The sequence below is a fragment of the Xenopus tropicalis genome, chromosome 6, assembly GCF_000004195.4.
Source record: "Xenopus tropicalis strain Nigerian chromosome 6, UCB_Xtro_10.0, whole genome shotgun sequence".
Lineage (NCBI taxonomy): Eukaryota > Metazoa > Chordata > Amphibia > Anura > Pipidae > Xenopus > Xenopus tropicalis.
Window position 1 is genome coordinate 92,585,812 of NC_030682.2, and position 72,089 is coordinate 92,657,900.

A 72,089-nucleotide genomic window follows, 5' to 3' on the forward strand; every position below is an offset into this window, starting at 1 on the left:
ACCTAAAAAGAAAGCAGAAAAAAGTCAACATCCTTTTCAGAAACCCTTTATTAAACGAAATATAAAAAAAGACAGATATTGTCTACCACACTAACATTGGAGTCATTTCCTGAAAATTGTGGGAGCAAAATCCACTTTACATAGTGAAAAAATAAATACCTCTTGTAATCTGAAGCTATAAGCCAATGTTCCATAAAAAAGTAGAGCAATTTTTTTTTAATTTGTTTTGACAAAATGTCTGTGCAAAGAAACAAAATGCATAAAGAACACATTAATGCTACATTAAGGCCATAATAAAGGTATAGCAAGAACATTTTCCATAAAGTGACAGTGTATCCCCCCCCCCAGCTTTTTTTTATTAAACAGATATTGCACCCAAAATGGCCTCCTAGGTTTTTCCAACAGCAGGGCAGGATAAAGCTGATAGTACATTTCTACCTTGTACTGGTATTTTCTAAAGATGCTCTCACTGAGCACTGTTACATGAAAATGCCAGTATCTGCGCTGCCAGATGTTTCCAGTTCAAGTCATTGCAAGGTGGCAAAGTGGTTTTGGGTAGTTCTCCACCTGCTGAAAAAAAGCTGTGTGTGCCATTAGTTATCTTCTCCATATCTTTGGAAACTTTTACAATCACCACAAGTAGTTTTCCTGTGGTCTCTCCAAAGAACTTAAATGACTAAGAACTCCTAGTTGACCATAATGCCCAAGGAAGAAGGAAAAGGACAAACATACTAACAGAAGAAACCATAACACAAAAATATATCACATTTTGTATGGCGCTCTGATTATGCCTATAAAAATGTCTACTATAGAAAGAAAATACTGAATGATCCGATTGTACTAGCAAACTGACTAAAATGAGGCTAATATATCTACAGGACCACACTTTGTCTTTGACCTATCTATACATCTCTTTTACATCTCCTGTCTTTAAAAGCTTTACACAAAAGCTTTATATTCAACACAGAGAATTAGAAAAAAAACAGACTAAGTAATCACAGGAAAAGGGGAAATAATCCCCCCCCCAAAAAATAATGTAAAATTGCTTAGAAGTTTTGTATTACATTTTTTTTTTACATTCTTTTTCATCACATCAGCAGTTCTACACAACTAATATGCTTTTTCCAGCTCTGAGCTACTGTGTTGGCTGGCCAGCCACTGAGGGTATAAGGCTACCTTTACACTGAGCAGTTTCATGGCATGCGTATAAGCACAGGTCGAGAAACAGCCCTTTCACTTGCATTTATCGGTCTCCCGTGTGACACTGCATTGGCCTCAGCACACACAGAGAGTGGATTTTGGCACTGAAACATGAGTGTGCGTTTTCACCTCAAAATCCACTCCTTTTCTCCAGGGGTATTTCTTGACCTGCATATAAGTGCAGTGGAGCAGTAGCCTTAACAACTGGTAAGGAAGGTATTCTGTTCAGTTTTTCTTACTATTTTTCAACTCAATAATCTAAATGGGCTGGCAAGGAAAGAGAGGTATCAGGCAAAACTGCATTCAGCCATAATGCCTGCACCAGACATTTAACCACTTGGCAGTCAGAATGATTGGCCTGGGAAAAAGCCGGATATTAATAGTGTAAACTGTTAATATCATAAAAATAAAAACAAATTGCAAAACTGCTCGGAAGATACCAATTTTACATTAATTTTTGTGAAGGGTTTAATGCCTTTCAAAATACCCCCAACCCCAAATACTGTATTTAAAGGCAATGCCACATGTAGCTATTTTTCTCTAAAATTTTCCACCACAAGAATTGTATCCCACTACAAGCAATGAAAATTGCTCACTGGTAATCCACAACCCATGGGCAAGGGGCCACAAGTACTATTGGCATTAGCCATATAGTATTCTGGAAATTATGAATTAAACTATAAAAATATATTGCAATAAAAACATATTAACACCTAAAATAACATACATTAAAACAACTAGCTAAAACCTACTATGGAGTGATAACTGATCAAGGGCCTGCCAGGCTGTGCTTCCACTGAAATCCCCCTCACGTATTTGGAAGGTATTTTGGCTTCAACAGTTTTGGACCAGTAATGGATTATAATAAAAACTGAAAGAGCAAATTCCAAAACTCTACAGGAAGAAACTATTATTAAAGGGAAATACTCATGTAGAAAATAGTGCTGCCCCTTTGAATATGTTTAGGACTAGGATTTGTGCCTTCTCAGACTTGAGTCTTACCATCCATACCGTACACACACACACACACACACACACGCCTCTATCCATGATTCAATTAAACATACTTTACAAGGCATATTGAACCACCAAACAACCACCAGCGTTTGACCTTCCTTCAGGTTCGATTTTCAGTTGGCTGCTTTTCCATCAATAATCTTTAGTCATTGTAAAGAAATAAAAAAAAAAATCAATGGTTTGTAGCACTTATTAGTGTAGTCCCAGTAATGTACATAGGTACAGTCTATAAAGTGTCCGAAGAGTTCTCCTTCTCAGATTACAGTCAGGTTAAGTAGACTTGTGTGAGTTGGCAAGAACACGTGTTGGACATGTTCCACTGAAGCACGGCACACTGGACATGACTAGGAAAAAGAAACAGTTGTGTTACTGCTTACTCTCAGCAGATTATTTTGCAAACATAAAAATCTACTATGAAAAAGATCCAGTCTGTACTTGAACATTAGCTTCTCATTGCAAGCATAAAATGCAATTAGCATATTAGGAATAAGTATTGAATTCATGTTTAAAGGCCTTTGGCTATGGCACAAAAGAAGGCTAGTTTAATTAGCTAGTTCCAATAAATGTAATAAATGCTAGGCTAGCAAATGCTAGAAGAGAGGGAGTTTGAATTATACCAAATTTAAGATTTAAGACAGACATATCGATGTACATCATTATATGTACAGCTCAGATATTATCAGTGTTTAAAGAAAGGCAAGATGGGAGTCCTAGATTTGGTTCACTTCATAATTGAAGCAGCTATGAACAGTGTAGCAAGTGTACCTTTAAGCCTGCATTGCTATCATTTAATAATACTAATGCTCAGCCAGTTAAACAGGCTGGAAATCCAGGTCAAATTCAAAAAGGTTTTCTAACATGCACCACCTACCTGTAGCTGGGTAGCACATCCTTCACAGCACACCATGTGCCCACAAGGACAGAAGGCAGAATTAATTTCTTCTTCACAGCACAACATGCACAGCATGGCTTCTTTCAGCTTGCGCAGCTTTTCCTGCAGGGCCTTGGTCTGCTGACAGCTGAGGCTCTCACAGCTGTTACAGTTCATATTACTTTCAGATGTCTTGAGCGGGGAACTTGGCTCACTATGGCCACTCCCAGAGACCAGATCCACAATGCCGGCATTGTACAGGGCTCTCCTTGCATGGTCGTACACCTCTTTTGAAGTCCTTCTAATGTCAAATACATACTTTTTTCCAACGTTGATGTTATCATTGAGGAAGAAAGAGGCCAAGTGTCCTTTAAGGTCTCTACTGTACTGCATCATAACAGCATTAGTGACTGTGTCGCATCTTAAAAATGAAAAAAGAGAGTAAACATACTTTAAATACACAAAAAGGCAGGCAAATCTGCGTTGTGGCATTTTTATTTGCAAGCAGAAAGCATGCATCAATTCTTATTGTTAGTTTCTGCAATACACTGTAACTGCTATACTGTCCAGGTGGGAATTACCTCTGAAGTAGGTATGTCTACTTCTGTTTCAAATCTGCCTATATATTATAGCAAATACTCATATAGTGATAAGAATTATATAAAAACATGTATTCATTTCTAGAGCAAAAATGAATGACCTTTCCCATATTTTTTTTTCCTTCATACATTTTATAAAAGAGTATAAAAATCTTACAATACTACTAATCCAGGAAACTGTACGCAGAAGAGCTTAATTTCCTTGTGTTAAAGTGAAGAACCCTGCCATAGACAATACTCAGAATTGCCTCTGCTAAAACACATGTTGAGACTGATATCAGTAAATGATCAGCATTGTCTATTTTAGTAGCCACTAGAAGTAGCTGCTACTAGTAGCTCCATGTGTCTTCAACCCTTACTGGCCTTTTAGAGCTCTGGCACATGGGGAGATTAGTCGCCCGCGACAAACCTCCCTGTTGGCGGGCGACTAATCTCCCCGGATTGCCATCCCACCGGCGAGAATGTCACCGGTGGGATGGCACACGCTGCGCAGGCGATTTCGGGAAAAACGTTGAAAATGCCTCGCGAGGCAACTTCGGCGATTTGCCGAAATTGCCTGCGCAGCGTGTGCCATCCCACCGGCGACTTACATGTTCGCAGGTGGGATGGTAGTTCGGGGAGATTAGTCGCGGGTGACTAATCTCCCCATGTGTCAGAGCCCTTAGGGTGAAGACACACAAAGCTACTAGTAGTAGCTACTTGTCATGGCTACTAAAATAGACAATGCTGATCATGTATTGATAACTGTCTCTACGAGGCAATTCTCAGTATAGTCTATGGCAGGGTATTTTCTGGAGTTTAGTAGCCATGAAAAAGTAGCTGCTACTAGTAGCTCAGTGTGTCTTTACCCTTAAACTACACAAAGGACTGAGCTTTACATAATATGTTTCCATGTCTTAATAATGGCAATACAGTAACTCTTGCACAATTGCAATTCCTTGATACCAACCTGTAGAATGCGTGAGTCTCTGTAATGGCTCTGTAAAGTCCACTAGCAGCTCTGGTGCTGACAACTTTAAACAGAAGAACTAAACTATTCCCAGACTCCTTTGTAATTGTCAGGTATACGTTCTTTCCCGACTGAGTTGCCATTTGAATTACAGGATACGTAATCCTTAAAATAAACAAAAATATGTTTCATAGTATGCACAGTATACCTATTGTTCCTCAATTTTATTTGACAAAAGTAATTTCTATTTTGCTGTGGAAGGCAGAATTTAAAGCAAAAATACCAGAAGCCAATAGGTTGTACCAGAATGTACTGTAGTCTGCAGTTTGTGGATTTTTAACATTGCAAAATCTGGGCTCTGGCACACGGGGAGATTAGTCGCCCGCGGCAAAACTCCCTGTTCGTGGGCGACTAATCTCCCCGAGTTGCCTTCCCCTGCCATCCCACCGGCGAACATGTAAGTCGCCGGCGGGATGGCACACGCGGCAGCGCGATTTCGCGCAAATCGGCGAAAAAGACTCGCAAGTCTTTTTCGGCGATTTCCTGAAATCGCCCCGCCGCGTCTGCCATCCCTTACATGTTAGCCGGTGGGATGGCAGGGGAAGGCAACTCGGGGAGAGTTTTGCCGCGGGCGACTAATCTCCCCGTGTGCCAGAGCCCTAATATGACAAGCCCAGTGTCGAAACAGATTTATAATCCTTTTATCTTCCACCACAATTACTACATGTAAACTGCTGTACAGATAGGGCACACAGTGGTAATCCTTACCAGCCCCTTGATTTCCTGTCAATATAGGAAAATTGAATTTGGTGTCAAACATACAACCACATGCCTACTCAAGTGCAAAAACTATCCTGCCACTTTGAAAATGAAAGGATAAACCCATGCAGACAGTACATTATTCTCCACTGTAAAGAACTCTAGCCACAGACCCTTGGCTCAGGGGAGCAGGCAAGCTGTGTATGCAATGACAAAAAAAATACTGGACACTCTGAAAATACACAAACAGGCCAGAGGTATTTCCAGAGTGTCCAATACAATTTTCGTCATTGTATACATGTAACTTTGAACATGCCACTCTGGGTTCCTTTCAAATCATAGGTGACCTGTTCAGTATAACCTGCCAATGTTGCAAAGTCCATTATGCATCAACAGAGGAGAAAGTAAAGAAGAATCACAGTTCCTCTTCACTTCCTGAAGATCCAACTGTTTAGGCTCACAGCCAAGAGAACAAAGAAAGGTGGTCATACATGCCTATTGTATGGCTACTTATATAGCAGCTGTCCAGATATAAAGCCAACCGGTAGGATACCATGGGGATATTCATGTAACATTCATAACCTTAATTCTCAGACATTTTAAGCCTTATTAGCTCCCATACAGTGGGGCTTCCATTAACAGAAATGGCTGTCTCTCAGCTCCAGGGCTTTCTTTCTCTCTGAAGCATATAACAATTATTAGACTGTATATACAGTATGGCTATTTTTTATGGCATTTATAGGAAGGTGGATATAGAAATGTGTGTAGCAGGGATGACATCCAATAAATAGTCATTACATTTTAAAGGGGTGGGGATACACTGAAACATATATCAAGTACATTACAGTGAAGATGATTTAACTATTACCTTAATGATTGCAATGATTAATGATTAGCAGAAATAACATTTTAGTATTGCTGTGAGGACAAGCATGTATCCATCTTTCTTACCTATTAATGGGACTAAAGTCTTCTTTACAGAGAGAGATACCCTCGGGTCCTATGCCAACAATAAGTTTCTGTCCTTCTGCATCTCGCACAGAATGCCATTCTACGCCATAGTTTTCCAGTGTTGATACAATCTGAAGAAATTGGTATTCTCCTGATGCTTGGCTTAGCCCTTCCAAACTCTTATGCTTTGCAATAATACTGTGAAAGGAAGAACATCTGCCCATTAGGAGCTGTAATTTTGTTCTGCAAAAAGTTCAAGATACTGTTTACCAGCCTAAATCAATTAACAAATAAAACTGAAAAACAATATAAAGTAAACAAAAAGGTGAGAGATTTTTTTTTATTGCTGGAAAATTTGCCCATGATGACAGCTCCATCTGTCATTATCCTAAAGCGTTTTTTTCACCAACAGGAGATTGCCATTTTGTGGGTGCTTTGAGACAAGAAAGACAATGAATGAGGATGAAAATTACATGTGACGATCTGCCTTAAAGAAAGTGCGGAAGGAGGCAGTTTATGGCATTCATTGTGCTGAAATGGGATTTAAAGCATTTACCCAGGCAAACATTTACAGGCACAGAAACTAAGCTAGGAATATGTAATTTAACATTTCCTTAAATGCTCATACCACACCCTTGTTTATCATTAGATTTACTGGATAGTATTTCTAACCAGTTTTCTGCATTAATACCTTTTGGTACCAGCACCAATGAAACACACCAGATTAAATTTAGATTCTGTATATTACCTAGGTAAGTCACATCATGGAATTCTTTGAGAGCCTGATCCAGCCCAGGTTTGTTTAACAAGCAAGCAAAGCTCAAGGCACACATTGTGCACACTCACAAAGATGATGTGGCATGAAATCAATAAGAGAACTTTATGACCCACTTATGCAGCCACTATGTTATTGAGCTTGAATTAAAGCAACAAGGGTACAGGTTTATGGTTCTCAGCAGCACAGGAAAAACATTATTGTAAAGCAACCCCGAAAAGCCTGTCGCCATCACACTATAATTGGCAATATGTTTTCAGTTCAACTGCCTGCTACTTAATATTACTGGTTATACAGCAAGAGATAAAGCAGGGTTTTTTGTTTCATTTTAAAGTGTACCTGATAGCATCATTATGCCTTGTAATTACCCTGATGCATATTAACCGAATTCTCTAAAGTTTCTACTAAAATACATATGTTTTGTTTCTTTTTGAATTAGAAGGGTCACTGCTGCTAATACTAATACATGTAAGGCACTCTATCTTACTCAGATGGAGCAGTGACAGGTGGACCTCTGCACTAAGATGGCAGCAGTGGACAGAATTCCAGCGTGCCTTTGGCCTTAAGGTGGCCACACTCGTGGCGATCTGCGATCTTTCGTGCGACCGATCGTCAGACCCGCCACTAACCTTCAGGGCTGAAACAGCAGATAAGCAGGTAGAAACAATAGGATTTCTACCTCCGCTGCCGATTCAGCCCGGACGGCAGATTTTGCTCAGTTCTATAACATGCAAATATATTCTACAGCACTGGTTCGTTTTGCCTACCTAAGACCCCTACCTTTCTAATGCAGCAGTGTCAATATCCTTTCCACAAAGATCCTGGAGGCTATAAGTAGCAGTATTTACACTGTAATCTCCATATTCCATCTGGGCCAGAAGGGCACTCAGCTCCACTGCCTGCGCTGGAGAACACTGCAGACGACCTGCCAACAAATCTTCCTTTATATGCAAGAAAAACATGTGCCTAATGGAGAGAGAGAGAGAGAAAAAAAAAACATAAGACAAAAAAAAAAAAAAACCAACAAAAAACAAGGAGGGACACTGCTGCCCATTGTAGGAGCTTATAAAACAAAAGCAGTACACTGTTCCCCACAGGAGCTTGTGACTGCCAATTGCTCACTGGTTTTGGGCAACAATAAAAATAAAAGGAAAAGTTGAAATATGGATAACATAAATAGACAGAAAAACAAAGATTATGATACAATATGAAAATGAATGTGTTTATTTATATAAGTGCACACTAGAAATACCCAAAGCTGATGTGTACAGTTGCCAGAACAGGATAGTGCCTATTCAGTAATGAGATTTGTGGGGCATACAGTACAATGTATTATAATAAGCAAATCAATAATTTACTCCCTGCAAATTTATAAAAGTCATCACAAGTCACCTGTAAAATTGCCAATTCTAAGCAACTTTTCAATTGGTCTTCATTATTTATTTTTGATCTTTTTTTAATTATTTGCCTTCTTCTAACTCTGCAGCTTTGAAATGGGGGTCACTGACCCCAGCAGCCAAAAAACTATTGCTCTGTGAGGCTACAGTTTTATTATTGTTACTTTTTATTACTTATTTCTCTATTCAAGATAAAATAAGTAATAAAAAGTAACAATTTTTTTTTTTAATATACCAGATTCTTGTTCAAATCTTTCCCTGGCTGCTAAGGTAATTTGGACCCTAGCAACCAGATTGCTGCTAAAAAACTGAGAACTGGAGAGCTGCAAAACAAAAACAGAATTAAAAAAACTACAACCAATAAAAAAAATGAAGACCAATAGCAAAATTGACAGAATATTACCCTCTACATCATACTAAAAGTTAACTCAAAAGGCAAGTTAACATCCATAACATTTTGGATGTATAATTTCTTATACACCAGTCAAAATCCCAGAATGGAAGTAAAACATTAAATTAACCAGTATGTCTGGATTATCACAACAAGCCATTTTTAAAGAGATTAGAAGCTATGGAGAATCTTTTTGTACACAAAATAAAGCACACGAAGGACAAGCAGAGTGTGCTGGTGTGCTGTGTATATAGTGCCTGCAGCAGTGAGACTGCATTCCTTTCGGTTTTGTGCAGTGTTTCAGCAGACATGCCTGGGCAGTGAAAGAATAAAAAATGCACTCATGTCTTACTTAATTGGCCAGTATATCCCTCTTGGTCAACATGAGTTCAACAAATAGTGCTACATTTTTTTGTACCTGTAATGTAGATAATTACATTGTAGGTTTTATATGACTAATAACCCAAATCATAGATTTGTCATCAATGACAGGCAAAGAGTATGTAAAGTACAAGTCTTACAAGTCTTAATTATTTCACTCATGCTGAACAAGGGGGTGTACTGTCCCTAAAAAAGGGGATCTTTACCCAAACAAATTTTATATTTTGTTTATATTCTTTGCTCTGATGGATTGGACTTCTGAAAAAAATTGTAGCAGAAGATGCTGGTAATGCACCTGGAAGAGAAGTGACTTGGAATCTGAGAACAGAAACGGATACACAAGCACTCCTTTCAATAACATTTACAAGTTTATCTTTAAGACTGAAAATATTTAGGTAGTGTTTATTGGAACGTTGCTTAGAACTGAATTTGCTTTTAGTACGCTAAACACTTTGGGTGGAAAACTTCTTTAGTACACCAACATGTATTCTGCAGTCAGAATGTATCTGAGAGAATTAAACTAAGCCTACTTCACTAAATCTACCGTAGAAAAAGGTGACAAAAACGAAACCACTGTTCAGTAGTCATTAAGTGGCAAGTTATAGTCATTTAGTGCATGCACTTTGTGCTTGAAAACAAATGCAATTTAAATACCATACCAAACATCGAGAGAAAGTAAAAAGGAATCGAAAGTCGAGTCTCCTTTATAATAAAAAGAAAAAAAAAATCAGGTTCTTTGTCATGAGAAGTCCCTGCTGGGTACAGAACAGCATCTCAGAAATGTCCACCTTCCATCAGCAAATTATTTACTGAAGTACTGTGTTTACTCTCTCCCAAGTTACCAAGAGCAAACTCAAATGACAAACTATCAAACAGACCATTCACTTTGTACAAAGGAAAAATAAAATGGCACCCACTTGTCTAGAGTTTTCTTATCAAAAGAATTTCACAGCGCATTTCTGGTTATTTAGGGCCTCTAAACTGCACATTTTTTGACAAGTGGGTTTTGGCAAGCAAAATACGGTTTCAGGTCAGATTTGTCATTCTTTACAAGAAAAAAAGTTAAAGGGCTAGTTTACCATCTAAACACTTTAAGTTAAAGAATTTTAGAATATTAGTGTGGCTGGTGCTACTGGCAAATACAAGGCTGTTAGAATTTCATTTCTAGCATTAGCGGATACATTCCCCATATCACACATACATATTATATACACACACATATACATATATACATATTGCACGGGTGCAGCCTGGGAAATAGTACAAATTTTAAAGAACATTATAAGCGCACTCCAGGGACTTTTCATAAAAAATTCAGTCTTTATTTTCACATTGCCATCCGCAACACAACCCATGTGTAAAAAGAACTCACGGCAAGAAATGTATAAGTAGTCCGTTTAATAGATCATTGCATCTACGCGTTTCGATCCCTACAGGATCACCATCACTCCTATGGGTTGTGTTTTTTTGGTTAGCACCCGGCCGGTGTCTATGGAGTGGCGAGTGCTGATTTTTTGTGGGAATTCTACTCTTTATTATAATTATAGAAGAGGATCTCTAGCTTAACAAAAGATCAGCTTGCCAGGTTGCAGGTAAAAATATTCAAAACAAAATAGCATACACTCAACAGGATAAGTAATATTAGTTTATTCTGCAAAAAACTTTCTTACATTTAGATTACTACATTGTGATCTTTCTCAAGGGAAAAAAATATTATATTATTATAAATTGGGCAAAACAGAAAGGTAAAAGCATTATGTATTGATGCAGTAAGCATTCCCTAACACTAATCTGCTCAAGTCTATTACTTGTCTATTCCACTTTTCTAAGGTTCACATTTAAAGTTCCACTTTCCACCCTCTCCTGTTACCAAGAGCTGGGGCAGTGTGCAACTCTGTAGTAGTTTGAACTTAACATATTAGTACCTAATAACCGTAAACTATTTACAGAGTTGTACACATCACCCTACCCTGCCCCTGAAAAACATGAGAAAGTAGAAAATGGAAGCATAACCTACCCGATAATGGAAGATGTGAAAAAGGGAAAAAGTTTAGAAGTTGCTAAAAAGCTTATCTGCATGCAACAAATCCACAAACTACACTTAAAGCTCAAATGGGGACTCAAATGGCAATGTTTAACTAGTGTTTCCCACAAGCCACAGACACTTTCCAGCACAGCAATGGAACAATAATCATTTGAGGCACCCTCTATAACAGCAGGGGGTTGTATTTATACTCACGAATATGAAAGACATTACAGCTCTCCTTGTTAGAATACACTGCATTAGCTATTACAAGCCTTACATTTTTGCTACGTGTCTAGGCAATTAAAACATATTTTTGTACTGAATAATTCAAGCGTTTATCAGTCATCTATAGCCTGAAACAGAACAGCATTGTCATATAAGCAGAAAGTCCTGAATGATGTATAAATTAAACATTGCTCTCAGTCACATTAGTCTGTACCTTACAAGTATAAAACTCCAGAGCCTTTTAACTAAAGCAAACATTGTATTGGTTGCGGCACCAGGGCAAACATTGCCTTTTACTACAAAATCAACCAACACTCAAAATTGCATCTATAATGATTTACAAGAACTGCCCAATGTCCATGAATACTGTTAATATAGTATAAACTAGATTCTTTCATGTAGCATAACTATTAAAACAACAAGGAACACAAAGGCAGTCTTGGCTTCTTCAAAATAGGCGTGGCTTCAGCTGCTTCTCTTACAATAGGGGGAGGAGACTGCAGCTCCATTATAAGAAAGGCAATAACCTTTCACCTATTTTAGAGGTGGAGAGCCTTATGCAAAGAAAAGATGCAAGCGTAACTACTTTGTTGCACTGAAAACATAAAATGCTGTACTTGTATTTTTATGGGGACAGATTGTGATAAGGAATTTTGAAAACATAAATAACCAACATTTTTTTCAGCTACTCAAAAACAAATAAATGCTAGAGGCACTGTTTAAACATCTGGATGTATCAGTGTATGGCAAGTTTTACACACACACACACAGTAAAATTAGTAATAGTTATATTACATCTAATTTGCACTGTAACAGAAGCAGATTTTGATGGGATACTACAAAAAGACCCCATACTGTCTGACCATGCAGACAAACAGTACATGTTTCTGAATTGCTTTTACTAGTGTAATACAGAAAACTCTGCATTTCATCTGCGGTTCCATAAAACTCTCAGTTAAAATACATTTGGTTTGAAAGACAGCTTTCTGAAGCGAAAAGGGAAGAAGTGCAAAACAAAAGTCACTTTTCTGCACAGAAACAACAGCAATAGACCAATCAGGGAGGGGCAAGCTTCTCACTGACTAATACATGCCACATTTCTAGCTAGCCACGTCACTTGTGAGAGGTTACTCGGAGTCAATAACCTACTGTTACACAATGCCATCGCATACGGAAAGTCTTGTGACTTCCTTGAGAGACTCTCAGACTGAAGTAAAAACATTCAGCCGGCTCAGTACATATTCAGCCATCATTAGGTCAGACACAAAGCCATGGCAATTATCAGTAGTAATGTAAATTTACAGGTATAGGACCTATTATCCAGAATGCTCAGGGTTTTCCAGATAAGGGGTCTTTCTGTAATTTGGATCTTTGTACCTTAAGTCTACTAATAATTTAACATAAAATAAACCAAACAGAATTGTAACACTTCCAAAATGGATTATTTATATCTTAGTTGGGATCAAGTACAAGGTACCTTTTTATTATTACAGAAAAAGAGAAAATATTAAAAATTTGAATTATTTTATTAAAATTGAGGTTATGAGAGATGGCATTCCGTAATTCGAAACTTTCTGGATAACAGGTTTCCGGATAACTGATCCCATACATGTACAGAGTATAGGCACAAAGTACTGTTTTATTATTACAAAGAAATAATTCAGAGCTTTCTGGATAACGTGTTTTCATATAGGGGATCCCATACCTGTACCAGACATAACTTTAGATTCCAAAGTAACATAGCATGGACTTTAACAAAGAAACCCTTTCTATAGGCCATGGCTGTGCAACCCAAAATTCTACAATTAAAGGACATGTAAACTCCACACACAAAAAGTTAATCAGTGAACAGCCTCTTCGAAATCTTTCAATACCTGCCACACTGGTTGTCCAGAGGTTAATAGTAAGGCTGCAACCTCTCCTTAATCACTTAGATTTCCTTCTCCTCCTGTAACCCACTCGCCCCCCCCCCTTGGGAATTTGCTTTGATTCCTGGCTTTTGGGCATGCTCAGTTGTACTAAGTTCAGATTACTAAGCACCCCCCCCCAGTCTAGCAGCCAGTGAAGAGATGGCATGGCTGTATCCCATAGAAACTGGGTGAAAGCTGCTATTTGCTTTAGGAAAATGTGATGGTGCTGGCAAACAGAGGGGATATATGCAGTACAAATTATGCCATTTGGGCGGGGGAGACATGCCCAACTGATTAACATTGTAGGCAAATGTAGGCTTTACATGTCCTTTAAATACATAAAAAGGATAAGCAAGAGAACATGGGGTTTCCAGATGCCTTTATCCTTGTGAAAAGCCTATAGCAGGGCATGTAAACATATGCCTTAAACTACAACTCCCTGCCAGTAGCTGATGGGGGACTCTTAAAAGAGAAAACATATTGTAGTAGAAGATTGTTTCACTACCACACTTAGAACGTAAAGCCAATCTCCAGTGTTGTTTCCAGCATAACTTGTATAGCCATTACACAAATTAACAGACTGGCTCGTTGCTTGATTATACTTTCCTACAACAATTATACTATTACATATGCTACTGCCAGGGGTTGCGCATTCTAATGTATCTGTATTTTGGTTTTATGATAGGCTTTTTGGCATTAACCACAATTACCTTACCTATACAGTCTGCAGTAAACAAAACATAATGTGCCTCAAGGAATGAAATTCCCCAATAGCTTTGTTATTTTATATTAGGCAAGTGATGGTAAAGGGGGCATGGATACCAAAAGTTGGCACAGGCATGTCACCACAAAAGAATTCCAAAGTTCTCTCCTGCCGAGTTGCATTAACCTTTTCTGTATCCCCCTTCTTACTGGTAGCTGCTCTGAGTGATCGTATAAAACACAGTGCAGCAAAGAGGGTAAAAACTAAATTTTTGATTAAGAAAAAAAAAAATTCTGCACTATCACCTTAAGTTGAGATAAGTACAAGATTTACTAGAGGCCACTGGCTCAATTTCAGATTATGAGAAGCAGCTAGAGCGATTCCAGCCCAATGACACTACATCAGGCTGAAGCAAACATCTGTGGGAGGCTCAACAGGAATAACAAGACGAGTCTACTCTGAAGTTACTCAATAAAAATGAGTTGCATGAGTATTCATATACATTAAAAATAAGATTTAAAAAAAAAAACATACATACATGTGTGTACACATGGGTAAATTCCCCTTCCACTATCCTTCCCTCAAAACACTAATATCTCTTGTGCCAGACATTAAGCTATATATTTTTCTTCTGGCACTAGGAAAACATAACACACATCACTGTAGATGAGTGGTTCCCAGCTTCCTAATGCCGCAACCCTTAATACAGTTCCTCATATTGTGGTGACCCCCAACCATAAAATTATTCCTAAGACCATCAGAAATATGTGTCTTAGGTGACCCCTGTGAAAGGGTCGTTCGACCCCCAAAGGGGTCCCAACCCACAGGTTGAGGACCGTTGTTGTACATTGTAAGCTCTTGCAAGCAGGGCCCTTTGTTACTCTGTATACCCTTGTTTGTTGAACTTGATCAACAAAACATCCCTGCTTAACTTCGTAATTTGCTGGCACTATATAAATAAATGATGATGATGATGATGATGATGATAACATTCAAAATGTCTGTTGCAGCCCTAAAAGGAATTTTTGTCCCACCAGACTCCGTGGGACCACAAACTGCTTAATTTTAATACAATCTTAAATATGTTTATTGCTTTGAAGATTCACTAGTGCTTTAAAGCCTAAAGGTGACCATACGCGGGCAGATTTCAGCGGCCAATTCAGGTCCTTAAGGCAGCTTTATCGGTCCCCAACAGGCCTAACCGACCAAAAATTGGCCAGACCTTGAACGGCCAGGCTTGGTATTCTGTCAGATCAGGGGCCGCATCAGCTTGTTGATGTGGTCCTCAGTCCAACGGCGCCTAGGGCCAAACGATCCAATTAGCCCAATATCGCCCACCTTAGGTGGGCATATCGGGAGAAGATCCACTCATTTGGTAACCTCGCCAAAAGAGCGGATCTTACAGTTACAGCGAAGATATTTTCTCCATCTAAAAATGTCATGCTTAAATGACTGGCATACAAAGTTTTGTTACCACCGTGTTCTCAGGACTACAGTGTGCAAAATTGCCCTTCTCCACCTGCAGCCACTTCCCATTCATTTGAATAAAAAGTTTCTGCCAACAGCAATCGTTGGCTCTGGGATGTAGGTATAATTTGCTTTTACAATTACAGTATTTAAAATTAATTTACATTTTCCTTGAAGAACGTGGAGTTTATGTAAACCATTTTACATTTACCTCCATTATCAAATAGATAATTGCTGTTAAGAAAACATAACATATTCATGTTTATTAAGAAATAAGGAATGATGGTGCTTGTGAATGAAATAGTTAAGAAACAGATTGCCAGTAGGAATAAAAAGCTAATAAGGCCTCTGGAAAGCTATACATATGTAACAGAAACAGAATGTAATCTGGCACCTAATGCTGAAAAAACTTGAGCCTGTTTAAGAGGGAGGAGTTTCCTCCTCTACTGTACTTGTGGTTCTGAATGACCGGCAATAACAGAGTCTGGTATTTAAGGTTACTATAGGGCAAACTGCATGTGTCACTGCAACAAAATATTTAAAAATAAATAATTTCATTAGAAGAGCCCAGATCATCAAGTGGATACACTTTAGATCGGTCATTGTCAATGTTTTACTTTATATGTACATGCTAAAAATAAAAATGCACTGTTCTAAACTCCTCAGTTTAAATTCATAGACACTAGCAAAATTCTGGTCCACACAAAAAAATATTTGCATAATGAAAAAAAATGTAGTTCTAAGACACTTTCCAGTTTCTTTTGTATTCACAAACCTGGCATTAAGACAAGTTTGGAGTTTGGAATTCATTAAACAACAAATTCATAATCACCTGGTTGCTATTTAAAGCATGAATTTGTGTAGTTAAAAATGGCTATTAAATGTACAAACAACATTAAAATAACTGTATAAATGACATCTGTTGATCTGCGTTTGCAATGTCCTACTCTGTCTTTCCTGCAGCTGTTTTGGCCATATTCCAAGTCCCAGCAATTTTACCCAGAAATGGGAGCCTTCACCGGCTCTTACCTTGTCTGTTCCTGCAAGATTAGATGTGGCTCCACAAAGAACTTCACTTTCAGCTTTAACCTGAAAGGCGCCAGACCATCCATCTGTTGCGATATTCGATTTCGGAGATTCAGCCATAGATTTTCTCCTTTGTTACCACTAAATTGCAGCCCAAAGTAATCTCCTTCAATAATCCCTAACCTTTTGCAAACCTGGTACAGAGAAAGAAAATACTTCATTCAGTAATCATAATAAGATATGGTCTAGTATACCAATATATAGCAAAATAACATATTCCAGTACTCTCAGGTAGCTAGCCTTGATAAATATAAAGTTGATGAGACTATCACTTCCTTAACATAAAGTAGATTTTAAAGTACAGGTGCACTTGCTTGCAAACCAAAAGACAATGTACTAATAAAGCTTTTTTAAGGCAAAGAAACTTATAAAATACAGTAGTAACAGATACATTACTTGCAATATTTACTTTATCAGACAATTTAACGATGAAGCAGCTGATAAAAGATATGAAGCTGGCCAGCCTTCTTTACTTTGGAACAAATACTAGATAAAGCAGTAATGGTGGGTTTGTGCAATACAGTAAGTGGAAAACAGTAACAGAAGGGGAAAACATCCTAAGGGCTCTGGCACACGGGGAGATTAGTCGCCCGCGACAAATCTCCCTGTTCGCGGGCGACTAATCTCCCAGAGTTGCCATCCCACCGGCGAAAATGTAAGTCGCCAGTGGGATGGCACACGCGGTGGCGTGATTTCGGCAAATCACCGAAAATGCCTCGCGAGACAACTTTATCGATTTGCCGAAATCGCCTTCGCAGCGTGTACCATCCCACCGGCGACTTACATGTTCGCCGGTGGGATGGTAGTTTGGGGAGATTAGTCACCCGTGACAAGGGAGATTTGTCGCGGGCAACTAATCTCCCCGTGTGCCAGAGCCCTAAACTATACGGGTAAGAACCCACAGAGCGAGTTATTCACCCACTGGCAACAAAGGAAGTCGCCAGTGGAAAGCCTGTCACATTGCTTCATTTTCCTAAGTCACGCAAAGTTGCCTGCAGGAGGAAACTTCACGCCACTTCAGATTACCGAAGTGATGTGAAGGGCTTTCCGCGACTTCTATTGTTGCCAGTGAAAAGCAAGTAACTTGCACCGTGGGTTCTTACCCCAAAGGCAGTTGCACATGTGGAGATTAGTCGTCCAGGATAAATCTTTGCTATTGCGGGCAACTAATCTCCTTTAAAATGCCATCCCACCGGCAAGAATGTAAATCGCCAGTGGGATGACATATGCATCGCTTTGGTTCCCCAAAGTCATCTGAAGTTTCCTTGGGAGGCAACTTCGGGAAACAGAAGCGAAGCATATTTTCATCCCAATGGCGATTTACATTCTTGACGGTGGGATGGCATTACAGGGAGATTAGTCGCTCATGGTAACAAAGATTTATTGCGGTCAACTAATCTCCCCGTGTGCCACTGCCCTAAGAGTGAAGACACATGGAGCTACAGTAGCAGCTACTTGTCACAGCTACAAAAATAGACAATGCTGATCATTTACTGATAATTGTCTCTGTGTGTGTTTTAGCAGAGGCAATTTTTAGTACTGTCTATGGCAGGGGATTTAGGGCATTTAGTAGCTGCTACTAAGTAGTTCTGTGTGTCTTCACCCTTAGGGCCATGACAGACGTGGAGATAAGTCGCCGCGCGTCAAATCTCCCCGAAAATGCCATCCCACCGGCTAGAATGTAAATCGCCGGTGGGATGGCATATGCGGCGCCAAAATCGCTGAAGTATCCTCAAAAGGCGCAGCAACTAATCTCCCCATCTGTCACGGCCCTTATATGTACAGCACAAATTATTTTTAGTTTAATGTTGTATTCCCTTACTGAATAGAAAGTTCTTTCTATCACAACCTAAATTCTCCTTGTTGTGCTAAAACATGGGTCACGATTCTGCACAAACCATCCTAGAATAAAAGCTTTGTACCTAGATGATATACTACAGTCTGCAAAGGTTGATATTTACCTAAAACAAAAGATCCTTGGGAATAGTTACAGGGCTGCATGTTGAAAAGAGGTTTAAAATTGTTTACCAAGAATTGCAAAATAGTTTATATTTACATAGTAGAGGGTTTTGAAGCCAAATGTATATATGTATTTGCACGGACACCCATATACAAAAATGAGGAATGGTTTTCTCTTTTCTAAAGGCAATTTTATGAACTACACCTGATGTTGTGAATATAAATGTGTTAAAAAAAAAAAAAAAATGATCTTAAGTAACCTTATCCGAGAAAGCTCATTTAGATTCATTCAGTGACAAGAGCCAGGAATACATTTAAAGAGAAAATACACCGCCTTTTTTTTATATAAGCTCATTCAATGTGCATAAACACTATCTGAACTTACACAAATAAATATACTTTTTTTTTTTTGTTTAATACACATAACTGATTACGGACTATGATACTTGGACTAAACATTTCCCAGCAAATCTTTGCAATGTAATGCAACCCCCACTTCATCTTGTTTCACTGTAAAGGTATGGATTCTGGGACTTGGAAGTCCCTCTGCTTTCCACAGTGGGTGCTGCACAGAATCTCTGGAAAGCAGAGAGTCTTCAAGCTTTTTAGAGGAATGGGGAACTCATTTCTGGGAACCAGGATAGGCAATCATGTTTTCCTTTGGAATCAGTTAAATCTCTGTAAAAAAAATATACATTTATATTTATTTGTGAAACTTCAGGAAATGTTATGTACATTTTCTACATAAGCCCAACAACACAATACACACACCTAAGCAACATGCTGCACACTGAGGTGCAGGGTGGTATTTACAAGTAGAGGGACATTCTTGCATCAGTAATGGCGCAGACCTTGCACTACACCACATCTTGTTTCCTTATTTCTTCCGTTACCCACATATGCACAAAGCTCACCTCTTCCTCATAGATTTATACCACAATAAATCAACACATCTCGGTGTCACTTATAACAATAATCGCAAATGTTTCCTAACAGGTAACTGCTAACAAAGTTAATGAGCCATTGCAGTCAGCTGTCAGCACCACATTTACCTTTCTACAGAGCTTCACAAACCAAGCATGCAAACCCCACCAGGTTCAGCTGTGAATACATAAAAAACCATTTAGATACTTTATATTGCTGGCCAGTCTTTTATAATAAACAGAATAGAAAGCTGGAGCCCAACAGCATCAGACTGAAAGTTACTGCTATACATTGGGAGTCCCATTTGGCACAGGACACAGGGCCAGGTGAATGTATGTAAGTAGCCAGGTGGTATGCGTACTCTTCTCTCCTACTTAGCTGGTGTGTTTGGGTGAATACAAATGAGACAAGCTAGCCCAGACGTTTGGCACAGGGCTGATAGCCCAAGGCTAGAGAAGCGTAGGCCTGCTAACTAGGAGCACCAGGGTGCTGTTATTCTGCACAGAGGTAAGTGCTGGGGCGCAAAGCTCCATAGGACAAACAAGTATTAGAAGTGGAATGAGAGGCAGCCTCAGAGCACTGACGAATGGGAAACTTGCCTCACTGTGGATGATCCTACATACAAGCACCCATGGCTCCCACAAGGGTCACGTCTCGAACCCAATTACCTGATTGAGACAGTCTTCTCCATTCGCCTTCGCATCCACTTCTACCTCCATAACCACCGCATCCGGCCTCGTCACATAGCACAGCATGGCAGTACGGGGGGGATGCCAGGATCCTTCTGCTTCACTGAAGCCTAACAGACAGCCTCCCGTGCTGTCTCTCCCGCTCCTAAATTACCGACGACCCTGTCTCCTGTATGCACCCAACTGTATGTGCATGTATAAAAAGCGCGTAGGAGGGCGCTTGCTTCCAGCACCATCAGCACAAGGATATCACTAGTCTGATAATAACCCTCCCACTGCCTGTAACTTACTTATGCCCTCCTCCTCACCAAGGCCCGCCCCCGCACGCTTATTGGCTCTCTGGCCGCTGGAATACTGTAACCGGAGCCTGGAGCTTGCGTTTAGAAAGGACCTTCGGCGGTGAGGGGCTGGCATGGGGTTACAGCATGTACTGTCTCGCTTCTGTACAAGCACAGACAGTCTGCTGGCTACTGAGTGCTCTTTACATGTGCAGCTTGCCAGCTTTTCCGTTTCTTGTTATTCTTCTTCTTAATTTGTTCTTCATTTTCGAAAAGTAATAAATTATCATCATAATCTAAAATATGGTTGTTATCAGTCTGATACCACGATCGATGGTCCTTGTTTTTGATCCCATGTTTGAAAATGGTCTGACATCGCAAAGATTAAAAATAACTTAAAAATCACACAGCATAGAGACCCATTGTGTGGAACCCTGCCGATATTTACCTTTTGTTTATATGTACTGGGACTGCTGGGAGTTTCACTAACTAGGTCTGACATTCACAACAATTTAGTACTTTTTAGAGGGGAAAATAAAGAGAAGTAATATCAAGTAACAATTTAACCAGATAGCATTTTATATTGCAAGCCACAGGTTAAAAGAGGCAGAAGATTGACGCAGATACATAACCTGTTTTTAAATGCCAGTCAGAGCCCAGATCCTTATGTTCTACTGTACTGTATAACATCCCAATGGTACTTGTCAGTGACATCCTGAGAGGGAGGGGCAACAGCACTGACATCACTAAAAGTGGAGGGGTTTCTTGAGGCATCTGACCTGCCACCCACCTGAACCAGAGCAAGCAAACCCTATCAGAGACTTGAACCTGGGCATCACTAGCAGAAGAGGAGCATAATGAACGCCAACTAAAAAATTGCTTAGAATAGGCCATTTTATAACATACTAAAAGTTAAAGGAGAAGGAAAGGCTAAGTCACTTGGGGGTGCCAAAATGTTAAGCACCCCCAAGTGACTTTAATTGCTTACGTTGTACCCCGGGCTGGTGCCCCTGTTAGGAGAAAACAGCACCAGCCCGGGGTACCTGGAGCGATGCGCTTCCTCCTTCCTTCTTCGTTTTGCTGCAACTAACACAATAGGCGCATGCGCAGTAGAGTGAAAAGCCGACTTCTCTGTTAAAGTTCCACTATTCACTCTACTGCGCATGCGCGTGCGAGCGATACAGGATGGAGGAAGCGCTGCAGATACCCCGGGCTGGTGCTTCAACTTTTGCATATTTTCTGTGACTTTTTCGTACAAAATCGCATTGTCGGGCCGAGTACGAAAGTTTTGGATTTATTCAAGCTACAGTATTGTGATTTTCCTTGGGCGAAGTTGGAGCTGCAGAGTGCCATTGAGTCCTATGGGAGGCTTCGAAAATCATGCACTGAAGGTTCAAAGTCAGAAAGGTTTTCCTGCATTTTACGATCATTCAGATACGAAAAAATTTAACTTTTTGGCCATTATACAATCATATACAATTTTTCCGTATTTTCAAATGTATTTTATACGGTTTTTTTGTATCGTGCTTTTTTTTTTTTTTTTAAGGTTGATTTTTATTGAGTTTTACAACAACAGTGGGAATGGGGAAGGGGAGAAAAGGAGGGGGGGGAAAGAAAGGGGGTTAAGAGAGTAACGGTTGTTACAATAGAGTAGCTGGTGAGTCAGTCCAAGGAGACCAAATATTTTCAAACTTCGCCGGGCATCCTCTGGCAAGATATGTAAGTTTGTATAGGTCTAGTTGAGAGTTGACCAGGGCAATCCATCTTCGGAGTGTTGGAGGTGAGGGGCTCATCCAATGTAGGGCAATGGTTTTTTTTGCGTAAAATAGTAACAGTCTCATTAGTAATTTAGAATTTCTGCTGTGTACCAGAGAGTCTAGGAGGCCCAGTATGCAGGTGGTTGGATTGAATATTTGGGGGAGATTCAGTTCCGTACCCATGAATTCTGTAATTTTATGCCAAAACTGTTGAAGTACGGGGCAGTCCCATATCAGGTGCATAAAGTTAGCCATAGGCGCTTTGCATCTTGGGCAGTTCGCTGATTCGGTTTTCCCCATGATGTGTAGCTTTTGCGGGGTGAGATAGGTCTGGTGTACAATTTTAAAGTGTATAAGCTTATCCCTTGTGCTTATTAAGGGTTGATAGAGGTTGCTAATGACCTCGTCCCAGTCCTCGGGGTCTAGATGTACCCCAGAAGTTTCCCATTTAAGCTTGATATCTTTTAGCGATCAGGATTTTGTAAGAGTTTGAGAGCAGTTTGGCTTTGTTTTCTTGTGCTGCCAGCCGTTCTAGGTCTAAGTGCTGGATATTCGGAGGTTGTTGAAACTGTGCGCTACATAAATGTGTAATCTGTGCATATCTAAGGTTAGACAAGCCGGGTCGGGGGATAATTTGCTGCAAAGAAGGTAGGGTATGTAGTTCTCCATTTGTGTATAAATGATCTATACGTTTTACCCCAAGTTTAGCCCAGGATCCTGCTTCTGGGAAGGAAGCGAATTTCTGTAGGTTGCTATTTCCCCATAGTGGGGCGTCAGGTGATATTATTCCTGTTTTATTGGTTAATAGGGTCATGGAATCCCATGCTTTTTTGGTGGCATCTGAAACTGGGAGTAGTGGGCTAATATCCCTTCTTGTTCTATACAGGGCATTGTGCATGCTTTCTATTGAGGAGAAGTAGAGGCCTTCTAAAATTGAAGCTGGGTTCTCGGGGTCAAACACTTTCCAATTTGCGACATGGGCACACTGGGAAGCTAAATAGTAGAGCTCGTAGTTAGGGGATGCTAGACCTAGTTGGTCTTGCGGGGCATTCAGAGTGTACCTTGAGAGCGTTGGGGATTTGTTACCCCAGATAAAAGCAGATTGGGCTCGGTTTATTACTAGTAGAAAGCTTTTAGGTATGTGACATGGGGTATTACTGAATTGATATAGAAATTTCGGCAGGAAGATCATTTTGCATATATTGATTCTTCCTATTAGTGTGAGTGGTAGTTTTGTCCAGTGTTTGAGAGACTCTGAAAATTTGTTATATAGTGGGCGTAGGTTATGTTCAAGGAATTGGGCTGGTTCTTTATGAACCGTTATTCCCAAGTATTTGAAGCTGTCAGCAACTTTGAGGGTGCAATCTGGGTCTGTCATTGTGGGGGTTTGGCCATCTAGGGGGAAGATTATGGATTTTTCCCAATTGATCTGTAAGCCTGAGTATATACCAAAGGACTTGATTATGTGTAGTACTGTTTGAAATGAGCCATTGGGGTCTGCAAGATATAGCAGCGTGTCATCTGCGTATAAAGAAATTTTCTCTTCAACAGTTTTATATATGAGTCCTTTGACTTGCTGGGAGTGTCTAATCAGGATTGCCATGGGTTCAATCGCTAGGGCGAAGAGTAGTGGGGAGAGGGGGCATCCTTGACGGGTACCTCTAGTGAGTTGGAATGAGGTGGATAGAATTCCATTTACTTTGACGGCCGCTTTGGGTTCACTGTACATCAGTTTAAGCCACTTAGCAAAAGAAGGGCCAAACCCCATTCTGACAACTACCTTCCAAAGATAGGGCCATTCAATCGAGTCAAAGGCTTTGGCCGTGTCTAAGGATACTATCAGTCTGGAGCCCTTGTTATCATGAGGTAGTTGCAGATTGAGGAATAATCTCCAAAGGTTAAAGCTTGTGGATTTTGCTGGCATGAATCCAGTTTGGTCCGGTTCTACTAGTGTGGATATGACTTTTGCTAATCGTTTTGCTAGGATTTTGGCGAGGATTTTGATCTCTATATTTAGTAACGAGATTGGCCTGTATGAGGAGCATAGAGTTGGATCTTTCCCAGGTTTGGGAATGACTACAATGGTTGCTTCTGAGAATGACTTGGGGAGTGAGAATTCCTCAAAGGCATGGAGAAGTGTTTCGTGTAATTTTGGGACTATTTCTCGAATATGGGTCCGGTACCATTCTACAGTAAAGCCGTCTGGGCCTGGGGATTTATTTGCGGGGAAGGACATGATAGCTTCTGCTATGTCAAATTGGGTAATAGGAGAGTCCATATATCTTGATTGCATGCGTGATAGCTTGGGTAAAGAAATTTTGTTAAGGTAGTTATGTAACTCCGTATTGGAGTAGCGGGCAGTGGAAGTGTAGAGTGAGGTATAGAATTTGTTAAATTCTGCTGCTATGTCTACGGGGGCAAGTAGTGGCTCTCCATTGGAGGATAGTATTTTGGGAACAGCCGTGGTGCTCTCGAGTGGCTTGGCCAAGAAAGCCAATGGTTTGCCATTTTTATCACCGTAGGCGAACATAGTGCTAGCCGTATAGAGGAGTTGTTTTTTGGTTAAGTTTATTCTGTGGAGATTGAGCTGTCTAAGGGCGTCTGCAAAGTTAGCGTGGTTTTCTGGGGTAGGATCAGTGGTGTAGACTGTTTCAGATGAGCTCACGGCTGCCTCCAAATCTAGTAGGGTGTCTTTAGAGTGCGCTCTAGCTTTGGCAATGGCTGCCTTCAGGGCGCCTCTCATTACAGCTTTGAAGGCGTCCCATAGTACCTGGGGGGAAGCTGAGTTCTGGTTGTCTAGCCAGTACAGTTTAATGGCCTCTTCAGATGCATAAGTGATTTCAGGGATTTTAAGCCAGAGAGAGTTTAGCCTCCATTGCCTACTCGTGGATTCAGGGCGTATCTCTAGGGAGAGGAGCAGCGGTGCATGGTCTGAGATTGCTCTTGGTAGGAATTTGATTTCCCTAACTTTTGGTAGGAGATCTGGGGAGAGTAAGGCTAAGTCTATCCTGGAGAGGGACTGGTGTGTGGCTGAGTAGCATGAGAATTCTTGTGTATTGGGGTGTTTCCACCGCCAAGTGTCTACTAAATCATAAGCGGTTGCCCACTTTGCTAGTTTGGTTGATGTTCCAGTGGATGCCGCAAGTCTATCTATGGATGGGTTGAAGCAAGAGTTAAAATCTCCCATAATGCACATTGGGGCAGGGGGTAGCTGGGTTGCTGCTGTATAGATTTCCTGCAGTACTGCTTCAGTGAAGGGGGGGGGAATGTAAATGTTTATTAGCAAAATTAAGTAGCCAGCTATGGCGCAGGCTATTATCTGGTACCGACCCGACTTGTCTGAATGGGTTTCTAGTACATCAAATGGTAGGCCTTTTCTGACCAGGAGTGAGGTACCTCTCGCATATGTTGAGTATGTTGTGTGGTGTGTGTATGAGACCCAGGGTCTTCGAAGTGCAAGAACTTTGTTACCTATTAGATGCGTTTCCTGGAGCATCAGAATGTGGGGGTTGTACGATTTCAGGTAGTTGAAGACCAGTGATCGCTTCACCTTATCATTCATGCCCCGCACGTTCCAGGATATCAATTTAACCGTAGCCATTGCTATTTACAGGTGTGGGATGGATGCTCATTTCCCAGATCTCGGGTATAGTGAGTTCCTTGGAACAAAATAAGGCAGTTACTCTCACCGTTGAGAAAGAGGGAGAAGGAAAGAGAGGGGAAAAAGAACAGTGAAAGAAATAACATGTAAACAAACCCCAAACACAACCCCTCCCCCACCCTGCCCGTCCCTGAAAGTTTGGTGGGCTTATATTCCCAAACGTAACTATAACTGGGGAATATGGTTGCCCATAACATAGAAGCATCGGAGCCCTGATGTTCGAGTGGGGTCTCCGTGGGTGTTTGTGTCTCTAGTCCCGGTGGGTTTAACTTGTGTAAATAGGGTCTAATATGGAGGTAGGGTATTCTCAGGCCTGTTTCAAAAAGTTGGTGATCATATACTCAGTTTAGGGATGACCATCGTGGACGCGCCGTTTCGCCATCTTTTCCAAGTGGAGATCAGTAGGTGTTTTGCGCTTTGCAGGACGTTAACTGTGCCATTGGTGATTGTACCATCTTGGGGTGTAGTCGGTGGCCGCTATAGCTGGTTGTTGTTTCTCTATCAGAAAGTGCAGATTGCGTTTCTTTTTGTTATTGTCTTGTAGTAGCCTGGGTATGTGCGAGGCTCTGGGGTTCAGGTGTAGCTGTTCCTGTGTAGCTGGTAAGTCATTTATTTCGGTGTATCGTCCGGTCAGAGGTTATTAGTTTGTGGAGGTAAGTGCACATCAATGGTGAGTGTTGCATATAGGTAAGGGTTCTAGTGGCGGCCTGTTAGCATGTCAGAAGGCAAGTTGTCGCTGGGGTTTATCAACTTAGGGCGCTCCCAACCCCGCTGTTCGTGAAGCTATGCTCATAGGTTTCTTTGTGCGTATGGTTTGCGGTGTATTGTTTGATAGGATTTGTCCTGATTGTTGGGCGCATTGAGTTTCAGGGCTGCTACAGGACTTACTCTCCACTCAAGTCGCCTTTGTTCCGGTTGTCGGTAGTGGTACACATCGTTGGCGAGTGTTATATAATGGTAAGGGTTCTGGTGGCGGCCTGTTAGCATGTCAAAAGGAGAGCTATGGGTGGGAGTTCTCAGCTTGTTGCACTCATAGCACTACAGTACTTGAGGCTGTGCTTGTTAGTTTCTGTGTGCGTCTGGCCTGTGATGTGTAAATAGGTAGAGTTTACCTTGGTTATTGGGCGCCTTAGTTTCCATGGCTGCTACAGGACTTACTCTCCACATGTATTGCCTTCATTCCGGTTACAGGTAGTGGTGCGTTAGTACAGCAGGTTACCATCCTATTTGGGGTAGCGCCTTTAGTGCCTTGGGTTTCCCTTAGGCCGCGCTTCAATCCACTCTAGGGCTTCCTCTGGTGTGGAAAAGAAGTGGGCTCTATTGGAGTCCATGACTTTTAGTTTAGCTGGGTACAGCATAGAGTAAGGTAGGTTTAGATCTCTCAGTTGTCTCTTGACCGCCGTAAAGGTGCTGCGTACCTTTTGCAAATGTGTAGAGTAGTCGGGATATAGGGACACTGGGGATCCATTGTGTTCCAGTTGTCCTGCTGCACGGGCTGCCGTTAGTGCTGTATCCCGGTCTCGAAAATGGAGGAGACGCATTAGGAAGGGGCGCGGCGGGGCTCCTGGCGGCCTAGGGCGCCCCGGTACCCGGTGTGCTCTTTCGACCATGTAGTGGGGGGTGAAGACCGCTTGTGGCAGGAGTTGCTTTAGCCAGCGTTCTGCAAAATCTACTGGGTTGGCGCCCTCGGATCCCTCTGGGAGACCCACTACTCTTACATTATTACGGCGTTGCCGGTTTTCGTAGTCATCTAGGAGAGCCGCTTGTTGCTTAAGTTGGACCTGCAGGCCGTCCACTTGTGTTACCAATGGGGTGCTTATATCTTCCAGCGTGCTCACTCTATTTTCTACGGCTGACGTGCGTTCCCGGATAGTTTGCAGATCTACCTTGATAAGGGAGAGGTCTATTTTGACCTCCTCTATCCGGGCCGTGAGTGTTGCTTGGCAGGTAGCTATTGCTGAGAGCACCGGAGCTAGCGTGTTGTCAGGGGCAGGCTCATCTGGCGGTGCAGGTGAGGCGGGCGCGTCAGCGCCATCTTGTGCAGGCCTCCGCATGAACTGATCGAGTTTTTGTGAAGTTTCTGTGTTTCTTTTGGGCCCTTTGTTGCCCCCCATGTTTCCACCACTTAGAGGGGTATTATAGAGGCAGATAGGGTAAGTAGGTTCGGGTCAGAGTGAAATCAGGATCAGTGCACCCACGGAGCTCTGCACGATGCGTCTTGTTAGCTCGGCATTCGGCCACGCCCCTGGTATCGTGCTTTTTAAACGTACTTTGATAAATCTGCCCCTTAGAGTCACTGTGTCGGCCTGGATGCAAGCACATGGGGCGAATTTTGGTGCAGAAATGCATGGGTATGCATTTTGAGGCTGAAATCTGTTCTGTGTGCCTGCATGCAGGCCAATGCAATGGGTCTAGGTGCAGGCACAGGGACAGGCTGATGCCAGTGTAGGGGGCTGACACTTGTCCTGCATTTATCCACAGGCAGTTCCATGCAGAATTAGCCTAAAGGTGCCCACACACGTGAAGATCCGCTCGCTTGGCGACGTCGCCAAGCAAGCGGATCTTCACCCGATATCCCCTACAGGTGGGCGATATCGGGGAACATGTAGGCTAATTCGATCGTTTGGCCCTGGGGCCAAACGATCAAATTATATTGGCGGCAATGGGGCAGTCATTTCAGGGACCGCATTAACGAGCCGATGCGGTCCCCGATCCGACTAAATCTTTTAACCTGGCCGATCAATATCTGGCCCCTCGTTCCTGCCCCTACACGGGTCGATAAGCTGCCGAATCGGTCCAAGGGACCGATATTGGCAACTACAATCGGCCCGTGTATGGCCAACTTAAGTCTTGCTACTATACAAACTGTACTACAATAAGTTTGTTTTAAGGGACAGACCCAGGGTCTGACTGGGCCGCCGGGACACCGGGAAAAATCCCGGTGGGCCCCGGCTCTAGTGGGCCCCAGCGGCCCAGACCCAACCCTTGCAGGTGCTCTCCCTCCCGACCGCTCCTCCCCTGACACGTCAAATTTACGTGCTCGGAGGAGGACGTCGGGAGGGGGGCCCTGCGAGGGGGGTTAGGGGATGCGCCTAGCTGGGGGCACCTGCATGGCCCCTGGGACAGGAGTCCTGGTGGGCCCTTCACCCCCCAGTCCGACCCTGGACAGACCTTCAAGATTTCTGTCCTGGCTGCAGATGGTATCATAAAGGGCTTTCTAGTGTTCCACATCTGTAGAAATAAAACGAAACACTGCAGTTTCGAGTGCAGAGTGGTTCATATAATTAGTGAAGGTTCATTAGGAGTTTTGTTCAAAATGTTGCTTGCAAATCAGACTATACAAGTTTCCTTACTTTCCTTACACAAGTTACTTACTCATGAGGGAGTGGTAAGAAGCATGGCAAAGAGATGCTATAGTTCATATTTTATTAATGCTATATTTATATGTGTGATTGTTATTTAAAGAGTACGTTCTTCACTGATTATGTAATAGATCACTTTGTAATCCTTTGTGCCACATTTAATTTTTACAAAACATTCCCTTGAATGTATTCTGTATGGCTAAATAAAGCTATGTCTACTATACAGCAACACTCATCAGTGGCTGCTGGCTTCACAACTGGACCCATAAGGCTTTTATAACGGGTTCTGGGATTTAAATTAAAACTTAGATTTTGCATTAGTTTCAGAATTGCAGTTCTATAAAAATCTAAAATGTCACTCTCGGTCGGCTTGTATGCTGTTCAAAAGATTTATTGAATGGGGGATACTTCATTTACTTTTCTTGTAATAAAGGCAAATCAAGGCATACTATGATTTTATGCCCATTAAATGATGTTATATAAGGCTCAAGTGATCCTGTCTTAAACTGGATACTGCCTGTCCAGCCAGCAGTGTACAGAACTGTTAGAGACATACAATGTACCTTTGTTTGCCTGGGGTCCTGGAAGGATAATTGTGATTAGTATGAATACATTCTCTTTTCTCTGGGCTCTGCAAGCTAGAATATACCCTTAGGCAAACACCTGGTGCCTGAAATATACCCCCAGACCAGCATGGACTTTTAGAATATTAAAATAAAGGTCACCATTTCCCTTTCTCCCTACCCCTGAAAATAAAGCTGATCATTTCTAGCCCTGTGGTAGTTTTTGTTTTCTTTCAGTGCAACATGTAGATGTTTACAGGGCAGGAAAAGTTTATTTGTTACAAATAAAAATACATTACAAATAAATACATTACGTACTGAATATATAGAGATTTTGAACATTCAATTGGAAACCCCTCTGTGAAAATTCAGTGCTTGTTTCAGACACCCTTGGGAAATATCTGTATGAGCAGGGAGTACAGCAAATAATTATGAATCCCTAAAGGCAAAGCTGGATATTAATAGTATAATGAAACTTGTTCAGTCTAGTCAGTAGTACTGATTGAGGTACATTATCCCATACTACTTTACTATAAACTGCATTTACTTCACAACATTGTTATAGTCGGAGAAAGGAAACCGTGCATGTTTACACATGTTGGGAAGGACTATGTGGTTTCTTTTTAGTAGTTCTTAGAGGTGTTGGATTTTATGCTTCTGCTTTATGGATCTAACAGTCAGTAACACTCAAGGTTAATTGCAGGGGCTCACAGGCTAAATGAGTATTTGTAAGAGCAGTATCTATGGGTTTCTATGTGTAAGTATAGAAATGTAAAATGGATTATTCGGAAAAAGAAAACAACAATTTTTAAAGGAGAACACGCATTATAATTACTGGGGGTGCCAAAATATTTTTAAGTGATTATAATCACTTATCTGGTGCCTCAGGACAGTGCTCCTGTTGCTGCCATCTTCTTTGGCTATCTCTGTTTTCTCAGAACTTAGATGCAAAAACTTGCCTCTTCATTTTACCGCGCATGCCCCTGCCCAGGCAAAAATACCCCATGCCGGTGCAATTTTCTGGTAACATGACCATCAGCCTGGGGTATTAGGTAAGCGATTATAATTAATGGGGGTGCCTAACATTTTAGAACACAACGATTATACATTTAGTATGTACCTCTTCTGTGTGCCTGCCCAATTAAATTGATATCTTTTCACCTATATACCCAGCTATATAGGAGATATCCGATCATTTGGCCCTCAGGCCAAACAATCGAATATAAATGACGGGAACAGGACCCGTTGGAGCGAGGACCACATCAATGAGCCAATGATGTTCCTGATCTGTGTCACAATCTGTTTTAGATTTCTGCTCAGTGAGGAGAGAACCAACACTAGCAGGTTGATGTAGGAATGGAAATAAAATAAATAAAAAGGGAATACTAAAGATTACTTAAAGTGAATGAGGTACCAGGGCTTTGGAACACATTCTGTCCATGCAAATTTTTCATTTTTTTTGTGCTTAGACCTAACTTTACTAGGGGGTGGCAAATAATAAAGTTGTAAATTTAACGGTCAAATTCATATTTTATTAAAACCAGAAATCGGCTCTTTTAGAACAGAAAGAAAAATTGCACTCTCTGCACAAACAATGTGCCCCCACCTTGAGTAAAGTGACAGCAGCCCCAGAATCGTCCCTAAAATAATAGAAACAAGCTTAGATTTTCAGATTTAGGAAGTGAAACATGCAATTTACAGGGCTCATTTACCATCATCTCATGGTGGTGAATAGCATCTGCATTTTTTGCCCTTGTGGCAGATGCATCTTTTATAATGCATTCTGTACAAGATGCACAAGAGATGCACAAGTTTTCCGGAGTTGCATGGCTTTTTATGCAAGTTTATGCACAAAGTTTCACATTGACTTCTTATGTATTTAGTTATGCAGGGCTGTGTAAAATTAAATTGCATTTCAGATACACTTTTTACAGATTTACAAATATACTGCATGATCAGAAGTTGTCTCAGTTCCCATAATACAGACGGGAAACCATTGAGCTTGTGGCACAAAAAGTGGACCTATAGCGATTTTGAGTCATAGTTGCTCACATGAAATAAGCCCAATCATTGCCCACAAGCATTTGTGCCACAAGTGTCACACGGTTCATTCCATCATGTAGCACAGTTTGTAATACAGGTATGGGATCCCTTATACGGAAACCCGATATCCAGAAAGTTCCAAATTCCGGAAAGCCTGTCTCTCATAGGCTCCATTTTAAGCAAATAATTCAGATTTTTAAAAATTGTTTTCATTTTTCTCTGTAATAATAAAACAGTGCTTTGTATTTGATCCCAACTAAGATATAATGAATCCTTACTGGGTGCAAAATAATCCTGTTGGGTTTAATTAGTGTTTTATTGATTTTTAGTAGACTTAAGGTATAAAGATCCAAATTACGGAAAGACCCCTTATCAGGAATACCCTTAGTCCCGAGCATTAACGGGTCCTATACCTGTAATTGCTCCAGTTCATCTGTTTGGGCATAAAGACAAATGCTTAATTTATTTTTGTAGATTTTGTATTCAGCATCGATCTTCATCCACTGGGTACATTGCTGTGTGAATAAAATGGATCAAGCCTGTGCTATAATAAAAAGCTATTTAATTCCAGGCATTTTGTTTAAAAATCAGTAGATGTTAGAAGAAAGGAAAATAGCAGATACAACCAATATCACAAAGTTACCTAGGCATTTGGGAAAGACACATTCATAAAGCTTCATTCATAAACCTTCTTCTATTCTGATCTTTCATGGCGTTGAAATCATATGCTAAACATACTACAGTTATTTTATCTATATATTCCACAATTGCAAAACTATGGGTGAATGTGTATAAGCACCAAACTATTGGTGCATTTAATCTTCCAAAAATAGCTGTGAATGGATCTCTCTCCTGCATTATCCTTTCAGTCCTTTACCCTAAGCCTAACCAGTACTTCTTTAACTATTTTGGGTGTTATTTACCAACATACTGTAAATACACATAATGTAACATATAGCAAATACACTGTACTAATGTAAGCTTATTGGCAGTTTTGTTGGCCACTGCACCTACTGTATAGTAGATCATCTCTTTTGTGGCATCTTGATCTGTAGACGGCCATCTATCCACCTACACCCTATTTAGGCATTCTTCCTGCTTCCTCCTCACTGACCTTGGGCAATCCTTGTCTTTCTCCTGGTCAGGGCCTTCCACATACGCCACAGGCAAAGAAGGAAAATGTACTGGATGTACTAAAGGTTAAAATCAGATACCCACTGTTTCTGGTGGACCACTATATAAATATATAATTTGAGGCACCTTTTGACTACTAGTGTTGTTTTCCAGGGCTCTACAAATGGCAAGGTCCTATACCCTAAGGAATACTTTGGGTGCACAGTAAAAATGTGCATGAGGTCTTAAAGGCTACACTTATTAATATAGCATGGTGGTGAAAAGAAAATGACAAAAAAGCCCCAAACCATTACAGAAAATATTAATTAACTGCAACTGGGCATTGAATATAATAGTGAATGGAATAATTAATAGATTAAGCTACACAAGAGCTTTTGTAGGAGCTTTTAAAGGATGTCTCTTGCTGCTGCGTGGTGTTGCATGACAAGATTTTGTGGGTCACAAAATCTTATCAAAATCTTCCATGTAGTTCAGCGTTAAAATGTAAATGGTCTGACAGGTACAGGTATCGGACCCCTTATCTGGAAACCCATTATCCAGAAAGTTCCAAATTACGGATAGGCCTTCTCCCATAGACTCCATTTTAATCAAATAATTCACATTTTTCAAAATGGTTTCCATTTTCTCTGTAATAGTAAAACAGTACCTTGTACTTGATCCTAACTAAGATATAACTAATCCTTATTGGAGGCAAAACAATATTGGGTTTAATTACTGTTTAAATAATGTTTTTAGCAGACTTTAGGTAGGAGATCCGAATTATGGAAAGACCCCTTATCTGGAAAACCCAAGGTCCCGAGTATTCTGGATAACAGGTCCCATACCTGTACTTAACAATACTGGAAGAAGGCCATGAATGATACACAGCTATAGTATATGTTTGCAAAAGGGGTTATCTTTTCTCAGTTTTGGGGGACCCAAATAATTTTCTGTGGATCTCAGTGGCTAATTATTGTACAACTGGTACATGAGGATGGGGGCTTTGTTTCTTTGGTCACCACTGATGCAAGCATTCCTGGAATATTTTCTCCTGTGTCCATCATTCTCCAGTATTGCCACTGAGTTAATCCACAAGGTCCTGGTTAAACACACAGCTTGGATTTGAGGAGCACGTGTTACTGTACAAACACAGCCACCTGTTAGCTTTATGTAATTAGTTACTAGGACTGAAAAAGGACACTAGTCCTAACCAGTGGAGCTAAACCAAGGCCACAGCTATAGCTTTTTTACATGATTATGATGACTGTAGTAAGAGAGTTGTTTGCAATTACGCGAATATCTTACTAGATTTCCACTTTACAGCAGAAAAACAGATTTTATGATAAAAAACAATATTAAAATACACATTACATGTTGTAACAACAAATAGATAAGAAACAACATGGCCTTTTAGCTGTACTGCAGAGAGGGAGGTGTGACTGTTAACTGAGGGGTTCAACACCATTTTCTAATAACATTATGCCTGCTGTAAAATGAACGCATTTCCAGTTTTGTGAAATTGGAGTAATGCTTGTTATATTTTTATTAGACACATAGAAAACAGGAAATCTTAGGTTTCTAAACAGTATACCTTAGATTAGGTTAGATAGGACAGGGTCAGACTGGGGTACCTGGGATCCAACAGAAATTTGCATCCTGGGGGTTCACCAGGGGCATTTTCCCAGGGCCCATGGCTTGTAGGGGGCCCATTGTATCACTTTACATCAGAAACTTTTTTTGCAGAGTAGAAAGAGAGTGAGATTGAAATACATATCTGTAAACAGTATGGGCGGGATTAAAAAAAATGTTTGACCTTTACCAACCAAACAGGCCACCTGACCTAGTCATGTGCATCCTCCCTTGCTCCTTGCTGAAGCCAAACTGGTCAATTTGGGGGGCAAAGTTAATGGTGGATCTACAGCCCTATGCCTCAGTTCTTACTTCAGGCCGGGAGTTAGTGCAAATGCAGGGCAAATTTGCACCCTGGCAGTAACCCATGGCATCTAAACAAATGTTGCTTTCATTGTTTAATCTGTTGCTGACTGAAAAGAAGCAGTCACTGATTGGTTGCTATCGATTACTGTGCAGATTTGCCTGATATCCATAAATTAGCCCCACAGGGGTTTCTGTTGAACACAAATGTCTATTGCCCAATAGACAAATGTCTATTGAAGGGCACCCCTGTTCTTTTGAAATAATGTTGGCTAAATATATTCATGCTTCTTGAACCCTGCCTATCTTGCACACACCTTGGAACACCACCTGTGCACTTATGGAGAAATCCTTATGATGACTTAGCTCAGATACTTAGAAATCTAATTATCTAGAAAATCTAATTATAACCACTCCTATCTGTAAACATTTGCATGGCCCCATATATTATGTTCCAGGAATATTTAAACATGCATCGCAAATTGTTAATATAGGAAAGGAACTTCATTCAAACGTAAGAGCCCAAGTACCTGATCAAATTATTAAGTAATGCTAAAGGTTTGGTAGCTTTTCTGTAATTTTTATTTGTAAATGACACTGTTTACATAGCAAATAATTCACTCTACCATTTAAAATTTTATTCTTGAACCAACAAATTTATTTTTTTTTAGCTGTAACATTGGTGTGTAGGCAGCCATCTCAGTGCATTGTGCCTGAGTCTGAGCTTTCAGAAAGAGCCAGCGCTACACATTAGAACTGCTTTCAGGTAAATTTCTCCTACTCCCATGTAACTGGAGGAGTCACAAGCCGGACTTGGATTTCCTATTATTGAGTGCTCTTCTGATATCTACTAGTAGCTTGTATCTTGCTAAGTTCCCATTGTTGTGCTGTCCGGCTGCTGGGCAGGGGAGCTGCTGCCATGAAGCAAGTTGAGAGCGCAATTGCCTTAGGTGGCTCAGGGGCCAGAAACGCCCTTGCTGCTGGGAGGGGGATGATATCACTCCAACTTGCAGCTCAGTAGTAAAGTGTGACTGAAGTTTATCAGAGCACAGAAATACCCACAAATACTTTTCTATTGAAGGGCGCATGCTTTATTACTCGAAAATGCTTGCTAATGCATTTTTATTTTAGCAAAATGTGTGCCAGCTGAAATACAGCACTTCCAGTTCTCTTCAGTGTTCAGGTATTTTCTGGTCATTTGTTGTCCACCAGATTACAATCATTAGCAAACAGTGTCAACAAATGCAGTATAAATTTGCTATAGAAATTAAGTAAAGCAAAAACTGACACTCAGACACACCCCAAGTCTTGGAAGAGCAATAAATTCTAACAATAAGGTCTCTGTTTTATCTCATACATCTAGGTCCCATTAGAGGTGTTGCTTGGGAAATCGCTGCTTATTATAGTCATTGATTATCACCCAAATTACACACTGAAACAAACCATATGCCTTATTGAGCCACGTGGTTGTTTTTAACACTGTCTCTCCTATATGGTTTGCCTTTGTTTGGTTGGGGGAGCAGGCGGGCATCACATGGGGCTGGGAAATCAGTGGAGTGGGTGTGCAGCTCTGGCCTTATGGTGTAATCCATCAGAGGAGAGTGTCAGGGAAGGGAGGGATTAGTAGGTTATTACAAATTTACTGGCAATTATGTTGCTGGTAAATTTGTAATCCAGGCCATAGCTGGTGATTTATTGGCTGGCTTGTAACCCTACTCTCCTACAATTTCAGATCCTGGTTTGCCAGCTGGTATTGACCTCATTTTGTTCCACTGGAGGCTAAAGCTGGCCATACACGTTCAAATTTTAGTTGTTCTACAACAAACATTCATATATTGATTGTAGTTTTAATGCAACAATCTAAAACTAACATTTAGCTTTAAACTGGAAAAATAATAAATCTGGCAATGTTCTGGCCATTAATTGACAGACAACAATCGTAGCACTTGCAATAGTTTTGGCAATAGCACATCAGGGGAAAAAAGAATATTGTCAGACATGCAATGCATGCAAAGATATTATCATTAGAAATTCTCTAACCTTTCCGATCAACTAAACACTGTTCTAAAAAGTATCCTGCTCCCACATACAGACCTTACAACATGTGTGTATCACTAATGTGCTTGTTCAGCCTGTACTGATAAACTAAGGAAGTTGCATACTTGTGCAAAGTACAGGGCACAACAGATGCAAAGGAACCTTGAAATTCACACCAGCAATGCCAGAGTTTCCTTAACAGGTTGTGTCTACATGCACAATTAACTGCATTAAGTGGATTACACTCATGCTTTTACTGAAAACATAAGTCGAAGTGAAGAAAATCACACACCACACCTTTTAAACCACAACAATTAACCAGGATATGGACACTAGAAATCAGGGAGAGAAAATTTTTTGTTGAATAAAAATCATTAATGACATGAATCATGCCCGACGAAGCGGTACACCCCCGAAACGTTGCTACTACATTTTGAATAAACACGCAGGGGTTTAGCTCCACTTGCATTATACTAGTTGTGCCAGTCAAATTTTTTGCTGGTTTATGGGAGATGACCTTTCTGTAATTCAGAGCTTTCTGGATAACAGGTTTCCGGATAATGGATCCTATTCTTGTACTTATTTTTCAAGAAAATTTTGCCAATATTGACATCAGTGATACATTTGAGCTTTATGGCCAACTGAGTATCCAGTCACAAACAACCAACACTCTCTTTAGAAAACAGGTGTATTTTAAGGCATTCTGTCCCCCAACATTTGAATCACCATTAACCATAATCTATACCCATGTATTACACTAAACACTTGCAGAAAATCAAGTAAATATTGTTCACACTTTTCAAAATGGTTTATATATAAATACAAACAAGTAACCTACTATTTCTCTCTTAATTAGCTTTACATTTATTTTTAGTGTCAATATTTCCCAATGTACTGTGGGAAAAGTTAAATAACACCAGGACCTATTATTAAACAGTTACTTAATTCTAGGAGTATGCAAAACAGTTTGAAATACAAGGCAAATAGTTATTAAGATTTCTATTATATCTCCCAACAGGAACACCCAGTGGGTGTGTGACTATCCAGCATCCTACGGGGCTGATGTGCTAACTTACAGTAGTATTTCCAGTGTTCTGATCTCTGTGTACTGCAACTCCTCTTATTTTAGAAATAGTAAGTGGCATGTAACATGTAGCTATCACATTCCATATCCTTTTTGCTGTGATAAGTTGTATAAAGTAAACAGATATTAAGATTGTTATTTTATATTCACCTTGCTTTTAGATGAGGTTTAAGGGAAATGGCTGGTCATATAACCTGTCTAGATGTGTAAACTAATCTGTAGTAAACCAAAAAAAGCTAATATTGTGTTTTGAGACTATACAAGGAGTGGCTTAGTGGCATTACAGTTATTGTCTATAGAGTACAATGTGATCATCCATTTGGAGAAAGTTGGCATTATTCTTGTCTGCAAGCTGCTGTTTGGCATCTAATTTCCTTTGGGAACAGCTGTTGTACAGTAGGAGACATAAAGCCAGATCACCTCTGTAGAACTCGACAATAGATCATGCAAGGCAAATGAAAAAGTAATGTGGAAAGCAATGAACTAGAAATGCAGATATAAACAGAAATAAAACAAAAGGAACGTGTTGGCGCAAATGCATACAAAGGGCAACCAATGCAAAATAAATGTATTTGTTGAAGAAAAGAGCACGAGCCTTAAGTCAGTTTCCATTAAGAAGAAGAAATCTAAGGCGTAAGACTAACCATGGGATCCTCTGTTGGCTATAGTCCATTTCACTTTTAGCCAATTCTACTAACTGTTTGCTCAGTTTGCTATGGTGTGGAAGCTTTATTGTAAATCATGAAAGAACTAGGACTTCGAGACAAATCCCTCTGGGGGAAAGTTTTTTTATCTCTGTTATTTTCCACCATTGTATGTAATGCTGTCCATCCTCCCCATAATTTTGTTAACTCCCAGACCAGGAATTTCCTTTTCATTATTTGATTTTCAGCTCATGATGTGGCTTTTCCTGCACTGTAATGAGCAATGCCTATTACATGCTTTCACTTCTATATACATATGACAACAAACTTAATTATATAAAGAAAAATATTTACAATCACTGTCACATACACACTAAAGTGATATTTAGATTGTAAGGGACCTCCTTCCTTGTGTCTGTTTGACACTTATTACTTAATCTTTAATGTAACTGTATTTTGTATTTACTTGTGTTTATTTTGAAATGGTCCCATTTGTTCTATTCATATATTGTGTTGCTGTAAAGAGCTGTGTACATAAGTAGTGCTTTATAAATAAAAATGAACATACATACATTTATTAGCTTATCTCTATACAAAAGCACAGCTGGTCCTCTTTATTCAGAACAAGTAAATACAGACACAGACTTGTTTTTCTGTTCCTGGCAAGACAACACACTTCTCCATTATATTTCTTAAGTTAAATATAGTTCTTGGAACTCTGGCTGCCATGCTTTTTACAAAATAATTTTTTTACCTGCATACACAGTCACCCCTTGGACAGGGGATGGTACGAACCAAAGGAAAAAACTTCTTGTAAATTTGCTCATGTTCCTAGAATATATACATAACATGCACTGTACTGGGGTCAAAATTACTTTACATACATTACTGATGCCGCTGCATTATATTTGATTAAGCAGCTAAATTGTACATTTGTTCCTTGGATTTATGCAGCTTAATCATATATAATATGTATAAGGCTCCTGTCTGCCTATGGGTTCCATAAATTGCCTTGTAATAAATCAGCATTATGATATAATCCAGCCCATGGAGATATAGGGACATCATTTAGGTTTTGAACTCCACAGTTTTTTCCTAAAGTATCATGGTCATCATGATCATGATCTCTTTTGATTTCAGTGTCATCATTAAAGGACTCTGATACATACAGTACAGGCAAGATTGGTTGTTGGCAGAGTTCAGTAAAAACCCAACTTCAATAAGCAAAGGATGTATGGCTGCCGGTATGAACTCACCCAACCCACAGGTAAACGTGTCGGTCCTGGGGGATCTGGGCTGGCTCACTCATAACCCAACCCTGCACTCTGTGATATTACTTAACTTGCATGTCTGTATAATGCGCTGCTACACATTCAGTACTGCATTCATGGTGAAGGGCAGGAGTGCCGGTCTTTGCATTCAATTCTGAAGGGCAATGACCCCTGGTGCAATGTGAGGGGCTGGGTGCAAAAGTGCAAGAAATTCGCAGTTTGGGAGGGGCAAAAAAAAACTAGCAGTGCTTTTAACTCTGACAATGAGATATAGACTAAGCTGATTTAGACTGTTTTAATACCTAACTTCATTCTGAATATAAGTTGTGGATGAGTTCCAAACAGGACTAGATATTACTGCATACTTGGTATGTTGCTAAACCATTTTACAAAGCCATGCTCTGTAATTCTATGAACATGTGTTTAAATGATGGTATCATATTGTATCTAGATGTGTTGCTTTGCTGGTTTTAATAGGGCACATTCATATTGTAATTTACTATATCTACATGTCAAAAATACCTAACAAACGGGCAATGGCTACAATAAGACTAAGCAGCCAGATGAGTCCAAAGAGAAGCATCTGTAGTCTGGCTCTGAGAGGCAGCTGCACCTGGTTGCTATGGTTAGTTTAATGAGTAAGCAGCTGGCATTTGGCCTATCATGTATGTTTCTTATGCATGTTAACATCTATTGCTGTTTCTACATTAACCCTGCAATAACTTGCAGCAGTTGATTGGGTTGGCGCGTATAGTGTGGTCTGACTTTTCACTTGCAAACATCGCTGGCTATACATGAAACTATATCCAGGTTCAGCCCAAGAGTATGGACATTCTTTTGGCAAGTTAATAATTACAGATCATTTAAGATACTTAAAAAATTAGAAAATGAATTGAAAATTAACATGTAAAAGATTGGTGAGAAATAGCTGTTCTGTGGCAAATTAGGGTACATATGTTTCAAAGATAAGGTAAAGCATATAGTTACTACAAAGTTATATATATAGTAACACAGTTCAGGGTTAACATTAACATGCCATTATGCCTATTCAGACTCAGCCTATTTACAAATACAAGGGCAAAGTAACAGTTCAGCACCCAACTGTGTAAAGTGTTCCATTTGCATGTTACACATATGCACACCACCCTGGAAAAATCTGATATGGAGACAAAAAAAATTATGGGGCTGGTTTATGGAGAAGGGTAACCCAAACACTGACTAGCAAGAGCCAGGAATATCAGCACCAGTACCCAAAGGGAGGGATCCCTGATTGGCAAAGGGCATAGGGAAGAAAATGACACACTATAGTCATAGTGGGCAGAAATTACACAAATATTTGACTATTCTATCTACTGATGAGACTCTAGCAGGATATATTAAGCCTTACACCATGTGAGGCTTGAGTCCACCCTAGATATGGCGGGTACTGGGCTCAGAGTAGGTCTGCATGGGTTAGCATGGAATATACTGTACGCTATAGACTAAACTACTCCTTCTGACACGAAGCATTGTTTTGTTTCTTCTAAAATATTGATCTCAGCCTGGTTGGTTCAAGAAGCACCTAAATATATTTATGTGTGAACTCTGACTATGGGAGTTGACTGACTAAATGACAATCTATGGGAGATGGAACACTAAATTACCTGCAATTACTATTGAAATTTAACATGCATTCTAAGCAACAATGTGAAACTTTTTATGCAAACAAATGAAGTTTTACAGTATACATTGCATAGTAACACCTGTAAATAGTGTGTATTTGTAGGGTGAAATTTAGGGGCATACTTAGAGGGGACCTAAAACTCTCCCTACTAGAGTAATGGTTGAAACAACCATGCTGCATTTTTCTTGCATTTTTCTTTGACTATTTTTAATTGATACATATTGAAAAGTTGCTTACAATTACATTTTCTTTAATGTAAAAAAAATTGGAGCAGGCTAGATGGAGCAGGCTTTTGTGTGGCATCTGCAGCAGCACAGTATAATATGGAACAAGTTTTTTTCCCATTGAGTGCCATATGCTGCGACTGTATATAATGAAAGCACTTTAAAATCCCTTTCTATGCACAAAAAAGTCTGCATTCTAGCAATGGGAATAAAACATGCTAACTGCAATTTACTGAACAACAGCAAATCACTACTTTCTCATTAAAGTAATTTATTTAAGCAGCAAAAAACTAGGTGGCATGTAGAGAACATCTATAGGAGAAGAATGGGACTGTAATGGTTGCTGCTGTTTAGTCAAGCCCTCTGGTAATAAAACCATATCACTACGAAATTGTCCACAGACAGATCAATATTATGCTATATTATTATGCAATATTATGAAACATAACTCTTTAACACACCATGAAAATATCAACCCAGATGTATATAAAGAGGTACATATGGCAGCTCCTGAATGCTGTACATGTTATAGTGAAGTGACACCTTGGGGTGATTTTGTTTGCAGTCACAGGGGTGGGGGTGGCATTACAACAATAGATGTTTCTCTGCCAGGGCTAACTTCTTTTCTCATCAAAGCAAAACACAAATAGAGCAAACTCATAAATAGTTAAAAGTGTCACTGATGGAGAAAAGGATATGTTTTGACACTTTACCAACAAAGATACTGCACTGCAATGGCCAACAGCCCTTGATTATGAAGAAAAAAACAGCAGTTCCTTAAACATACCATACCCGGACCCTTGAACTAGCTACTCCTTTCCATTAGGCTCCATTTATTGTTAAATAAAAAGGAATGTGACCAATGAATACAGCCATCTGTGCACCCTCAGGGGAACAGCAGCTAGTTTAAGCATTCATTCGACATTTATTCATTCGGGAGAAGACACACAGACCTACTAGTAGCAGCTACTTTTTCACAGCTTCTAAACCCCAGAAATACCTTTCCATAGACAATACTGAGAATTGCCTCTGCTAAAACATGAATAGAGACAGTTATTAGTAAATGATCAGCATTGTCTATTTTAGTAGCCACAACAAGTAGCTGCTACTAGTAGCTCTGTGTGTCTTAGGCCACAAGAGATCAGGCCTGTTCTAAGCATTTGGTGCCACTAGCTATATAAAGGAACCATTTGTTATAAACCACATCTCATGTACTTTGAACTTGTTTAACACTACACATTGTTGCAGCCCCTAACTCACGCCCAAGTGTAAAGTTTTCACACTTTTCACAATTTGCAGGAAAGTGTCACTATGCCTTTAACAAACCTATAACAAGCTGTCCTGTTCTGTTTTGCCCACCTACCTCTCCATTGAGTCTCAGTACCCTGGAGCAATATCACCTTTGTCCTCAACCTACTGCAACTTTGGCCTCTTCCTAACCAATATTTTTTTTGGCTTCCATTAAGAAGACAGGGCAAAGATATAACAAAAAAGATAACTCTTATGAATTGATTGTATATTGTTTCTACAAATTATATTGTCTAAGTACATTAAAAGTTTTGTTCATTGTATAGATGCATGCTGTGCAAAAACTTTCATACTGTAAATCATTTCTCAGAAGTGATTAGCAAAACTGGAGCATTTTGGTCCCCCAAAAACAGTAAATGGGAATGCAAAAGGTGCCCAGACAGCACATTAGATATACAAGGAGAGAGCTGATGAGAACTCTAATCTCATTGGTTGATGTGGAAGACATGGGATGGCTAATAATGACATTTGCATTTTAAACCAATGCAACAGGCCACAACCCCAGGCAAAACTCTAGTGCAGATTCAGAAAAAAATTCTGGTAAAAATAATACTACATTTTTATTTATGTGTTAATTTATTTATATACCACTGTAGTGTACTCAGCATTAACATAGGTTCTAACAGGTGCTGAGTCCCCTTAAAAATCTAGAAATGCCAACGCCTTGCTCAGGTTATTACAGGAAACCTAAGGCAGGTTCATGGTCAGATAAATTCTGTTTACTACTCTGCACCGTGTGTTTGACATACATCATAGCTGTCCTGTATTATAAATAAAGCTCTTACAAATATTACTTCTGACTCAAGTTCCAAATCTTTGCAATACAATGGCAATAGGAATAAGCACATCTTATGTACTGGCTTTATCCCAGGTAACAGCTTCCATCATTTATTTTGCATACCTCTAGCGTCATATTTAAGTTTTATCAAGGGAATTGTTTTATTGACCATCCACAGCCAGACATCTCTAGTAGAGCAGGAGGGCCTCTCCAATACATCTTAACTAACTTGGTATTCTCTTGATATAATCTCTTTATAGGTATGTTAGTTGTATGTTTTGTTTAGAACTCCCAGGAGAAAAAGAGAAGGGGACAAGACAGCTAGAAATGCTAGCTTATATTTCCAGGAGTTTAGGTAAAGATATACTATGCCAGAATATAGTCAGGAGCTTTTATACTGTACATGAGAAAGAAATCTACCTGAGCAGGCTTTTAGTTTACACTTATACAGTAAATGTCTATTGCGAGTCTGTAGGACTTCCCCTGCATTTAATAAAAGGCACTTGCTATAAAGAGTAGTTTATGAACAATTTGGTCATGTTTCAATTTCACTAAATAGAGGGTATTGATCAATGCACATTCCTTGGTTCACTGTTTTACTTGTAAAGGTGTGGGATCCCTTATTCAGAAACCCGTTCTCCAGAAAGCTCAAAACTACAGGAAGGCTATCTTCCATAGAGTCCACTTTACGTATGTAATTTGAATTTTTTAAAATTACTACTTTTTTCCTCTGTAATAATAAAACAGTACCTTGTACTTGATATTAACTAATCCAGCATGATTCAATATTGGTGGTAATTGGGAAAATAATCCTATTGGGTTAATTTAAAGGATATGTCAACCCCAAAAATATTTTTTTTTTAATAAAAGAAAACATAATTCCAGGCAACTTTCCCAAGTGAATATATTCAAAATTTGTAGTGCTTTAAAAGTTATTTGTAAATGTAATTGCTATTGAAAGAAACATTTGCTTAACTCCCGGTTGTTACTTTTTAAACAATGTTGCAAATGTCAGGCTCCTCCAGCAAGGCGGGTCTTTTAATTAGCTGGCTTGTGTTACATTGTTTCAAGAGTCAGAGCCACCAGGGCAGAGAATAGAAAAGGACTGACAAACACTGCTTCTAATAGTAATTAAATATACAAATAAGTAAAAAACCAGGTGTTAGTACCACACTTTGGCCAAAATATGTAAGCTCACGTGCCACGTCAAGGCCCCTCATTGTACGTGTGTCCTACACTGCTTATTAACATTATAGGTCTGTGATGCGATTAAAATCAAGTCCCCCAGAAAACAATGTGACTGAGCAGTAAGACCATGTTGCACCTACCCTTAGCTCAGAAGCTCTAGTGAGAAAGCAAGGAGTTTTAGGATAATGCCACACCATGCGTATGGCATATATTTTTTTGGCCATACGCTCCTACCTGTGCCTGCACCCAAATGAATGGAATATGCTCGGGTGGCTACACATGCAGGCAAATCTGCATAAAATCGCGAGAGAATGCAAAGTCTTGCGGATTTCGGCTACATGTGCCTGCACCCGAGTATATTCAATTCAGTTTCGTGAGCCACGAAACGCGTCAAGCAGGGGAGTAACAGTTCTTCAATCATGTAATGTGTTTTTAATGGAAGCGACAAATAAAGGATAAATATTTTTACTATCACAGTAGTCCTGGCATGCTCCATCCTACCATACCAATTTTTATTGTCTCTTATTACGCCTGGATCGGGGGCGCTTTTTGGATGTGTCAGCACGGGACACTGTATACGCGGGACCTATCCTGGTGAGTGCTCCCTGTTTTTTGTATTTAAATTCTTATTTTAAAGGCTACATAGCAGCTAGAAGCAATATTTATCTACAATTTGTAGACAAAACACAGAAAGAAATTGCCAGCGCTCAGTCTAACCCACGCTATAGCGCTGACCAGCTGCTAGAAACACCCTTGTGCCAGTGCTCGGTCTAACCTACAAAAAACAATTGTATTTTTAAAGGCAAACTAAACGCTTTCTTTCTTTCTGTGTTTAAATAATGGCTTTTTAACTGGTCAACTCCAGAGTGTAGGTTAGACCGAGCGCTGGCACAAGGGTGTTTCTAGCAGCTAGTCAACACTACAGCATGGGTTAGACCGAGCGCTGGCAATTTCTTTGTGTTTGCTTAGAATTATGTTTTCTTTTATTAGGTAAACAATTATATTTTGGGTTGACTTGTCCTTGAATGTTTATATAATTATTAATATGATCAATAGAGAACCAAACTAGGGAAAGATCTCTTAACCAGAAATCCCCAGATCCCAAGCATTCCAGAAAATAGATCCCATACCTGTAATTTTGTATCTAGCAAGTGCATATATTTTCAGAACAGGGGTTTTTAGTTACAAAGTTATGATCATAAAATTGCCAAGCCACCATACCAGATCAAGACAAACCTCATGTGGCAGTACTATCTATTTACCTCTGGTCATATTTTTCACAGGCTGATACCTCCCTGCAAAATTGTACTTCTTGGGATAAGTGACTACTGACCCCGGGGGAATTGGTTTAAGTCACAGGATAATAGAGTTCGCCAAGACCAAAGCATTGGTTTTACAGGCTTAATTTTTCCCTGCTTGCAGTTTTTAAAGAAGAAAGATTGCCCATACCAAACCCCATTTTTAAAGGCAAAAGACTACCATTAATGGGATGGGTGTTAGGTTGCTAAAACCACATGGAAGTTTGGCCATTCTTCCTGCAGAATACTCCTGCTAAACTACAGAAATATACAAAAAAGATATGGCAGCACTCGAAGGCTAAGTAAAATGTTTCAATTTTATACAACAAACCTTTCTGGGTAGCTCTTTAGTATTGAAGGTACTTTAAAGTTAAATGCAGAAATTATATTTCAGTTTATACACAATGTAATCGCTTAACACAAACTTTGGATAGTATAGTGCATGGTCACTGCAGTGCACTGCTCCATAACACATCAGAAATATTATACTTCTGTTTTCCCCATTGTACATTCAAACAAGCTGAAAACCTTGTGATTTCTTGACTTTTGACAACTTTTTCTTTTTTTTTTCTTTCCATTTCAGTGTGCACCTGGCTCTTGAGTACTCAAAATGAATTTATGATATATGAAGAAATATGAAATTGGCTAGAAGGCACTAGGAATACATACCTAGTGTCTCAGATGTAATTGTATCTCAGAATGACAAATCCCTGAATGAAACCTGATAAATAGCTTCTGATGCATTTTAAAATCTCCTGGGCTGCCATTGTCTTCCTATGAAGGTTAATTTATTTTGACAAACTGTGAACCTCAACGAAATGCTGTTGATGTGGAATTAGTAATTTTATGCTTAATACCTAAATTATACGGTAAACAATTACAGTGATTCTATCTAGTGTAATCCTGCAAAATCGGTCCTTGTTGGAATTTTATGCAGACATATTGTATATAGGAATATAGACTGTACAAGTGAGCTAGCCAATATCAAAAACAATATCAAGGTTCTAATAAGGCAGGTGTAGTGTATTTATTTATCTATTATTAGTAGGATCAAACCAGGGAGATATTTCCCCAGATTATATTTGATTATATGTATATGACATACATATTTGTTAACTCTTACACATTTTGATGTGTTTATTGTTTATAAATATTTTGCTACTGTGGTGAATAGACCAAGCCTGATACTAGCTAATCTTTCTTTACTGGGTTGCATCGAAGGTCTGATTTTAACCCATTCTTAACTTACTACTTTGGTTTCTCCTGCCCAAGGTTCATTATTCTTTATGAAGGGAATCCAAGAAATCCAACATGCCTACCAGGGAGACACTAGTGGCTAAAGGCAAAAATTATGAAATATAAAGATGGCCATACACTGGCAGATTTAGGTTGCCGGTTCCATCACTTTAGAATGAGTTGGCAGCTTATCTGTCTGTGTATGGGGCCCACTGGTGGGCCTGCCTGACTAATATCTGGGCGACAATCAACCAGATATCAACTTGGCAGTTTTGATGATCCTGTCAGATGAGGAGTGCATTGGCACTTTGATGTAATTGAGTCCCACTAACATCAGATATTGCCCTTGAGCTGCAAGAACATGTGGCCTTATGTTTCTTTCTTTGCTTTGATTCAATAAGAGTTTATCGGACTGGTTGCTCATTACTTTCCACATCCATATAGAAAGGTAGTGAGCAGCCTCACTAGATAGAAAATGGCAGAGCCATAGAAAACCCTCACATAAGTCAGGGAAGAAAGCCAAAGGTCAATATCTATACAATCACCAACACTAAATGGTTAACAGTGATTTGTAAATGTATGCCTTCCTTCTAAAGCATAGCAAGGAACAGGAGGAAAGAAAAATAAGCAGCCAACCATGGATTATGTTTTTTTAATGTTTATTTTCTTTTGCTTAGTTACTAACTAAGGATGGTCAGTATTTAGTAGCTGGATATATTTTAAAGATTTCATATGAAGCTCAAGTAGGTATTTTTGCAGAACATATTTAGGTACAATTATACTTTTCAAGAGACGTTGCCCTATTTAGCCTAAAATTCATAACTAGTCATCATTCACTGGTAATTTGCCTTTCAAGATATGTAACAAATCCTGTCCTGAAGGAAAAAGCCAGATCAATACTATGCTATTCTTAGCTGCCGGTAACCTCAATCTCCAATCGCTTGAGGCATTTTATTCAGACACTAAATTTCCCACTAAGATGGGTTTAGCCTTAATGTAAATGATATTCTTTTGCAGTTTGAGTGTCTCTGGAAAAAATCAGGGAAGTATTGTGCAGAGACTAGCATTTAGCTAGATGCCCCGTAAGTACAGAGAAGCATGAACAGGATTAAATATGAATTATTCCTTTCCCAGAAGCTTCCGCCTCAAGAATACCCTATTTAATAGTAACCTACATGTTTCTACAGCATTCTGTAATAGCAATTGGACAGCCCTTGTATTTCCATATTTACAATTTTCTGCTTTATGTCTTAGGTTGACTGCTACTTTTTTCTATTCAGATATCTACAGACTTGCACTCTTCTGACATTTACTCTCACTCTTTTAAGAGCTTACTGTCCCATGTCTACAGCTAGACACACAATATATCTAATTATAAAAGAAAATTGTTCAGGTCCCACACACTGATTTGGCCATGGACACACCAATAATAAATACATCCACACCAATCACAACACACATGCCTCTCTGCGCATAACCACACAACACAGACAAACATTAGTCTCAGACATGTGAAGAGTTTCATGGATGAAGAATCAGGAAACAAGGTTTAATAATATTCAATAAAAGAAGATGTTGTGAGGGACAAATCTTATGCAACCCCTCCAGTGATTTTGATCTCTTACCTGATATCCGGGGCAGTGCCCTTGTTCCCTTAAAACTGCTCCAGCCCAGTGTATTTCTGTAGGAGCTCAATTGCTGAGATTTTCTGTTTCTTTTTTTTTCTTCGGGCCCATGCTGGCACATGCGTAGTTGAGTGAAAAAGTCAACTTTTTGAGTTTAAATTCAACCTTTCACTCTACTGCATGTGCACCTGCCTGGACCAGAACCAGAGAATAATCCGAAAATGGAAAAGTTAAGCTTCTACAGAAACTTCCTGGGCCAGTGCACTTTTAGCAAACATAAGCGCAGACCCGGGGTATCAGGTAAGTGATTATAATCACTGTGGGGTGCCTAACATATTGCTACTCGTGTGAAATTACGCCTGTACTGCAAGTGCAACTAAAGCTGCTCCTTGGCAATGTGCCCTTGGCTGTACGCTAGTGCACGTGCACACAACTTTTGAGGCCAGCACACACAACAAATTGTAGTGTGCACCAAGAATTTTGTGGGAAAACACAAAATTTTGCATTTATTCTGATTTGAGCACACAATTTAAAAAAATGCGCACACAGGTTTAAAATGGTGCACACAACAGAAGTTTTTTGCACACATAGCCGAGGAGAAATTAGAGGGAGCATTGGTCCTTGCACAAATATTCCACTGCATAATGGACCCTCGCAAACAAAACCAGCACAACAAAGGGAGAAGGGAGCAGTTGAATACTGTCAACCTAATTAGTTACCTTACAAGGCCCGAACAAGGAGTAGATTCAATCAACCTGTTTAGCTCAAGCAATAACAAATGCCATCGATTTTTCATGATTTAAACAATAGGCAAAAAGCATTTGGCACAAGCCCAAAGAATTGAACTTATGTTAAACACGTGGTATACTGCCCCTTTAATAAACCTGTTGTTTTTAATTTTGGGGGTAAGTTTGGATTTTTGAGGACATTTCTGAAATAATTGCAAATACATTTCCTGGCATCCTTAAATATTTTCAAAATTTAATTGGTATGATTATTATTATAACAGCTGTTGTAACCTTTAGCAATTGTTATTGTGTACATCATAATAGCCAATTTACAGTTGCTAATATGACCAGAATATTATGGGTATCACAGCAAAATTATTTTGAGGCCCCCCCCCCCAAAGCTTTAGGTCCAAAGTTGCAGGTTCTACATCCTTTATAGTTACAGCCCTGAGTACTACTTTTTTTTTAATAAGCTTTTTTATTGGTGGTTGGAAAAATGAAAACAATTTAGTACAGGCATTGCAGTTCAATATTTATGTTACATCCATTTTTCCCCTTTTGTTAATAGACTATTTCTGATTCCAACATAATCTTTCTTGTATAACAGATGACAAATTCTCCTTACTGTGCAAAATTGTTTACTATAAGGTCAGTTACAGATATGTTGCTCTAAGTACTACTTACACATGTTCAATCTACTTAAGGCCATAAATATAATACATTCTTCATAAAAATAACACCTAATAAAGAAACAGAATAAGGAAAATCATTTCATCTAAAATGTGCAGTAGAAGAGCTACTGAATCCTCCCTTCTCTTTTAATGTGTCAAGTTCTGAAACCTACTGCTCATCTTCCTCTAAGCCCAGTTTAATTACAGTGACTAAAGGTCCCCATACACCAGTGGTCCCCAACCAGTGGCTCGTGAGCAACATGTTGCTCCCCAACCCCTTGGATGTTGCTCCCAGTGGCCCCAAAGCAGATGCCCGTGGTTAAATTCTTGGCTTGGAAGCAAGTTTTGGTTGCATAAAAATCCAATATAATGCCAAACAGAGCCTTCTGTAGGCTGCCAGTCCATATAGGGGCTATTAAATAGCCAATTATAGCTCTTATTGGCACCACCAGGAACCTTTTTCATACTTGTGTTGCTCTCCAACACTTTTTCCATTTAAATGTGGCTCACAGGTATAAAAGGTTGGGGATCCCTGCCATACACTATAAGATACGCTCGCTTGGCGATGTCGCCAAGCGAGCGGATCTTCACCCGATATCCCCACCAACGGGGGATTATTAAAAAAATAATATTCCGATCGTTTGGCCCTGGGGCCAAACGATCGGATTACATTTAAGGTTATGGGGCAGTCGGTTCGGGGACCGCATCAACGAGCCGAGGCGGTTACCGATCCGACTGGATTTTCTAACCTGGCCGATCGAGATCTGGCCAATTTCAGGCCAGATATCGGTCGGCCAGGCACCTCGGTTCTGCCCATACACGGGCCGATTAGCTGCCGAATCGGTCCAAGGGACTGATATCGGCAGCTATAGTCGGCCCATGTATGGGGGCCTTAAGACAATAAATATAATCAGAATGTGAATCTAAACAGACAGTCCCTTTTAAAGGGCCTACATTTACTGCCAAATGTTTAGAAGCCAAACAGTATTGACAGAGAGAAGAACATCACTTTTCAGTGGATTAAGACAACTTTGATTATTAATGGAGGTGTGCCAGGTCAGTGGTTACACAGGTAGTCTACAGAGGTCCTACTCTAAAATGCTTATATTACAACAAGGTTTTTATTATTCTTAATATTTATAAAGTGTTACACAGTTCTGTATAGGCCTGGACTGTGGATATTGGTAAATGCAAGAGGGGCTGCTGTAAGGTGCTATAGACAGTCACTATTTATTGGCTGGTAGGGGGCTGTTTGGGATGAATCCCACCCCAGGCCTGGCGCTGTACAATAGAAAATGATGTGTACCTTAAACATACAGCCTGTATGCAGAAACAGAAAGACTACAAAAGGCAATGTTGTTCTCACCTTAACTGTTTTTAAAAAAAATATAAGGGCACAAGTGTCATCACTAAGAACTATTTATAAGTAAGCATTAAGCACTACTTATAGGGATGTGTTCTGGGTTATTCTTGCTTTTGCGTATAATAATAAATGCAGATGGAGCTGTAAACAGACAGCTCGATGTCTAGAAGCAAAAGCATGTTGATCAAGATGAACACTTAGGGGCTGATTTACTAACCCACGAATCCGACCCGAATTGGAAAAGTTCCGACTTGAAAACGAACATTTTGCGACTTTTTCGTATGTTTTGCGATTTTTTCGGATTCTGTACGAATTTTTCGGATCCAATACGATTTTTGCGTAAAAACGCGAGTTTTTCGTATCCATTACGAAAGTTGCGTAAAAAGTTGCGCATTTTTCGTAGCGTTAAAACTTACGCGAAAAGTTGCGCATTTTTCGTAGCGTTAAAACTTACGCGAAAAATGCGCAACTTTTCGCGTAAGTTTTAACGCTACGCAAAATGCGCAACTTTTTACGCAACTTTCGTAATGGATAGGAAAACTCGCGTTTTTACGCAAAAATCGTATTGGATCCGAAAAATTCGTAAAGAATCCGAAAAAATCGCAAAACATACGAAAAAATCGCAAAGTACCGATCATTACGAAAAAAACGCAATCGGACTCCATTCGACCCGTTCGTGGGTAAGTAAATCAGCCCCTTAGGGGCACATTTACAAAAGCACGAACGCTTGAGCGTTCATGCGAATGCTCCAAGCGTATTTTCGTCTATTTTTTCGGGCGTCCGTACAACTTTTTCGTACGCTGCACGACTTTTTCGTACGATGCACGACTTTTTCGGATGTTTGCATGAAAAAATCGGAAAGGTTTTACCGCTGTTTACAATTGTTCGGTACGAAAATTTTGTGACTTTCGGATCGCCAATACGATAATTATATTTATATAATTATATAATTATTATTATACGATTTTTTCGTAAGCATTTTCGTGATATTTGCGATCTTCAGAAATTTTCGTTTCCAATACGATTTTTTCCCATTCGTGATTCGGATTCGTGGATTAGTAAATGTGCCCCATAGTAATCAATTTTCTAGGGGGAAAATGTTTATTCATGCCCCAATACCTGACAATGCTTATAATAATAAATGCAATGCAGATGGAGCTCTAAACAGACAGCTTGATGTCTAGAAGCAAAAGCATGTTGATCAAGATGAACACTTAGGGGCACATTTACAAAAGCGCGAACGCTTGAGCGAACGCTCCGAGCGTATTTTCGTGGATTTTTTCAGGCGTCCGCACAACTTTTTCGTACGCTGCACGACTTTTTCTTACGCCGCACGACTTTTTCGGACGTTTGCACGAAAAAATCGGAAAGGTTTTACCGCTGTTTACAATTGTTTGGTACGAAAATTTTGTGACTTTCGGATCGCCAATACGATAATTATATTTATATAATTATATAATTATTATTAAACAATTTTTTCGTAAGCATTTTCGTGATATTTGCGATCTTCAGAAATTTTCGTTTCCAATCCGATTTTTTCCCATTCGTGATTCGGATTCGTGGATCAGTAAATGTGCCCCATAGTAATCAATCTTCTAGGGGGAAAATGTTTATTCATGCCCCAATACCTGACAATGCCCTGTGTACACCCCAACCAACACCCTCTACACCATTTCAACCAAGGCATATAAACCCAGGAGACTCCGGGAGAAAGTAAGACTTAGCAGCTCTGTTACTATTATACTACAGGTATAGTAACCTGTTATCCAAATGCTGGGGACCTTCAGTTTTCTAGATAGGGGAACTTTCTGTAATTTGGATCTTCATACCTTTAGGAAAGGTACAGTGGGGTGCCAAAATGTTAGGTACCTCCCAGAGATTGTAATAACTTACTTTATATCCCCGGATGATGCTTCTGTTAGAATAAAACTGCACCAGCCCGGGGTAGCTGTGAGTGAGCGAGCCTCCCTCTGCTTCTGCATTAGAATGTAAAACCGAACTTTAACAAAAAAGACGGCTTTTTCACTCTACTGCACAAGCGCCAGGCCGGGGATTCTGAAGATAGACAAGAGAAGGAAGATGGTCTTTACAGGAGTACCAACCCAGTAAGATTACAATCACTGGAGGGGTGCCTAACATTTTGGCACCCCCCAGTTATTTTTACCTTTCCTTCTCCTTTAAGTCTGCTAAAAAATCATTTAAACATTAAATAAACCAAATAGGATTATTTTGCCTCCAAGAAATATAAAGGATTTCTTAGTTTGGATCAAGTACAAGGTACTTTTATTATTACTTAGAAAAAGGAAATCAATTTTAAAAATTGGAATTATTTGCCTATAATGGGGTCTGTGGGACATGGCCTTCCCTGGGTTCATGTGGTGGGGTTGAACTTGATGGACTTTGGTCTTTTTTCAACCCAACTTAACTATGTAATCTAAAACTTTTTGGAAAACAGGTTTCAGGATAACTGATCCAATATCTGTACTATATACTTGCATCTGCGCAACACGGGCCATTTAGGCTTCTAAGGAGCTATCCCAACTAATCTTAGGTGAATCCCAGGAAGTAAAGCTGGCCATACACGCACCGATAATATCGTACGAAACCTCGTTTCGTACGATATTTGGTGCGTGTATGGCATGTCGGCGAGTCGACCGATATCACAGGAAGCTGCTGAAATCGGTCGACCCGCCGATCGGCCAGGTTAGAAAATTTTGATCGGGCGCCATAGAAGGCGCCTGACAAAAATCTGCCGTCAGGGCTGAATCGGCAGAAGGAGGTAGAAATCCTATTGTTTCTACCTCCTTATCTGCTGTTTCAGCCCTGAACAGTGTGTGGCGGATCTGACGATGTTTCGTGCGACCGATGGTTGCACGAAACATTGTCAGATCGCCACGTCTGTGGCCACCTTAAGTCTGTCCTGCAATACAAAGGAACAATATACGAAAAAGCAGGAAATGTATTTGTACACAATACAAAGTTTTATTTTAAAGGTACAGTATCAATAGGTCCTTCAGTTTTAGCCCAATGGTAGACTGCCACCTTCTGTCCATATTAAGAATGTGATTAGTTCATTATCGAGGAGTGTACAGCACATGATTTGCTGCTGATTAATGCTACAGTTCCCATCAGGAGGGGGCCAAGTGCAGCTTCTCATTCTGGTCTCACTCTTTTGCAAAGCTCTGTGCATCAGTAATTCTGTATGGTTTGCATCCTGATTCATGTTCTAAATCTATTCAAACATAGTAATGTAGAGTTTCTTCATGGATGTAAAAATGCAGGTTTATTTCTATATATATAAAATACATATGCTGATAAAAAAAAAAAAATCATGCTCCAGTTCATAGTAATAAGCAGTTGTGGCTATTTCCTTTTGGGTCCTCCCTTTTCTTCAAGTTCTCCACATATAGTGAAAGGAATAGAGAAAAGAAAGTGTTCTGTTACATAATACCCTTGATACAAACAGAAATTCCCCTGCACATTAAAATGCAGTTGAGAGTTGTAGTTCATCAAAATCACAACAGTTGCAGTTTTTAGCCACCCCAGAGTTAATTCTATCTTCTTCCTTGTGATTTCTGTTAAGGAGAGAGCTGCAGATTGTGTTATATTTATTCACCTTTCTTAAACCATGGCAACTGTGTCTGAGAATAATTGGTTGGATGCAACAATCCTGCCAGGGAAAGTGGCTAGAATCAAGGTGAAGTACTAGAATGACAATCTGTGGAGGTTAGAGTGGAGACTCTGCAGGTAGCCAAGATCTTAACTACCATGTTCAAGCCTTCATTTGTGCAGCAAGGCAGCCATGATAGCCGCTTCAGGCGCTGGATGGTCTGTATTGATGGCCATCTTGTTGACCTGAGTCTAAAAATGGCTGAGTTGAGGCATGATCTGGTGTTGGAGCTGCACAAATGAAGGCTGGAGTCATCTAGAATGGCAGGCAAGCGAGGACCGGCGGACCCATGCACTGTTGGCAGTCCTGGAGAATGCACTGCATGTGCCTGCCCTGTCCAGGTCTGCTGAGGGGTCAGTTTCTCCCACACCCCCACGTGCTGCCCAACAGGCCAGGGGAAGGGGGCGTGGAAAGAGCAACTTCAACCTCAAACATACCAAATTCTCTTTATTTGGGGAGCTCTACAGCTTATATGCCTGCAGTGGTAACATTGATATTGTGCTGTGACCATCTTGACATAATCTTCTATTATATTCTATTAAGTGCACTTGCTCAGCTCAACATCCTCCTCCTTCTGTGATTTTCACAGTCCTGGGAAGTTCTACAGCTGCAAAGGCAACAAGTGCAGTTTAATACTGTGGCACCTTAACTACTATTGGCCTTAAAATGCAGCAGCCCACCATCTGTGGCTGGTATTTAAGGGCAGATAATGATAGGTTTAAAAATGTGATTTATTGTTCATATTACTTATTTAATGTATTTTTTTACAGAATGTTTTTGTGAGGTTTTTTGTTTTTTTTATTACTGAGCCCTATGTTTTGCTTGGCCAGAGGGACACATCAGTAATCTCATGCTTGGCAGCAAACAAATCCTTTTGGGGTCAATGCTAAGACAGGATTCCTCTTTCATACTAGGCCTATTTTTATTTCTTTTGGAAATGTTTAAACAATGTGAAAGATAGTATACATCTGTATTCAATATTGTATGATTTTATATTTTTCCACAATTCTTCAGTAAAGAAATTTTTAATTTTCAAATTTGTATTTTATTTTTATTAAGTTTAGTTTTAAATGTATTTTCTTTGCCTGTTTGGGAATAACAAGGTGTATAAGTTAATGCCTTAGTCAGTATGTGGGCACTGAATGGAAAGGACACAGCTAATGACACTGAAATGTCAGCAGTGTACAGTCCCCTTCCACTGGGGGCCAAGCTGATGAGGGCACAGTCAAAGGTGGTGGTTGATCTGCTTCAGGCTGAAATCCTGTTCCTAAGATAACAATAAAACTGAATGCAGTTAAACATGTCTGTGGTTTTGGAGCTGCCTAATGTAACCACTTAACTAACTCAGTTCATATCCTTGAATATTTCAGTGGTTCTGGGGCTGGCTAATGTAGCAGACTAAATGAATGTGACCCAACATTTCAGTGGCTCAAGGGCAAGCTATGGTAACAACCAAGCTGAATGTGTTTATAAAACATTTTCAGCAGTTCTTTAGCTGGTGGACTCATGGACATCAACATTCGCCAACAGGAGACAGGCCTTTAGTTGCTTAGACATTACCCTGGGTTCCTTTGTAACCTCTCGGACAATTAGACGCCTTGTAGTAGGAGTTATTTTTGATGGTTGCCCATTTCTGGGTAGGGTAAAAACGGTTTTGAATTTCCTCAATTTGTACACAATATGTTTGAATGTTGTTGGAGTCAAACTCAGTAGAGAGAGCCTTCTAACCTTTTCCAACTTTATGGGCATCAACAACTCATTTACTGAGGTCTGCAGATATCTCTGGTTTTGGAGCCATGATGCACATCAACAAATGTGTTGTATGTGTGATCAGGCTTTCCTGGATCCCTGTTCTTTAAATAAAACGGGGTCCCTCACTCACACCTGATTGTCATCCCATTGACTGAAAGCCCCAGACTCTGATTCACTTACTTTGTCTCACACAAATATGTAATTGGATCATTTTTTTTCAATAAATACATGTAAATACATGACCACATAAAATAATTTTTGTTTCATTTATTTGACTATTCTTTATCTACTTTTAGAAATTGCTTGAAAATCAGTTGATGTTTTAGGTCACATTCATATAAAAAATATAGAAAATTTTAAAGGGTTCACAAACTTTAGAGAACCACTGTAATATACAAACTCATACTGCACAGACTCATCATTGTAATGTAACTCACCAGTCCTGCCTGACACAGACCCACTGGATAGACATAATGCCCTGAAAGCCATGACTCAAGTTACATATTAGCTAATCCCTAACCATTTAGTCACATTTTCTACTCCTCTAAAACTGGCACAGTTAGTTTCAGTGTTCCCTGTAATTATGAGGTTTAGTATATCTGCTTTTTGCTTTTCAAAAATGCTTGACTATTAGATTACAATGTATATATGGCTGCAAGCAAACTAAGGTTTAACATACAATTTTGGCACAGGTACAGAAAGGGTTGCGATAGACCCATTGGGATATTAGATGAATATTCACAACATGGGCGCTAAATACTGAATTCTCAGGAAAAGATTCCGCTGAATACCAAATAAGAATCCAAATTTACATGTTAACATATTGCATCACCTGTGAACCAAAATTTTTAACATTTACTTGCCTATTACTTAACCCCTTCCCTGCCTCACACCTTTAATCTTGCTGTCTGGCAACACACAACGTCTCTGCAAATTAGTATTCTGTTGCCAGTTGATGTGTTTAATTGCAAAGTTCTTGTCGGTAAATGTATGTAAATCATGATATATTCTGCTTATGTACTGAACATACTATATCAACTTTAGAGCTATAAACAGTGTGTAATATTTGTTTTCTGAACCCCTGAGGGCCTTGAAGTTATATCTCCTGGTGGCTGCCATTGGCTTAAAAATTCAAATATTCACTACAGGGGAAAGAAACTTTAGTGGACCAATTTACAATTCCACATACAATGGAAAAGGGACATAAGTGAATAAGGGAGAATGGATTAAGCAATTTACAAATGTAAGTCACCAGTGCAAATTTTTCTCTGCATAATATAATTTAGTTCTGGCTCAGGCCTATGCACACAGTTTCCATGGCTTTCAAGTAATCCACGGAAATCACATTTACCTTTTGCACACGTCCAGACTGAGATTCAAAACTGGCCCTTGCCTTTAGGCTTGGACTGGCAATTTCTGGATTCTGGCAAATGGCAGAGGGACTCCTGTAAGATGCCATAGACAGGCACTATGTAATGGGCTGTTGGGGGGGGGGGGGGGGGCTATTTGGGCCTTTGAATGCCAGGGCCTGTTTTGACTCCCAGTATGGACCTGCTTTCCTTTAGCTACACAGAACACTCCACAAGTTCAATAAACAGTGCCTGTCTATGGCATTTTACAGCAGCTGGCATTTTACAGCAGCCCCTCTGGCATTGCCAGAACTCACAGATTGCCAGTGTGGGCCTGCTTTTGCACCAGTGGTAGTTGTAGACCAGTTGCAAATTGTCTTATAATCTTACTGTCTACTCTACATCATACTAAAAGTTAATTGAAATATGAACTTCTCTTTGAAATGCTTTTTCGGCTGAAAAGGTAATATATACACAAACCAATAATGTGTCACGTTGTTCAAAATTTGTTTCTACTATCAGCAAACTTTCCCAAGCAGATATCAAACTGACAGCCCAGATAATGTGACAGTGCAGCAGCTCGGAATAAAAACAAAACCTAAACCTCTTGTACAGTAAGCACAACATCACTTTTAACTGTGTCTATAAAAATCCTGTTCTTCTGTCCAGATTAAGATTTACATTATTTGTGACTATTTCAGTAATTACAATGAAGAGTTCATGCACAAGCCTAACTGGAAGAAAACTGAGCAGAGGTAATATAAAATTGCTAAGGGCTGTCATATTTGCCTTAATATTGCCTTTAATGGTCCAAAAAGCACATAAATAAAAGAAAAGATGACTCTACTGAGACCATTTACAACCAAAAATAAGTCTTTAAAAATGTTACTGAACCTCCGGGGCTCCGGGGCTGTACTAAATGCTTACCAGTTATATTAAGAGACGTTCTTTACATAATGATCTTAAAAGTGACCCACCTAAACATCCTATATTTTAACAGGACTATTCCCCCTCACCCCCCCCCCCCCATATGCGTGTTCGTATCTGGAAGAGGGCACATGCATCGCAGTGACCAGCAATGCTGGGGGTAAGCGATCCCCCAACTGTTGCACCCTAGGCAGGTGCCTCTTCTGCCTACCCCTAGTTCCGGCCCTGCATCCCCGCAGGATTTCAATATATGCATAAAAAAATGTTCTGGAGTTATGGAGACCTAAAATTATTTTCTTAATTGGCCCCATAGCTTCTAGTTCCATTGAAGGATGTTTATATAAATATATAGCAGTTAGTCTCTATTCAATATTCTCTGCCTATGCTGGCCATTTTTTCTTGTCTAATTGAATAAAGTTTATACAGTATATTTCTTAAAAGTTTTGTACATTATTTATGGATTTTACCATAAAGCTAATTCAATTGGAATTTTTTAGTTTCAGGTTGTATTTCATGTTCCAAAATGAAGTATGGGGCTATTTACTAAACAATTTTGATATAATTTCGTATTTTTTCTAAAACTATTAGAACATTTCGTAATATATGGGAAAAGTTCTTTAAAATTCCACAAGTTTTTCATGGTTTTCGTTAAATTTTGCGCAAAGACTACAAACATTTCGGAATTCTTTAAAGCTTTGGTTAAACTTCCTCGGGACTATCTTTTCGGCAGGTTTGATCTGTCGTGTACCACTAAGTCCTATGGAAGGCTTCCAAAGCCAGAAAGGTTTTTGTGGCTTAACAAACTTTTCGGCACAAAAATATCATGACTTCTGGAACACAATTTGTACAAACAAAGCACGAAAAGCATTTTTGTGACATTTTAGAACCTCAGCAATTATCGTGATTACTCTGAATTTTTACCATATCATGTTTTAAACCCAGAACAAAATTGGATCTTAGTAAATGTGCCCCTAAGGGGCTGATTTACTAACCCACGAATCCGAATTGGAAAAATTCTGATTGGAAAACGAACATTTTGCGACTTTTTCGTATTTTTTGAGATTTTTTCGTCGCCGTTACGACTTTTCGTAAATTGTCGCAACTTTTTCGTAACCATTACGACTTGTGCGAATTGTCGTGACTTTTTCGTAGCCATTACGATTTGCTCATATCTTGTCGCGACTTTTTCGTATTGAGCGCTCGTAAACTGCGGGCAAAACTTTCAGACTTAGCATGATTTTGGAAGCCTCCCATAGGACTCAATGGCACTCTGCAGCTCCAACCTGGCCCAAGGAAAGTCTCCCATAGGGCTCAATGGCACTCTGCAGCTCCAACCTGGCCCAAGAAAAGTCACGATACTGAAGCTTGAATGAATCCGAAACTTTCGTACTCGGCGCGAAGGCTACGAAAAAGTTGCGGCATTTTGCGAAACAGTCGTAATGGCTACGAAAAAGTCGCAACAATTTCTGAAAAAATCGCAAAATACAGATCATTACAAAAAAAAATGCCTTCGGAGCATTTGTGGATTAGTAAATGTGCCCCTAAGGGGCACATTTACAAAGGCACGAATGCTCGAGCGTTCATGCGAACGCTCCGAGTGTATTTTCGCCGATTTTTTCGGGCATCCGGACGACTTTTTCGTACGCCGCACGACTTTTCCGTACACGGCACGACTTTTTCGGACGCTTGCACAAAAAAATCGGAAAGGTTTTACCACTGTTTACGATTGTTCGGTACGAAAATTTCATGACTTTCGGATCGCCAATACGATATTTTCGTGACTAATACGATTTTTTCGTAAGCATTTTCGTGAAATTTGCGATCTTCAGAAATTTTCGTTTCCAATCCGATTATTTCCCATTCGTGATTCGGATTCGTGGATTAGTAAATGTGCCCCTAAGTGTTCAAACTTAGTTTACAAACCAATGGCCTATAACTTGTTCCTCACAAATAATTACAGCTACTAGATTGGCTTTCCTCCTCACTTTTTACTACAATGGGGCTCAAGACAGCTTGGTGGTGTTTTTTCATTCTATTTGCATAATGTTAGAGAAAAAAGAAACCATCTTGTTTCTTTTCTCCATCTTGTTCATATCATTTAATATTAGAAGGGTTGTGAAATACATTGTGTAAGAATGTTTCTGTTTGCTGTTGTAAAAACATTTATGATGAGTCCGCAAACTTGTGAAAAGCATGTTGGGTGTTGGTCAACCGGGCCTCTTTGCCTGTTCTGTTCTTAGAGATAACAAAGCTAACTACTGATAAGACTGTTTCAGGACTATAAGACAAACATGCTTTGGGTTATTCAAAGTAGTATCAGCTCATAGACAATTCTCATTTAAGAATGTCTGGATACTGCCTTCGTACGTACGAATAAAATGTAGCTACAATCAAACTGGCCTATCCAACAGTTTTTCCTTGACAATAACAATACATAGAAATAAAAAAAAAAAGATATATTTTCTCGTTAATATACATTATAGCTGCATGTAACCATGTCTTGCATATAATACGTTGCTTTTTAATCCTCTGAATCTCGTTGTGAACTGCAGTGAGACCCTGTGATTGAATTTACAAGAATAAGAAGATAATAAATAAGTTCTATATGCAAAGCAATGAGATTTGTCAGTAGGCTTAATGCCTCAGTAATCTCAGACTTATTAACTGAGTGCATGAATTTATTCAGAGAGAATGGAGAGAGAATAGAATAAGTGCTAACTTTATTTCATGGTTTTCTCATAAAAACTCAGAGTTTATGGGAAAATCTGGAGTTGAATTAGGAGTTTAGGAGAAGGGATTCTGTCGTGAATTTTATGCTGTACTTTTTATCCCTAAATTTCACTGTTTACATAGCAAATAATTCACTCTACCATTTAAAATGTTATTCTTGAACTACAAATGTATGTTTTTTCGTTGTAATATTGATGTGTAGGCGCCATCTCAGTGCATTGTGCCTGAGTCTGAGCTTTAAGAAGGAGCCAGCACTACACATTAGAACTGCTTTCAGATAACCTATTGTTTCTCTTACTCCCATATAACTGGAGGAGTCCCAAGCTGGACTTGGATTTCTTACTATTGAGTGCTATTCTGATACCTACTGGGAGCTGCTATCTTGCTACCTTCCCATTGTTCAGCTCATCGGCTGCTGGCAGGGGGGTGATATCACTCCAGCTTGCAGCTCAGCAGTAAAGTGTGACTGAGGTTTATCAGGGCACAGGTCACATGGCTGTAGCACTGAGTGAAATGAAGAATATGGCAAGCCCCATGTTAAATTTTAAAATGAAATATAAATAAATATTTGTGTTTTTGAAAAACCAATTTCAATGCAGGATTCTGCTGGAGAAGCTCTGTTAACTCATGAGTTTTGAAATAAACATGTTTTGCAATGACAGTATTCCTTTAAGGCCTTCTCATTGAATTGAATCTTGCCCAAAGGGACCAAAGTGTCCCAGCAATGACTGGGTCTGCTGGCTATATTATTACACCCCTAATGGGTTCTAAACATTTCTGGAATGCTGTTAAATATGCAGTGCCCTTTATCACATCATAGCTACACTGGTGCAATTAATAGTAATAAAAAATGGAATCTTCAAGTAACAGACTGTAGCCTTTTGGAGATGCATTCCACCAAATGTTGGAACATAGTAGGTAAAATTTGCCTATCCGCACTAAACCGACTCTGCTGCAGTTGTTGTAGGGTGCTATAAGCCACTCACAGCCTGATCCGTTGTGCAAAAATCCACATGCAATACAACAGAGGCAAGTACACTGGCATATCAATAGGGAATTACATCCCCTCCTCAACAATATTATTGCCAGTTAAACTGTGCAATTGGTGTGTGGCATACACAGTGTTACAGGGCTCTCACTGTGGGAGGCCCTCAAAAAGTTGTACATGTCACACACAGTTTGCACAGTATAATGTATAATAAAATATTTTCATGGAAGGGATGTAATTGGCCATTGAAATGCCAGTGTGCTTGCCTGTATTCTAAATTAACCACAAGGGCATTAGTGAGGTTATTCCAGGTTATTCCACAGGTGTTCAGTAGGGTTGAGGTTAGGGGTGCACGAAATTCACTATTCTGGGATTCAGCCAAATCCCAAATCCTTTGTGAAAGCCGAATACAATACCAAATCTGAATCCTAATTTGTATATGTAAATAAGGCCCCGGAAGGGTAAATGAGAACAGCGCACGCAGCATGTGGTGAAAGTTTTTCAACTTCCATGTTTATGTGACAAAAAGTCATGTTATTTTAAGAATTCGGTTCAGCCATTCACATAGATTTGGCCAAATCTGAATCCTACTGAAAAAGGTCGATTCGAACCAAATCCAAACCTTTGCCACAAAGTAGGATGCACAGAATTGTAAGCAATGTCACTGTACACTGTATTCTGTAGGATTTGCTTTCAAACAGAATCAGGGACCTAGTGCATCATTATGGAAACAGCCCCAGACCATAATGTCTTCTCTTCAAACCTCCAAACCATCAGCATTTAGGCAGGTAAGTCTTGTCCTGGCTCCTTCCAAACACAGACTTCACACAAACACAGACTGCAAGATAGTGAAATGCCACACTCCAGAGGATGCATTTCTAACTCTTCAATGGCAGAGAACTTTACTCCACCTGATGCTTGGCATTACACATGGTGATGTACCTGCATATTTGTTTGGAAACAATGCACATATTTAACCTTTTTTCTGCCAACGACGTATGAGAAACGTCGTGGCAGAAAAAGGCTTTAACTGCCAACGATGTGTCTCATACAGATAAAGAGAGTTTCTAGTGATGACAGCCCCCTGGGTAATGAGCCAGGGGGGCTGTCATGTAGGACCATCCTAGAAGCAGCAGATGCGATTGCATCGTGTCTGCTGCTTCTTCCTGCTTCCTCCTCCCCCCCAGTGCCGCCACCCACTGAGTTCCTGCCGGACTGCAGCGTGGAGCACAGAGCCAAGTGATCGGTGCTTCAGGACAGGTAAGGTGTTTTTTTTTTTTTTGCAGTTACACACTTACTTACATTTACACACATTATATACACTTATACACACTCATATACATACTTGCACACACTTACACACTGTCACACAACTTTTACATATGTACACACATGTATACACAAACACTTTTTTTTAAAATTTTAAAATTTTTTTTTTTTTATTTTACCACTTTTTTAGTTTCTTTTCCATAAAACCTGTTTATTTTGACAGCGTGACTATTGGATTTGATATTCTGACCACTAATTACACTGTAATGTGACTTATTTTGTTGTTTCACTGATTTGCACAATTTTTGTGGTTTTATTGCATTTTTATCCCTGTATAAGTGTTCCTAATCTGTTTTTAGCACAGCTTTGCTGTGTGTAACTTTGGTGTACAAAAATAATTTTACCTTTTTGAATTCATCAGAATTCTACCATATTTTGAAAGCTTAGGTTGTCCTAAAAAAAAACGATATATTGTTTTCCTGGGTAAACTAAAAGTCCCCCCGAGGAAACAGTCCAAAATGGCTGGCAGTGAAAGGGTTAATGAACTAGTGCCCTATTTCACACTTTGTACAGTGGTTATTAGGGCAATGACACACTAGGCCATTAATTGCCCATGATAGATCTCTTCTACCGTCGGTCACTAATCTCCTGCATATGTTTCCCCACTGGGAAAATCATAGATGAGGAAACATACGCAGCATGGCTTCTTTCCAAAGTAGCCAACTTTGAGCTAACTTGAAAAACAGATATCAATGCAGGATTCTGCTGGAGAAGCTCTATTAACTGATAGGTATTGGAAAAAACATGTTTTTCAATTACAGTATTTAAATAAACTTTAAGTATGATGTAGGCAGTGATACCGTTTGCAATTAGTCCTCATTTTTTTAATACCTTTTTGTTTTCCAGTTTCAAATTTCAGCAGCTATCTGGTTGCTGGGGCCCAATTTACCCTGGCAACCAGGCAGTGGTTTGAATGAGACAATAGGATATAAATAGGAGAGTGCTTGAACAGAAAGATAAAGCATGAAGAGAAAGATAAGTAATAAATAGCAACAATAACATTTTAAGATTGCAGACCAATATTTTTTTTTTTGCTGTTGGGGTCAGTAACTCTAATCTAAAAACTGGAAAAAGTTAAATAAATTAAAAACTGTTAAAAAAATGACAAAGTTAAGATTAAGTGATCAACTGAAAAACTGTCAAGAAATTAAGTTAAAGAAATTTAACTTACAGGTGAACTACCCCTTAAAGTGGCTGTATTAAGGATACATAGCAGGTTCCAAATATAAAAATTAGACTTTTTTTTTCCTTTTGTTTCCAAGGAAACCCGTTTGACTGCTATTTCTTAGCTCTGAGCCTTTGCTGGATTTTCACATCTTCATCTTGTCAGAAAACTATTTGCTTTGCCATAAATGACTAAACTTGGGAAATAAAATGCCTGGGTGAAAATAGGTCAAGTGACTATAAAGTGACTATAATATGCTCCTTAATAAATATGTCTTATTAAATGTTAAATCAAAAAGCAGTGCTAGATATTACTGCTAACATAGACTAGGATTTTCTCCATATTGATGTGTTCAAGACTGCATGTAATGGCCATATTTTTACACATATGTATGGGACCTGGGGTTTTCTGGATATGGATTTCTGTCATTTGGATCACTATACCTTAAGCTTGCTAATAATTATTCCAACTTCCAATAGGATTGTTTGGGCCTCAATAAGGATTAATTATATCTTAGTTGGGATCTAAGAAGATATTGTTTTATTATTACAGAGAGAAAAAGAAAACCTCATAAAAATAAGATTTGTTTGCTAAAATAGCAATTCTGTATAATGGATTTCTGACTAATAGATCCAAAACAAGCACTGGTTTTGTATAAATTGGTTGAAATAAATAAGTAAACTAAAAAGAAAATACATTAGAGGTACATGCATATAGAATTGTATCTGTATCAATTCCTGACTGGAATTCCTATAAGAAAATCTAAAATAATAATATAAAAAATCCTATAAATAAATTTCTATACATAAAAAAATAAGAAAGAATCTCCACTGGGTCACTAGGAAAAATGGAAATAATTAGGTTTGTGTCAGGGATTATTACTAGTGATGGGCAAAATAATTCGGCAGGCATGGATCTGTGGCAATTTCCACGTCTCCCCATTGGTGGATTTCTTCACGAAACGGGCGTCAAAATTAGCAGCTGAAAAATTCATGCCAAAAAATTGTCGCCTGTGTTACAAAAATTGTCTCCTGCACAAAAATTAGTTGTGCGTATAAAAAAAATTACACGTGGAAGAAAAAACCATGTGCAACATTTTCACAGTTTCACAAATTTTTTGCTGCTTTGCAAATCTTTTGAAAGATACGGGATAGATTCACTCATCACACATAGGGGAAAGATCCACTTGTTAAGCGAGGTTGATAGCTTTAAGGGCCATGGCAGACAGGGAGATTAGCCGCCGCGCAACATATCTCCCTTGTTGCGGGCGACTAATCTCCCCGATATGCCATCCCACTGGCTAGAATGTAAATCGTCGGTGGGATGGCATATGCGGCGCCAAAATCACCGAAGTTTCCTCTCAAGGCAACTTCAGCGATTTCGGCAAATCGCTGCCCCGTGTATGCCATCCCACCGGCGATTTACATTCTCACCAGTGGGATGGCATATCAGGGAGATTAGTCACGTGCGACAAGGGAGATTTGTCGCGGGCGACTAATCTCCCCATCTGTCACGGCCCTAATATTGAAGCAAAATTAGCAAATTTTTACATAACTGTAATTAAAATATCTTGGGGCCAAATTATTCTATAGCAGCACCTCAATTTTATACTTTTCAGAGAATGCGAGTTAATTGAGCAAAGTTCAAATTTAGCAAAATGTTGCATGGATTTGGAAGTTTGAGGTGTTGTATATGAATCTATATTGGAGAAATATGTGAATTCCAGAACTGCAAAAATCCAGTTTGTATTGAACAAAAGACATCATGTTCACCATACTTTAGTTTCATGCAAAATCAAAACCAGTACAGCCAATGTACTTTCATTATTTATTGCTGTTTATTATGCTGCACATTTTCATTTGCACTTTACTGCTCCATATCTGTTCCTGAAAAATCATAGAACCTCTGATTAGACACAATCTAATTACTTCAACTGAGTAATAAGCAAAAAGTCATAATGGTTTTAGTAGCTCAGTGGGGACCGATCAATGTTAAAGAGATAACCATGGCATATATAGTTTTTGAGGAACACAATAAATAAAACAAAGAGAAAAAAATTACCATTACATGCACGAGGGGTAGCTATAATGGCACCGAGTTATGATATCTCTTACAACAGTTTAGCCCAGATTCAATTTATTGAGGAAATGGTTCTCCTAATTCAATTCTTAATTTCGATTTGCATCAATGAGCAGATGCAGTCCCCAAGCGAACGAAAAATCAAACCTGTGCTAGCCAGATCTTGCCAATTTCAGGGCAGATGTTGGTCAGGTAGGCCCATTGGAGGTGCTTGTACACAGGCAGATAAGCTGCCGAATCAGTCTGAAGGACCCAAATCGGCAGCTGAAATTGTCCTGCGTATAGCCACCTTTATTCTGAAAAGTATCATACTCTATTCTCAGTTACGGCAGAGAAAGTTATATAATGCCAGATTATTTCCACAATAATCATTGAAGCACTAGGAAATTCTACAAGAACAAAATCAAAACTGATGTTCAGTTATTATATCATCAACCCTCTTCTGTATCAATGTATCTACAAAATGACAAATTAATGTCAGTACTGTTAAGGTTTGCATACTTGATTTGAGAAATGATTCAGCATAGTCTTAATTACATTGTTTAATATTACATTTTCTAATCACAGCCTATAAGAAAGCTGACAGGTCTGTCAAATCAGTCTCAGATTAGCCAAGTGTAATCAGGCAAGGTATGAGGCAAATATGTTGCTGTGGCAATCTATAATTGTAAACATGAAAGGTCATAGAGCTGTCAATGTATGTAAAATTAGTACTGTTGCAGGGACACTAAATACCCCCAACATTCAGGTGACATAATGTATAGGGGATTTATATTTGCTGATAAGATTGCATGTATGGTAAATTTATTCAAGATGATTATCTGCAAAGTTTCTCTATTTATTCTGACAGACACCTCACAAAATTCCCTCTAGGGTTTTTATTAGGATTAGATCCATACTAATCCAATTGCATTAGAACTCCTCAGCTCCTAAAATTAGCCTGCATTTACAAGTCGCCAAGTCTTGAGGGAGCGATGCATTATGGGAATCTTCTCTACCCAGCTCAGCGTTTTTTTTCTGTTTGGCTTCTGATCTTCTGAACGGGTGAAGTATGGGGAGATTTAAGGGCACTATTAAGACAACTGAAGGTTCCTTCTCCTTTAAGGAGACTGCAATTGGGGCCAACATCTTTCTCTACTACCTAGTGGCAAAACTAACAGCATGGTGGTGGGCATCCCCAAACAACCCAGCAATACGCCTGGAAGCACAAGTTATAGGTTCGTATGAAGAGCTTAAGGACCTACTCTATGGAGGTTGTGCATACACAAAGAAATCAACCCTGGCCATGAAAGAAGTTGTTTGGGCATGGCGTATGGCTCTAAATTTATTCCCTAGGCCACAGCACCTCTGCTCAATTTATACTCCCCAGTAGAGCAATCCCAAATTAACACACCTGGCAATGATTCCAGACCCACATCTTTGGGCTTCCTTTAAGATAAAATGTGTAAAAGATATCATTCACAATTCAATTCTATTGGATGTAAACACGCTTTAGCGCACATATGAACTTCCCAACACTGTTTTTTCGCTACCTCCAACTGAGGTGTGTAGTACAATCCCAATTTCCCACAACCTCAGTAAACACCACCCCTAGAAGAGTGGAAGACCTAGCTCACACCACGGTACTCCCAAAATCACTATCAACCATCTATGCAAACTTGATCCGAGCTAATGACTGTAAACTACCAAAACTCCTAGACAACTGGAGAAGGGACATCCCTACTCTAAATGAAGAAACCTGGGCAGATACACTGGACACAATCTTTGACAATCTAGTCTCATTCAGTGAAAGATTAATTCAATTCAGGGCCTATCTCACACCAGAAAGACTTCTGTCTTCTTGGCTTCTGATCATCTGAACAGGCGAAATATGAGGAGACTTAAGGCTGATGCCACACGTGGTGTAGGGCTGATATTTTCGGCAAGCGGAAAAACGCTTGGTGAAAATTCAGCCCTACGCCTGCTACTTGTGCCTGCACCCAAATGAATGTGCAGGCACATGTAGCCGATATACGCATGAAAACGCGTGAGAATGCAAAGTCTCGCGTTTTCATGCGTATATCGGCTACATGTGCCTGCACCCGAGCGCATTCCATTCATTCGGGTGCCTAAGAGCACTATTGAGAGAACTGAAGGTATGCCTGCAGCTTGAGATTAACTCTTTATTGGCCTTCCTTCTCCTTTAACTTTAGTATGTTATAATATTTCCTATTCTTAGCAGCTTTTTTATTGGTCTTCTATTTGTTTTTAATGTGCAATCAAACTCTCAAAATGTGTAGTTCCTTCTATACTGAGTTCTAAAAACAATGAATTGGCTACATTCTTTTGCAACTTTCTTATTACTGTTCATTAGTTATAGTGTGACCCTAGCAATGTTTGTCCTGGTCTAGTAATCAATATTAACAGATGTAAGGTCAGGTGCACTATTAGTTAAAGCAAGCATCTGATGAGATGAATACTGAACTACAACACCATAGATTACACCACCTGTAAGCTAAAAAGCTTTAAGTGTTTGGCTGATGCCACACGTGGCGTAGGGCTGATATTTTCGGCAAGCGGAAAAACGCTTGGCGAAAATTCAGCCCTACGCCTGCTACTTGTGCCTGCACCCGAATGAATGAGATACGCTCGGGTGCAGGCACATGTAGCCGTTATACGCATGAAAACGAGAGACTTTGCATTCTCTCGCGTTTTCATGCGTATATCGGCTACATGTGCCTGCACCCGAGCGTATTCCATTCATTCGGGTGCAGGCACAAGTAGCAGGCGTAGGGCTGAATTTTCGCCAAGATAGACCCAACAGAGGTCCCCATACATGGTCAGATAAGCTGCCAAATTGGTCTGAAGGGCCTGAATTGGCAGCTTAAGGTGCCTATACATGTGAAGATCCACTCGATTGAGGGTGGGCGATATCGGGGAAATGTAGGCTAATTTAATTGTTTGGCCCTGGGGCCAACGATTGAATTATAATGGCGGCAATGGGGCAATCAGTTCGGGGACCACATCAACGAGCCGATGTGGTCCCCGGTCCGACTAAATCTTTTAACCTGCACGATCGATATCTGGGCAATTTCAGGCCAGATATCGGTCGGGCAGGCCCCTTGTTCCTGCTCCTACAGGGGCCGATAAGCTGCCAAATCGGTCCAAGGGACTGATATTGGCAGCTACAATCGGCCCATGTATGGCCACCTTTACTCTACCTTAACAGTTTTCCAAAATCTCATAAAAGTTAAATACATTATACAAAGTGAGAGTAAACAATGGATAAGCTTTAATTTGGCCACAAAAGTGAACTTTTGATCATTTTATTTGCTATGGGTTTACCTCTTTTTTGAAATATATTGTTCTCTCTTAAGAACACAAGAGACAAAACATACTAGGTTGCAGGGCTAGAACTAGTGGTAGGCAGAAGAGGCAGCTGCTTAGGGCACAACAATTGGGGGGCACCAGGCAGGAGCGTTTCTACAGCTTATCTGACCATGTATGGGGACCCCTGATGGGCCTACGTGACTGGGCAGGTATGATTTTCCGTCAGATCAGGGGCCAATTTGGCTTGTTAATGCTGTCCTCTGTCCAATGGCACCTATGTCCGATGTTTTAATTTAAATTAGCCCCATATTGCCACCTTAGGTTGGTATATTGATAGAAGATCCGCTTGTTTGACAACCTTGCCAAATGAGAGGATTTCAAAGTGTATAGCCACCTCATAAAATGTACAGCACTGGCTGCCAGGGACCTGAGAGTTTTCTATTATGTTTTTGCATTATTCTATTTCATGCCACATGTTCTCTGGCAGGGGGTGGAAACCTGAAATATGAATGTATCCTATGTACATATTGTTACATCCTAGTTCTATGTGATTAATTAGTAATTAAAATGATTGCATGCTATAGACTGCAATGGTTTCTGTGCAACCACTGAAAATGTATCCAAATGATCAATTAGCTGTTAAGCCTGTGGATTTTATATGTATCAGGTGCTAACAGGTGATGTG

At 39.7% G+C, this 72,089-nt stretch overlaps 1 protein-coding gene across 1 annotated transcript; it reads right to left on the reverse strand.

Annotated features, from left to right (window-relative positions):
• Window positions 1-1,391: 1,391 nt before the first annotated feature.
• On the reverse strand, window positions 1,392-20,498 carry mylip (myosin regulatory light chain interacting protein; the record flags this gene model as incomplete). The annotated part of the gene is given in 7 exon segments (NM_001017059.3): window positions 1,392-2,561; window positions 3,089-3,509; window positions 4,637-4,801; window positions 6,347-6,544; window positions 7,902-8,087; window positions 16,651-16,841; window positions 20,259-20,498. Coding segments are annotated over 7 exon segments (1,338 nt in total). The 5' UTR covers window positions 20,346-20,498.
• Window positions 20,499-72,089: the final 51,591 nt, after the last annotated feature.